This window comes from Humulus lupulus, chromosome 8 (genome assembly GCF_963169125.1).
Source record: "Humulus lupulus chromosome 8, drHumLupu1.1, whole genome shotgun sequence".
Lineage (NCBI taxonomy): Eukaryota > Viridiplantae > Streptophyta > Magnoliopsida > Rosales > Cannabaceae > Humulus > Humulus lupulus.
Genome location: NC_084800.1, coordinates 51,817,923 through 51,890,011, shown reverse-complemented (window position 1 = coordinate 51,890,011; position 72,089 = coordinate 51,817,923). Strand labels below are relative to the sequence as shown.

Sequence of the window (72,089 nt, the reverse complement as noted above, 5' to 3'; positions counted from 1 at the left end):
CAATATGTTAAATATTCAAGTAACTTACTTATTACCTGTGTGTTATCACCTAATTCAGATCATATGCAATCTGTAGTGCCTCGTTTACTAATAAATCAAATATCACTACCAAGTATAACTTGTACACACGTTACCATATACTAGCATGCACTACATCAACTCCGTAAGCCACATGTTATATATATATATATACGTGTAGCCCTTGTGTTATGCTCACCTTTTATCTGAATTATATTACCCTCTCCTCTTTTCAATTTTAGTTTTCTATCTACCATGGATCATACACCCCGTGGAGATGGTAATGTATTTGGGTGCCCATACTTTGATGAATTACGACTTGAGCAAATGGAATACATCAACTACATATTGTTGGAGAACTTGAGGTTGGCAACCAAGCGGAGTGAGTTGGAGAATATGTACAACGCCACAAACATGCAGTACTCTACGCTAAATTCAGAGATACATGGGCTAGAAATGGCTTTAGGGATGATGCAGAAGAAGTCCATGGAAATGGCAAGTGAATGGAGAAAAGACCTCCAAGCCATGGTTGCCACGATCGAGGAGCTCCGTACCGGGTACATGGCAAAGAACACAACTATCGTCCCAAGTCAGAAGCCACCCATGCAGTAGTTACATATTTATAATTTTATACTACGTACGTTGTAGTGGTGTATGTGTTATATTTGATTTTGGGTCCATGGCTCGAACAACCACACTAGTAGAATGTTCTTTTTGGGTTCGCAACTCCTAGTGTTGCTGGTCTGTTTTAATGAGTTCCGAAGACTCTTTTCCTTGATGTGTAAGACCATTGCAACCCTTGTCCATGGTCAATGTTTACTTCTTCCTAATATATGATGTCATGTAACTACTGTAAGTATTTAATGTGACTGTTTGTTATGAAGAATCAAGTTTTTTTTTTCATGTTTACTTACTCAAAATAGCATCTAACACAATTTATATAAATTACTTAGAATACATTTTTCAACTTATTTACTTAAATAAATGCACCCAATACATCAGCCTGTCCAATTCAATGAATTATTAATGCCACATAACAGGTCACAACAAACAACAACCATCTCATTAAATGACGAAGATAAATTGTATATATAGCTGTCACATGCGTGAACTCAATCTCAAAAAATACTAGCTTAACCCATTGCTCTGATTTTGTTGATGCAGTGTGATAGGAAGCCCCATTGTTTTCTATTCTTCAGTTTTACTTGTAAGTTGTTGAAGATAAATTAAGAGGTATATGTCACCAACTTTCATCAAAAAACATTGCTGCATAAAACACTTACTTATGTTGGCTTCGCTTTTTTTTTCAAACCTTACACTTTCGCTAGCTCTTATACTTTTCCATTTTTTAGTTATCATATTTTTAATTTTAGCTAACTAAATGTATGATAAAAATGCCATTTTCATTGCGGTTTTTCTAAGTAAACCTATGGTTTGATCTTGAGCATATGCAAAAATGTTAAGGTACGAGAAGGACGTATTCATGACACAAGTGCATTGAACTACTCTCTTAGTTTTTTATACATAAAATCACCTCCTCTCTTGTTACAGGATGTTCTCAAACTCTATTTCTATGATTTACCATACACCCTCCACTAAGTGTTAAGGCGCCAAATTATAGCCTCAATTTGTAATAGTGTCGCCGATATCCACATTGAAGATTGCATGGGGCCACATTGAGATACAGGTCAGAGTTTCTCTTATTGTTCCCATACTTTTATTCAATCATGACCTAGGTGACAAGTGAGGTGTCCACTTGATAATGTGCGAAACCATTACAATTTTTCATCTGTTTTGCATATAACATCTTTAAAAACAATACATTAGTAGAGTTAATTTAAGAATCGGCCATTATTAAGGGTTAATCAATTTATTCTCATTCACTGTTTCCTAGATCCATAGGTAGTGTTTTGGCGGGAATTTAGTGAACACACTGGATCTTTCACAATGCTCACTATATATATGTGTATATATGTATTTATAAGTTGCTTAAGTGAACCAGTGTAAGAGAAAATATACCCCCACGTACTACTATCTTCATTCCTACCATTACCAAACCATGTCACCCTCTAAGTTATGCGTGAATTTATTCCCTGGTGATGTTAAAGTGAAAACAGAGATTGAATCACCAACCAAACAATTTTCAATTCCCTTCCTTGTTAATTCCATACCCACTCCACTTCCATCCACACAAGCTACTGAAATCACACCCCACCAAAATCAGTCCTCAGTAAGTCTGGGGGACACAATCTCACCAACTCATGCAGAGAAGAAAACACCAAGGGCCGGGTTTAGAGGGAAGTGCAAAAACTGCTTCAAAAAGGACTTAAAGATTGAGAAGCTAACAAATTTAAAAAATGTAGTTGCTAAGAAAGGCAACACTTTAAGGATGGATTCAATGGACATTAGTTCTTTCCTTTTTCAACAGCGCCAAATCATAGACCATGTTGGTTCTATGGTGAAACGCCAACAGGCACTAAGTAGTGAGTTATGTGTTGAAGCTAATAATCAGTCACCAAACGACATAGACATCATCTTCTTGGACTAATCTTTTCTACATGTACTGCATTTTGTTATGTGTTAGTACCTTAGTACATTGGACTACTATGAGTCCCATCTTCATGTTGTAGTATGTTTAAGTCCATTTCCCCTTTCTTATTAATGCTTGTAAGCATTTTCACGTAAGCTTAAGTATATATCACCTCCAGGTACTGAGATTACCATAATCAATGGTTTTCGGTAATGGAAGTACCCATTTAAGGTCTTTTGAAGTCGGTGTCTTAATTATATGGTCGTACTGATCAATGCCCTTAAAAGTTTGATGAATGTATATTTCATATTATGCATTTTGCACATGGCTCAACTATGTTATTGAACTATCTTTTTCAAACCCCTTGTTTTTATTTTACATGACATAACTAAGAATGGGGTCCGCCTATATAGATCAACTAAATGACCACCGAAAATGGTCATTTTTATAAAAATTAGAAGGACCTTTATTTCTATTGTTTTACAATAACTTTACACTAAGGTCAAGTAAAAGATATGTTTGCCTTGTAAACATAAGGAAAACTTTCCAATAAAATAAGTACACAGTATATTTACCTCATCCACCATATTAAGTTGAATGTTAATTAATGTACACTTAATAACTCTTTCTTTGAGGCAGTGAAATGGTAGGTCAAACCCTTGAATTATAATATTGTATATAACATGTCCCATGATGCAATTAAATAAAATAAGTTATTTGGCCAAAATATACGAAGATGAAAATAAAAATTTCGTCAGTGTATTCATTTACATATTTTTGGTTTTTTATTAATTATTAAGAAAAACAAAAGTAACCACCTAATGCAGCTTGATGCTTGTTGTATTTACCGCCCCAAAAACTCTAACTGATTACCATATCAATTAATTTTTTGAATTACTCAGGTAGACAAATACAAATGTAAGATATGGAGAATAAAATGGTCACAACACTTGCAGAACTTTAAATTTACAACAAGCAGCCACATGATCTGTCAAAAGAAGACATCATAGGCAAACACCTCGAAAGTCTCGATAAATGGGAAGAATTTTTTTTCTGAATACTCGAAATGGATGGGGTTTAGTGTTCGCAAGGAAGATGTTCGACGTGACCATGAAAACAACCCGTGGCAACGTAAATGGGTTTGCTCAAACCAAGGTTTTCGACGCGACAACTGGACAAACCTTCTAAACTGTAAGAAAAAACCAAGACCTATCACAAGAACGGGGTGTCTCGCACTTCTACGCATGAACTTGGACAGGACGAAAAACACTTGGGTGGCGAAAGACTTCAATCCAAAACATAATCATGAATTAGCTTCGAAAAGGGAATTGCACTTCTTGCGATCTAATCGAGCCATACCAGAGTCAATCGGAGCCCAGGTAATGTCGATGTGACGATCAGGTTTACGCACTTGCCACATATTCAACCACCTAGCACAAGAAAGAGGAGGACGTGAGTATGTACCCTTCCTGAAAAAGGATCTTTACAATTGGATTGGTCGGCAAAGACTAGTTCAACACGAAGAAGAAACTAACACTGAAGGAGCATTGGGGTACTTGGCATGTATGGGCCGCTCTGATGCTGACTTTTTTGAGACACACACAATTGATGTAGAAAATAGACCTATTTTGGGCTGATGGAATTTCCCGTCGTGATTATGCTTGTTTTGGGGACATTATGGCTTTCGACTCCACCTACAAGAAGAACTCATGCAATAAGCCCCTGCTTATCTTTGTCGGGTTGAATCACCATTACAGGACAATAGTCTTTGTAGTTGCTTTGCTATATGATGAGACCGAGGAGACATATACTTGGGTTTTAGAGGAATTTCTAGAGTGCATGAAAAACAAACCACCTCCTGTGGTGGTCACCGACGGTGATCATGCTATGGCGAAAGCAATACAAAAAGTTTTCCCAACTTCTGTTCACCGGTTATGTGCTTGGCATCTTCAGAATAATGTAACTATTAATGCGCCTCATCCTGTATTCAAGTCCAAGTTCAATGAACTACTTTATCAATACTGTACCAAGGAAGATTTCGAGGATACATGGAATAGAATGGTTTCAGAATTTGAATTTGAGGATAGTCGATGGGCAACAACTACCTACAATAGTAGGAGGAGTTGGACAGAATGTTTCCTACGAGGGCATTTCTTTGGGGGACTAAGAACTACTCAAAGATCAGAGTCAATTAATTCCTACTTGTCCCACTTCCTGATGAGAAAACTCAAACTTAGAGATCTGGTTGGCCAAGTAGACAAGGCCATACAAAGTATTCGTCACACAGAACGGGAAGACGAATTCATCAGCAACCATAGTACGCCACAATTACCATCGAACATCCTCCGACAGTACTATGAACAGGTGGCTTTGATTTTGACAAGGAACATGTACAAAAAAGTTGAGGAACAGATCACGAGTGCCCTGGCTTACTCATTGGACTCCACCAACGTATCCATTGACTTCAGATTCTACTCACTGACGCGGTTTCCAAAGGGACTTGTACGCAGTAGGGTGCGCTACCATATTGTCGATGGTCATATAAACTGTACGTGTATGTTGTTCGAGTCGGATGGAATTCCATGTCGACATATATTTGCAGTTATGAAGCACCTCAACATACCATGCATTCCTGAATCTCTTTATAAGGACCGGTGGAAGAAGGATGCGAAAAACACGATTGGGTTAAAAAATTTATCCCACTCAACGGTGCCACCGGATGTGCTAGTTTGTACAAGATGGGGATCTTTAACTTCGTGTTTCAATGCAATGGGATACTATGCCACAAAACATAATGAAATTTTGAAGAGGCAATGAATGAAATGTCACGTATGGAACAAAAATTTAAGTCAATGTCAGTGGAGGTCCAATCTGTAGACCAAGTTTCAAATGTGGCTCCTACTAACAGCCTCGATCACCCCGCCAACAGAGGAATCCGAGACCCAACTGTGGTAAGAACGAAGGGGAGGGAAACAAACAAGTCAAAATCAAAAGAGAAGCACACAGAAAATGGGAGATCCAGGAAAAATAGGTGTCGCAACTGCAACCAGTTAGGGCATAATAAGGCTACTTGCAAATCTAATCCTGCAGCTCACACAATAGAAAAAGATTACGAACCTTCTTGTAATAGTCCAACCACTGAAGCAGAACCGTGGCTATACCTCATGCCGTCTCAATTGAGCTTCACCGAAGACAAAAATCTTCAATTCCATCAGTGGTATAGTGATATTCCCACTAGTTCTAATATTAGGCCTAACTAGGATGATAGTAGTCACTTCATGTCAGCATGTGAATTAAATCATATATGAAAAAGAGTATGTTATATGTTTCAATGTTTAATAGTAACCTAACGCGATTACCCGTTGGTTGCCCATATTTTTAGACAAAGAACTCTATCACTCCTCACACACTTTCAGTGATTGAGTAATTGTTTTTTGGCACTTAACTTACATTATCGTACCACCCACTATTCATCTATGAAATCAGCTCCATTAACAGTTAATATTTAAAATTGCGCCAAACGATGTTTATGTAAGTTTTCAATTAATTATGTAATTTTCAATTAATTATGTAACTTCTACAGACCTATGGACAGTAGGGTCGTAATAGGTGTTCATTTACCTAAAACTAGCGATGATGTCTATTAAGCTAATCCAAGTTTATTTCGACTACAGATATTTTGTACTGAATACCAAAACTAAAAATACTACATAAAAAAAATACTCATTCGTCAATATTAAGGATGTATCTACGATAACTAAAGTCTCTGGAACACATAATTAAAAATTATTAATAAGGGTAGTATCTTCAATAATTAAGTCATTAACATAGATTCCTCATTCACTTTCACTAGAAGTTGAAATGAAAAAAATAAACGAGTCCACTACCCTCGTTCTCAATCTTCAACAAAGAGTCACCAACCTAGACGCTCTACAATTTCTCTCGAATAGCTTCAACATGTTCGTCGATCCACTGGCACATCACGTCCCACTATATTCTTCACTTTCATGTGAAGATACTGTTCGTATTTAGTAACCGCTTCCTTCTTAAGCTCCTCCACTGCTCGGGACATCTGTTGATACTCGGGCGTGAGAAGACCCGACCGTAGTTCCTCTATTTTTTTTGTCTTAACTTCCACCTCTGCTTCCAATTCTGTGATCGTCTCTTCCAGGAAATTGTTTCTTTGTTCCAACATACGATTATGAAAATTTATAAAAAAAAATTCGCTTTCCCTTTGCTCCAATTTCTGATGCAGATCATTGATGTATTGTATAGGCTCTGGGGGCAGGTTTGTTACTCTGTTGTGACTGAATTCTTCCCACTCTGGCGGGTCTATACGTTGTCGATTGAGCTCGGGGAACACCTCAATATTACATGAGTCAATTGATGAATCGGAATCCATTGCCAACGTCTGCAAAGAGAGTTGAAGGTAAATATGTTAAACTAACTGAGAAATCAATATGGAGGAGGTGAGATTTTGAAGAATGGAGTACATGTTCATTTATTGTCCAATACGTAGGGTATTGAAGATGTGGGCCTGCAATATCTTCAGGGTATGGACAAGTGATACTTCAGTCTTTGGTATTTCCATAATTTTGTTGTATCTGAAGTCAAGAAATTGGTCCCCACTCATTATTTGGCTATTTGGTTGGAGTACTCACTACACTTAATAAGTTCACCCATAATAATGGGTGGAATATTCGGAATTTCATAAGAAAGTGAAAATCGAACATTGAAACAAAAATCTTTTGTTCACCTAACACTTCCCTTTAATAAACTAGTTCACTATCATATACTTGATTATAATGCGACCATATGAGCTATTTAACCTTACATATATATTTTCAGTATCTATATGATGGGACGTACTCCAAACTAGTGGTTAACATAATATATATATTTAAGACTATATGGCACATCCGTTTAAATAAAAATTAAGTTGCTAAGCTAAAAATTACTTTCCAAGCACCAATAATTTGAAATGAAAAGGTGGTGGCACGTGTTTTTCCATGATTCGGAATTGTTTTTAATAACAAAGTTATTCTTTGGCGATGTACTCTATAAAATGCCCAAAGAACTTGCAATCCCCACTAACTACATGCACGCAAACAACACAAGCATCCCATTCCAATTTTCTTTCTGACTCCGAGAGGTTAATATAAGATTTTCCCATTGGAGAACGTCATGGCGAGCTCCAACAAAGATTCAACTGAGGTGAAGGATGTCAACATGTCTGAATCTGCCTCAAAGGCTGATGAACGCGTGAAATCAATCTGGGATAGTAGCAGGAATGCCTACCTTCTTCATGTACCCGAGTCATTGAACCTTCAAGTGACCGAAGTGGCACCAGGAATGAAGTTAACTACCCTGGGTCCCCGGGAGGCTGTTCCTAAACTAGCGCACAAAGAACCAGAGAAGAAAGAAGCATTGGACGTTGATCGTTTCATTCGTGAGGAGATTCAGAAGTTTGATGAGGCTATGAAGAACGCACAATTCGTCCGTGCAAAAATTGAAAAGAAAGGATTGAACTACAAGAACATTGGTCGAATGCAGGACGCATTAGACACTGTGATTCTTTGCTTCCAAGAGTTGGAGGACATCGAGTTCTGAAAACAAGGAAGAAGCCAAAGCTTAAGATGTATCTCCTAGTAGTTGAATGTTGTGTATGTGGGTTATCACCTTTTCTCTTTTAGTTGACCTTAGTATGTCATTATCCAATATTTTTGGTATGTCACCTTCTGTATCCTCCCTATTTTCCCAATACTAATGCATGTGTGGTAGCACTTTATTGGAGTTGGCATTATTTGACAAATTTTCCTTGTAAACATAGTGCAATGGTTTAACCGAAGCCGATTTAAATTAATCCTGCTACTAAACCATTTTTGATAGACCACCAACATCAGCAAAAGATATAGACTAAAATGCAACTACCATACTTAAGGGTCAACATCCAACTCCATTATCTGTCTAGTCGGCTGTCAGTTCATTGAGCAGTGTATGGTATAGTGATGCTTCTGCATTAGGTGGCTTGTAGACTCCTACGTTTAGTAGGTTGGTAGTAGCTACTCATTTGGTTAAAAATAAATGTATTCACATGAACCTAAGCAATGAACAAGTATAAGAATAATTACTTACACTTTGTTTAAGCAACTAAAATACAGTTTATTAAATTAAGATAAATATGTTACAATAGAGTCGATCATCAACATGGGTAGAACTAATAAGATAAATATGTTACAAAATCGTAGTCAACTTAATAGATTATGATTTACAACAAGTTTTGATATAATCGGTCACGTGAACCTGCCAACTACATCTGAACGCACATCTAACTTGAACAAGGAAGAACCACATATACATGAAACAACAGAGTCCTCTCTTTAGCACGGACATCCATCCATTATCACATCACCACCCATGATTTTCTTCACTTTCAGATGCAGAAACTCTTGGTATCTGGTAATGGCTTCTGTCTTAAGTACTTCAATAGCCTGGGATATCCATTGATAATCAGCCATGATACAACCCGACCTATGATCTTCAAATTCCTTGGTCTTCTCTTCCACCTGGGCTTCCAATTGCGATATCCTATCTTTCAATGAACGGGTCCTTTGTTCCAACCTAAAATTCTCTAAATTTATAAAGAATATTTCGCTTGCCTTCACCTCCAATTTGTCATGAAGATCGTTGATGTATTGTATAGGTTCCGCTGGCAGGGTTGTTATCCTATAATGAGTGAACTCTTCCCACTCCGGCGAGTGTGATTGGGATCGTTGTACGTCAGGGATAACCGAGGGATTACACGAGTTTGTTGATGAATCACAATCCATTATATTGCACATGCAACAATAGATAAATATGAATATATGAGATTTAAACAAAAATATTCATGCAAATAGCTTTGGCCGAAATTCGCAAGTACTAAACTTCATTTTATGAGTATGAGGGTTTGATGAAGAGAGGTAGGATGATGGTACCAATATGTACCCTATGCGTAGGGTCTATTTAAAATAGTATATTGATAGTATAGGATGAACATGTGGCATAGTTATTGAGTACAACAATAGGATAACTGAATTTTTTCAGTTTATCATGAACATTTTTCAGCTGCAATCTTTTGCTCACCTGACATCCCACAAAATGTGTTGTGTTGACCAATGACCTCAACAATTAAAACAAGTGATAGGATATGATATATTTAGCCTGCCATGCTATTCTATACTTACTCACTACAAGAAAAATATTTTTTACCTACTATAGCTACCAAATAAATGTGGTAGCAATTAGTTATATTTTGCTACTAAATTATGGTAGCAAAAGAATTCAGTTGCAAAATCTAAAAATAGAACACCAACTATTTTTACTACCAAAATTATTAGTAGGTAATGAATAATTTTAGCTACTAATTTTTTTTGGTAGCTAAATGTATGGGTACCAAAATATAAATTTTTTAACTTTATATATTAATTGCTTCCATTTTATTTTGGTAGCAAAACTCAAATTTTTAGCTACTAGTTTTTTGGTAGAAAAAAATAATTTTTTTAATTATATTTTGCTACTAATTATTTTGTAACAATATAAGTATTTCAACCACTAATATTATTCTACTAAAATATCGATAGTTAAAAGTATAAAATATAAAAACTTAATAAATCATATTTATTTTGAACATATTAATAATTAATTTTTTATAAGATAATTATGTATCCATATTTTAATCATCTAAATTTATATATAATAATACATCTATATGTATCCATGTAAAAATTTGTATTCGTATAACATCAAATAAATTAACTATGTATAAAATAAATTAAATAATTTTAAATATATATTACTATTAATATAAATACTTTACTATGTTAATAAAACATAACTAACCATAAAACTGTCAATTACTTGCACACTCTCTCTCACACACACTTTATTTCTACTACCACTAACACTATATAACATACCGCTTGCATATATAAATATATATGTTGGGAATTAATTATAGGATTATCACTGCACCTTAGTTTTTTCTCTCTCTCTATTATCATTTCCTGCAACGTTCTCTCTCTCTCTCTCTCTCTCTCTCTCTCTCTCTCTCTCTCTCTCCCTCTCTTTCATTTATTCATTTGATACTTAATAATTGAATTTGTTTTTTCTTTCTCTTTTACAGGTTTCGCACAGAACTTGGTTGAGCCATTGTAGTTTAGAAAAGATATATGTTTTACACTTTGGAGTAAAGCCTAAACTGTGTACCATCTTGTACTTTTGTATCAATAAAGCAATTTTAGTTTGAATCTTCAAAGGTGAACACGTGAAATTAAGACTTTAATCACAAATTAAACACCTATTTCCTATTTTCTCATCAACAACCATAAACTGGACACATTAAACATATGTCTACCATACTAATAACCTTTTGCTGATTATGAACATAAATCATACCACTGAAGTTCCAAAAAAAAAAAAAAAAATTCCCTTCGATGAAGTGTACGAGTACATTTACTAACTAAAAGTCACTAATAAATATTCACTGACGGAATGCCTAGAAATCCCTAATTAGGTCTAAGGGTCAGATTAGTAGGTCGTGAGGGCCGTAACTGATTTATTAACTCATTTAACTATTACATGCATGTGTTATGTGAAATATATTATAAGATGATGTTAAATGCATGCATGGGGGTCAAAATTTCCTCTCAGGGGTATTTTTGTAATTTGCCCCGTTGAGAGCGTAATTGTACAATTGTATTCACATAGGTGAACTATTGATGAGACCACATTATAATGTGGATTTTTTCAAGCTATTCGGCATGAGACGATCTTCGAATTCAGATTATCGGTTTGGTCATAACAGGGTTGAGTTCGGGGCTCGGGGTGCGTGTCGGGGTGATTTGATGATTAGAGAGTTACCGGGAATAAAAGGGTAATGGATATAATTTTATTAGTATTTCAGAATAACAGGAATTTGAGAGTGTTAATTATGATTAAAGAGGTAGATGGAAAATGATTGTTTTGCCCTTCGGGGTCTTTAAGGATGAATTAAGCATGGAGGGTATTTTGGTCATTTGACCTAGCCTACATATAGGTTGAAGGCTGTACAAATAGAACCAAAAACTAAATTTTTAATCATCATTATGAACAAAATTGAGACATTAGTCACAAAATAGAGACATTACTCACAAAATAAATTGTATGATTACGCCTTTCATGTACAAAATTAATAATTGTACCACTCAATTATCAAAAAATTGACTTTTATGGGTCAACAAACATGAAATCAACCACCAATTTGTAACCTTCTCATTATCTTACATCATTTCTTACAATCCATGATTGTCCATTTTTGACAGACACATGCACACTCAGGAGTACGAGTAATAGAACTATCGGGGGACATTTTTTCTGGTTACTGCGCATTCGCCCCTACCTGATCCCACAAATGGGGATACCATTGCCTGAGCTTCATACCCTACGACACTCTCACTCCATGTGTAACGACCCAAAATTGGTAATAGGGTTTAGCACCTTCATTAGCGTGCCGGGAGGGCATAATTGGTTTATGTATGTGTTTATTTCGTTAAATGTGTGACATTGATGGCATGTCTAATTAATATGATTATGTGAGTATATTAAATGAATGTTTATGGTTATTAAATATGCATGTGGGCCATCTACTGTTCATACGGGCATACTTGTAATTTTGGCCCGTTAAGGGAATAAATGTAGTTATATGTGATAAATGGTTGAGACCATATTATTATGTGGATATATTTGCAGTACATGGCTCGAGGGAACACAATGGAGCAGATTAGCAAAGGAGTCACAGCAAGGTTTACTACCCGCCTCTCCCACAAAGGGAAAACAGTCTTTGTCTCCCATTTCGCACTAATCCTGAAAAAGTCCTATAAATTCCTAATTAATCCCGACATACCAAAATAATCACTAAATAATTACCCGTTACCTGTTGAATCTCAAATGTACACTAAGTTCCCCAAAATACCACTACGCTCACCCTGATACTGCATCAGACCAGCATCTAACTATTCCGCTAATCCACTCTGTAGGATTGCTCTAATGCCCTGAAATCCTTAATGTAGTTTGATGGTTAGATTAGTAGACCGAGGGCCATAATTGATTTATTATGCCATTAAATGATTTCGTGCATATTTATTTCAATTATATTATAATATGATGTTAAATGGATGCATGTGGGTCCACATTTCTTGATAGGGGTATTTTGGTAATTCGACCTGTGGAGGGCATAATTGTGTATTTTCATGCATGTTGGTGAACTATTATTGATGCCACATCACAATGTGGATTTTTTTGAGCCATTCGGCATGACACGATATTTGAATATAAATTAACGGTTTGGTCATAACAGGTTTGAATTCGGGGCTCAGGGTGAGTCTCGGGGTGGTTCGATGATTAGAGCATTTTCGGGAATTAAAGGGTAAAGGGATATGATTTTATTGGTATTTGAGAATAGTGGGAATTGGAGAGTGTTAATTATGATTAAGGAGATAAGTGTAAAAGTACGGTTTTGCCCTTGGGGCGTGTGAAGAGGTTTTGAAATGAGTTCGAAGGGGAAAAATAGGGATTTTTGCCTGAGTTTCAAGTGGGGCCGCGGATTTGTTCTCGAGCGCCACGACCCAACCTCATTGAAGAGGGAGGGAGAAGTTGATGGGTCGTTGGGCCACGGCATGAAGAAGGATGGCCGCGCCCCCTGTTGGGGAAATGGATTTGTGGCCGTCTCTGTTTGGGGAGGCGGGTCGCGGCATGGTTTTCCACCTTAACCTATTAATAAAAGCTACAACCACGTTTATAGCCAAATAGCTCGATTGGCGAGTTAAGCACGATTCAAAGTTCATAGTAGCGTTCCTGGAGTAACCAAGGCGTTACAATCGCCTCAAGTCGACATCACAAATGCATTCACAAAATAATCAGATCCTCAATCATTTAACACATATACTCAAATTTATACCCTCAACAAGTCAAAATTACAAACATGGCCTTATTAACAATAACGAACCCACATGCATATGTAATACACGTAAACATGCACATATCCACATATTGAACCACGTAAATCATGTATGCGACGTACTCACACATTTATTCAATTAATTCCACATAATTAATCTAATTATTCTCTCCAGCACCGTAAACAAGGCACTCAACCTTAATACTAAATTCGGGACGTTACATACTTACTCACTAATTCCTTTTACTAGTACGATACCCAAAGAAACTCTTACCAACACCTCACACACTCTCTCTCGTTTATCTATCCTGAACTTGGAGCTTTTGGGATTTGGTTTGGAGCAACTTAAAGCTTCACTTACACAATTGAGGTAAGGTTATGCTCTGTTTATTTTTTTTATATGAATTACATGCAATTGTTTAAGTTTTAGCAAAGTTTTAAACCAATGGCTAGGTTTTTATTTTGGTTAGAGATTGGGTTTGGTTTTTAAATAATTTTTTTATTAAATTTACTATAATATATGTTAATTTATTTTATTTTATCAATCATTTAGTAATATCTTTGTGGGGAACTCATTTACTAATCTATATTTTCAACAATTGAGGAAAATATATTAATTTATATATTCAATGGGACCTATGTATTTTTTTATAAAATATTATCATATAAATTTAGCGAATTATTAATTTACGACACAGTCCCCGACTCGGGACCAGACAATAGTATAATTTAAGCGAGTTGATTAATTAATCAGGTATGAATTTGTAGATATTTTACTATATATATAAAACAATATATACATGCTAATAAATTATAATAATTGTTCATGTCGCCATTTAGAAAATTAAATTATACATCGTAATAATTGAAATCATAATCAAAATATTTAGTTTATTTAACTTTGACATTAATCTTTCTACTAATTTATGTTAAATTTTGTTCGAAGTGGTATTTTTGAAATACAAAAATATTTTTTCGGTGTACCATATTGGGTCCATTACAAAAAAATAAATAAATGTATATCATATTAGGCCCATTAAAGCCCGAACTCTTCCTAAGCCTCCAAACTCCAACAATGAAAGCATCAACACTCTCCCATATGACTTCAACATTCAAGATAATTTAATGCAAAAAACGTGTGTTGCAAGCAATACATTTCTTATGACAGGGCAATGCCGTCACATACATTATAAAGAGGTATGTGATTCGACAGCTCCACAAAGTAGCCATCATTCCCTAAGGTCTTACATCTAAGACCAACTATTCCATTTGTAAATACCTCAGGCAATTCATTAAGTTTAGTTCGGTTACCCATTTCAAAAGGCTTCCCATTTCATATTCTCCATCTTCAGAAATAGTTATTCCGACAAAACAAAAATATGCGCTTCAAGACCTTCGCTAACCGCCGACGAACAAATGCCAGTGAACGGCGGGAGGAGGAAGGTGACTCGTATCCGCCTGCGTCGGTGGTCTGTGAAACGTTGGAACAGAAGAAGCCTCGTCGAAGGCCAGGAAAAAAAGTGGTTCCTCCACTACCGAAAGCTCAACCATCGAAAGGTTACTGTATGACTCAACCTTTGCCCAAGCGAGGTCAGAAGTTTATTCTTTTTTTTAAAAAACCAAAAAATGTAGTTTTAGGTGTAATAAGTAGTGATTTGGTGTTTAAGTGGCCTTTTCACAGTGCTATTTAAGTCTCTTCATTTAGTGACTACTTTTTTTGTTTTAATTATTTCGGTGTAATGAAGGACGACCAAGAAGAAATGAACATGTTGCATTCGAAGGACCATCTGCTCCAAGGACCAAACGAAATGCGTCGCCAGTGACCATATCGTCTTCTGACTCAGAGGTTTCAGATGCAGAGATAATCATGAGCCGAACCACTTTCCAAAATCTGATTTTCAGCATGTTGTTTAATCTGCGTACTGATGTGGAGGAAATCAAGAACAAAGGGTGTTTCCATTGTTGTACTGACAAATCAAAGGAGCCTCATACCGAAGTTCTTTCTCCATCTGCACCACATCGCCCCTCTAAGACCAAGTAAGCCATGTCCAGAGAAGATTGCTTTTGTGTATAGTCTAGTGATGTTTAATCAAGTGAAATCCTTTTACTTTATGTCTGTTTTTTAAAAGGAAAAAAATATCTAGTTTATATCTTATATCAGGTTGTAATATAAACATGTATTACGGACAACATCCTCGTGTGAAACTCTTTAAATCGGTTCAAATTATAAAAGTAAAGTAATTTTGTGTTGTTTATGATTTCGATTACATGCTTCAATTAACACCTTATACAATTTTTATTTCGTATTTAAAAACAAAATGAAATCATATTAATATTATTCACATGAACATATCCTTAATTGAATCAACCCTAAATTTCACCCTAAGAAACATGGTTATGAAACGAGACAGAAAATATTTGTTTTCATCAAATATAATAGTGAAAATGAATTTGAATTAAATTTATGTTCAACTTTATCAACTTATGCATCTGGAGTTTAGAGATGATGACATACGACATACACGTTCCTACATAGAATGCATGAGCAAATATTTGGTTCCCACCGTCCCATGGGATTAAACTTTGGAAGATGCAAGACAAACTTAATACCAAATACATATACCAACTTTTAATATCAGCCAAGAATCAACTTTAAATTGTACAAATATATTGTTATTTCTATGGGGGCATAAATTAACTTAGTATTCTGGATATTTCCTATATTACTTATGAATGAGGCAGGCCACTAAAACAAAATTTGGGCCAACAAAAATTAATTGCTATGTGATAGTAGAGGTTCTGCACTCCAACTTATTTAAAGCTCCCAATTTGTAAAGAACAAGTTGCACACAACATACTTCTTCCATAAATATTAGCAAAGCAATAAGAAAACAAAATCCTCTCCATTGGGGTAAGATTGAGCTGCATATGGTCATGTTGATGGCCCAACAACCATCCATGAAACTGAATCAATTGGGCTCATTTATGAAGGAAGCTAAGCGACCACTCCAAATACAAAAGGTAATTTCAAAATAACTACCCATATCTACTGCATTCAACCTTGGTCAGTACTTTACACTTTCATCTCACCTCATTTCCCAATTTCAAAATCTTATATTTCATTTCATTTTATTTTCCATTTGCGAAATCTCAATCTTCGTTGTATTTTTCCAACTCCAAATTTTATTTAGTGTCATCAAAAAATTAGGAAAGAAAAACTTTTCAGAAAAGGACTTGATTAATCACTGTACTATTAATTTCAAAATGGGCCTTACTTTGGTAGCCCATATATATATATATCCCAAAGTTGTTCACAATAAAAGCAAAATAAGTAGCCTTCCTGGTCTGGGCTAAGAAAAAAAATGCATTTTCTAAACAAATTTCGTGTGGTAGATCATACTCATCAATTGAATCCAAAAACTTTTTTTTGTTACACTGCAATACGTTATTCCCCTCCTTATGAGATCATTTTAATCGATTTATAGGTCCTAATAATTTTTTTCTTTGCCTGACAGTATTAATGCATCACTAATTTATTCAAGTTAGAGTAAGTACGAACATTCCAATCTCAACAAGATTAAATAATGTCCAACGACGAAACAAATTTTCAGGACATTAAACCAATTCAATTAATTTACAGTATAAAAACAGAGAATTGCGCTTATGACCCACAGAAGGACAAGATCCCAACACACCTATTGCGACATGTCTCACTTGCAAAGCGTCACACAGAGCCATGTCCGCTGCCATTTCCAACTGCGAGATTCTCAAGATTTAGAAATGCTAACGGAAGACATGCAATTTTTGTATTTGACGAAGGACAATGTGGTGTATATGATATTGTTACAAATTCGGTAAGTTGCTAAACTCACCCCTTAATATTCAAATTATTAATTGTCATTCACATTTTCAAAAACATTTTATCTAGCCATTCAATAATTTACTTTATGATAAATGGTCTTGCAGGTGAAACTCTCTGTGTTCAAAAAAAGGTTTTGAGAAGGTATTGTACGAAAAAACTCCTACCATCTGCTATATCGAATGGAGTAGCCATCACAACGACAGGATGCTCTGATCAATATGAAACTATAACTATGTACACAAATGGCTTCCACAAAATTGATGGATTTGCAAGCTGGGAAGACCACCCATTCTCATGCCTATGCACATATGTGCACAAAAATTTTATAGATCAAAACCAACCTCAACAGGAGACGTACCACTGCCACGCGGCCAGTCGGAACCTTTTGTTGTACGGAAACATCGAAGATAAATTCATAAAATTTATTGATCTAAGAAATGGAGATATTAAAATGCACAGCGATGTTGGACTTCCCATACAACCAATCCAATTCTCAAAACCAATTGCCTGGAGTACCAATGAATGTGTTATACTACACTGAAGCCACAGATTGCGAATATGGGACTTGTTTTGTAATAGGGTCGTACAAATAAGACATCTTCCATCAGTGGGAAACACAATTAAGGCATTCACAACCATTAAAGACTTCAACGACAACCAAATCCATCTTCATAACAGGTACTACTTTTTTCTTAACCTAATCTTCGATATTCATCATTACTCTCTTCGAGTTTTATATTGTTCAACTAACTTGACTTGAAATTGTGTACATTGTGAAATTGTCTTTTGGGTCTTTCCAGAGTGTGAACTAATGAACAGTTTTGATGTACAAAAAATACAAATTAGATGTAGTCTGCATTCCTCTACATCAACTGATTGGACTAAAACTCTCATCATTGTATCATGTAAGGTTAAAATCTCTTGACCTACTATTTGCTCCCAAACTTTCTAAAATTGGACTTAAGCACAGTTCAACTGTCACAATACAAAGCAGCAATAACTGCAATTCCAGTATTTGCCAATTTGAGTGGTTCAAAACGATCTTTACACTCAAGCTAGTAAATAGACTCATCTTAGACGTCATCTTCTATTCAACATTGACAAATGTTGTTCTGGGTTCTTGTATTATGTTGGTGAGAGTTTGAAAATTAAAAACAAACTTCTTATTCAAATTATATAACTTTGTATTCATATAGATTTGTGCTTACTAAAGAGTGTTAGTCTCGTCCACTTGATTTAGGTCATACTTGTTTGAACCAAGTAAATTTCTTATGTTGTTAACATGAGTATCATTTATCTAATTCTCATTTTGTCTAAAAATGTATTACTAGTGCACTGTTGTCAACATGAGTAATGAAGTGAATAAAGCTCTCTATGATGATCATGAGACAACTAAGGCTCATGAGGTGTGCTCATTCAATTCCAGTCATTGTTGGATATTTTTTACTCTTTTACTTTCAGCTAAAACATTATTACTCACCACTCAATTAAATATTACTTACTAGCATACAAATGTTACTTATACGCAAAAAAAAAAAAAAAAAATTACTTCAAGGTTTTTTACTTTTTCATAAAACGTTATTACTGACCATTTCATTATACATTACTTAGCCGCATAAAAAAATTACTTAGCCAATATAATAAATAAGTTCAAACACAATACATATTTTATCCTATTGCCCTCGATTGTACAATTTTTGGACTGCAAATTACTTTATTGTCCTTACTTTTCATAGTCATGCCAGCACAACTTCTTTCATCCCATTTACATAACCAGTTCATCAAGTGTAAAGTTTAAAAAAGAAAAACACCAAAATTGTTCAAAACTTGACAATTGGAAAATTAATTGGGTCCTACTGTAATTTTGTAAGTTCAAAGCTTAGATTACACAACCGTGATTGGGGATGTTCTACTATAACACATATTCGTACAATCGACACATCCCAATTACTTGACCCCATCTTCTATGCAATCAATAACAAATTATTAATTTCCTCGTCAACTAAGCCGCCAATGTGGTTTGCAATTTAAACCTATGTACTTCACCGTACAAGTCAAATGAAGTTACAAAAGTATAGTATGAATGATTCATCAATTGATCATCTTTTTATATTGTATGAGATTAAATTTTTAGTCTCCATTTATGATAGAAATATTTTAATCACACTTTTTTTAACGAAGTAGTGACTCCTAATCGAGCAACCATACAAATATTATAACTTAAACATGGTACGTTTAGTGGTATTATTATTATTATACTCTAATTGTGTTACACATCAGGAGATTATAAAATAACTTATGCAAAGGGAAAGTCTTACATACCAAATACCATATAATGGCCAAAATTCATTCTAAATTAACTATACAACCTAAAGCTACATAATCAATGGTAATTCATTCTTCTAACCATTAAACAAGTCAAACAAAACTGAGATATTCACTAAGACAATTCATTTGTTACTCACAAAAAAACAAACAATAATTACTTTCAGTTTTTTTACTTTAAGCTATTATGTTATTACTAACCACTCTATTTAATATTACTTATTGACATCAAAATGTTACTTATATGCAGATCAGTTACTGGAAATTCATTACTTTTACATGCAACATTATTCCTGACTACTCCTTTAAAAATTACTAAGTGACTCTTAAACATTACTTTCCCAATTTCGTAAATATGTTTGAACACATTACTAATTTTACCTTATTGCCCTCAACTGTAGACTTTTTATACCTGCAAATTACTATTTTGCCCATATTTTTCAGACCATGATTCAATATTTTTTTACAACCGGTTTACATCACCGGCTCATCAAGTAAAATCATGTAATAATAAAAACACCAAATAATTCAATAGCTTGACACTTGGCAATTTTTTTTGGGTCCCACTTGTTGGACTAAATCCGGTGAGGGACTTAAGAACTTGCCTTAAAACAATTCTTTTTATTTATTTTAGAATTTTTATTTTTTGTCAAATCATGTGTGGACATGTGCTCCTGAAACACACTTAATGAAACACACTTAATGGACAGCGACCAACATCCGCACCATAATACTAATGGTAGGGATTTTTTACCACCAAAAAAATTACTTAGGGACTAAAGTGCTACAAATGTCATTACATATGGATTTTCGCCGCAAATTACTCTGTAATATAAATAAAAAATAATATTGTTTTTAAATATAACAATAAAATGTTATTAAAATTGTAATATAACATAAAAAAATAGTTAAAAATTCATCTATTATAACATATTATGGGGTTTTGTTTAGAAAATTACAACTATAACCAAAATTTATAATTAATACAATATAACAAGCATCAAATGATATAATCTATAATAACACTTTTATAACACTTAAAAAATGTCATGAATTAGGCATAGTTTGTTACTTTTGTCATCATATTTGTAAGATTGGTAATTATAGATATTGGATGTATATTATAACAAAGAAAAATTGTTATAGTTAGTTATAACTGATGCGTGTTGTATACCACAACAAATTTAACAATTATTTTTCTTTCAATACTTCCAATTATTTTAGTATAATAGCAAGCACAGGTCGAACCCACGAGGATTATTGTTTACTTTATTATTCAATAATTAGCATTAAGACTTAAAAGGGATTTAGATTTTTAACTCAAAATTAAATAACATAAACTAGAAAGCAAATAAATATTGATATTACAATATTAAGAAACAGTTAAAGGTTAATCTCTAACCTCAACAATCATTTTCAATCACTAATAATAAATATTACTCCAATTTTTCAATTAAACTATTAACCTCGCAGATAACGCTGAAGTACACAATTATCCCAGTCTCCCTATAACAAGTAATCAAGGTGAAACGCTCAATAATTAACTCTTTTAGCTAAGCAATAAATCTATGAAGCATACAATCTATTTAACTTAGATAATGCCCTATGGAAACAAGATAATCTAGGCAATAAATTAATGAAGCATATAATTCATTTAACCTAAGTTCTATTTTTCATCACAATCAACAATTCTTTTGACATCACTATCAATAGCAATTTATTACTTACACTTAGAATCCTAAACTATTAGGTGAGTAGTAATTCTAATTAAGATGACAATTGAATAATGAAAAACCTTAATTAGTTGGCCACCTAACAAGAAATCACAAAATTCATAACATTCAATTGGAAAAATAGAAACAATTTAATATTGAGAGAAATTAAAGAACAATATTCATTATCAACAATCAAGAATTCATGTCTTGGATTTTGAATTAACCCTTAACCTAAAAAGAATCTACTCCATAACAGTAATCATAATCACAAACATAATTATAATTAAGATTAAAGAGATTAAGGGAAGAAAAGAAACTAGATTGATGAACAATAATGTCGTAGTGTTGTAGTCTTCTCTCCAGCCCTTTTCTGAGTCTTTTTCTCTCAAAAACTGTAATAACAACTTAAAATCAAATTAACCCCTAAAATCTTTTATAGTCTCATTTAAATTATATTTAAAATGTAATTAAAAATTTGGAAAATGTGTGCAGCGGCCTAAAACAAAATATGCACAAAATCTGTCACGCAGGTCGCGACCTGAAAAAACTGGGCAGCGGCCCGTATGGAACATAAAATCTGCAACGTCAATTCCAATAAAAGTGTTGCGGCCTGAATTTTATGGGTCGCGACCTATCTTCAATTTCTTCAATTCTCGACCTTAGATAGCTTATACATTGCCGCCACTTCAACATTTCAATCCTGAAAGCCTGGAATGCTCATAAAACTTCATTTTAACCTCATCTCAGCGAGTCTTTTTTCAACCTATGATTTATAAACTACACTTGCCATCAAAATGTTAGATTTATCATCATAAAATGCAATGTAGAAAATATGTTGTAGAGTCACGAAACTAAGTTAAAACTACTAAAAATTATATCATAACACCATCTAAGCATGGAAAAACTTATCAAATATTAATACAAAAATGACCTTATCAATAACATTATTGATAACACTTGAAAATTATTATAAAGAGGTACAGACTTTTAATAACATGAGCTATGTTAGCATTTGGTAAAGTGTTATCAACTGCTTTAGATAGCACTTTAGGATCTTTGGAAAAGTGTTATCAAAAGCAGTTGATAACACTAGTGGAGGTTGCAACTCATTAACCAAGATTTTAACTGTTTCATCAAACAAACCCGCCTATTGGTTCTTTTTTATAGTATTTAATTTCAATTTATTTGTTATTGATTATTGCTAACATCTTAATCCCCATTATTGTTAGTGTTTATTTAATAATGAATGATAAAAGAGAGGATCAAGTGTAATTCTAAACTACTATACTAATTGTTAGAGGATACACTTGTCATAGGCTGTTATCTTAGTTTGTTACTTTAGTTACTTTGTTAGTGTGACAGTCACAATCCCGTGATCCGTAAGGGGAAAGACCAGGTAAAGTTGTGCAATCCCACACTGCCTGGGGAAGGTCAAGTGTGATGACTCTAAGACTGTGTAGGTATTGGACTACACAGTTGAAGATGGCTTAAATGGATTGATGGGTACTACCTATGCCAACAAGATGCATCTTCTTTTCGGTAGCCCATCACTTGAGAACTCCAAAGTTAAGCGTGCTTGACCTGGAGCAATCTGATGATAGGTGACCTCCTGGGAAGTCTTCCTAGGAAGCGTGCAAGTGAGGACAAAGCACACTGGAAAGACTCGTGTTGGTTTGTAGGGCCAGTTGTCATTCCAAGAAACATCCATAGTGACGTGGGGCGTTACAAATGGTATCCGAGCCTTGACCCAACCGGAAGTGTGGCTGATGGGGATGTCGGGCCCGTAAGGGGGGTGATTGTGACAGTCAGAATCTCGTGATCCGTAAGGGGAAAGATCGGGTAAAGTTGTGCAATCCCACACTGCCTGGGGAAGGTCAAGTGTGATGATTCTAAGACTGTGTAGGTATGGGACTACACAGTTGAAGAGGGCTTAAATGGATTAATGGGTACTACCTATGCCAACAAGATGCATCTTCTTTTTAGTAGCCCATCACTTGAGAACTCCAAAGTTAAGCGTGCTTGACCTGGAGCAATCTGATGATGGGTGACCTCCTGGGAAGTTTTCCTAGGAAGCGTGCGAGTGAGGACAAAGCACGCTAGAAAGACTCGTGTTGGTTTCTAGGGCCAGTCGTCATTCCAAGAAGCAGCCATAGTGACGTGGGGCGTTACAGTTAGTGTTATTATTAATTACTTAACTACTTTATGTAATAGCTCATTTGAGCTTAGTACATTTCTGTTGTAACAAACTTCTCTTCAATTTTATCTTAAAGTATATAAATAACATTTTATTTTAGCTCAAATCATAACGTTATCTTGAGCCATTCTCTTAATTATTTTCTCTCCTTTATTTCTGAACACTTTTCTCATTTACATGGTATCAAGAGCCTATAATGTTGTAGAGAGCATACTCGATCCAAAATATAAAAAAATTCTTCCCCAATGTTTCCTTCTTTTCTTTGTCAAACACTTTCTTCCCCAAATTTTCCCAAATTTTTTTTTGGGTTTCATGGCAGTAAATGAAGTCTCATGGCTCCTAGGGCTGTGAAAAAAAAATTGCAACCTGCCCAACCCGAATAAACCGCCCAAACCAACCCGAAAAAACCGACAAAAAATGCAACCCAAAAAACCCGACCTTCATTTCAAATCGCCTAATTATTATATTGGGCGGGTTGAAATTTTTGGCAACCCGCCCAATGTAACCCGACCCGCCCATTTAAGGATTTTCCTACTTTTTTTAATTTTTATATTTATTTAATTATTAATTATACATATGTAAAACTAAATTCAAATTATTATTTTTATAAAAGACCCTATATTTTAAAGTAACAATTATTTTAGTTACAAATACAAACTAAAAATAGAGAAAATAATAAAAAATATTAGTGAAAAAATAATATTTTTAGAAAAAAAAATTCGGCGGTTTGGGCGGGTTAATCCGCCCAAACCAATGGTCGGGTTGAGATTCAATTTTTTTTAATTGGGTGGGTTACGGGTTGAAAAGTACCAACCCGATTATAAGTTTGGGTTTGTCAAAAATTCACCCAACCCGCCCAAACCGATCAATGAACACCCCTAATGGCTCCACAACAAATTTCATGGCTACTCATCTTTCTTCATGGCCAAACCACTTTCTCTTCCCCCATTACTCTCTGATATTACTACTACTTTCCTCTACTATTTTTTAATTACTTTCTTGTAGTTCATCCATGGAAACTACTGATAATGGTTCTCAAGGCTCTATCACGGCTACTCCAGCTTCAGCACCAACCAATTTCTCTGTGTTCATGGCTTAGCCACAACAATTCCTAGCGCTTATGGGCTTATGGATGCTTAGAGTCCTTCAAGATCCACTTTTTGTTGCCCTAATTTCTCTCCTTGTTTTGATTTCACTTTCTCTGTGTTACGTTCATGGCCTCCAATGGCATAGATGATTTCCTTGATGGTTGAAATGATGCCCCTGCTTTGGTTCCCATGATGGATTCCATAGTCAAAAAGGAAGGTCCCACAGATCAGCTAGCTATAATTTCTGTAAAGGTTCATATCATGATCAGGTTCTTTACATTCATGTTGGTTGAAATTCTAATTATCACTCAATTGTTGTCTCTATCACTTCAAAGACCAAAGGAGTTTCCTTCAAATAAGTAACCAGACCATTTCTTGTGCAAGAATCTCACTCAGAACTACTGAAATGAAGTTACTGCCATTGCTACAGATGTGGCTTATCACCGAAAACAGTCTTTGAAAGAACATTCACTGCTACAAGCCCTTTTGATCCACATTAGTCAACGCCTACCACAGTTGCATCTTCGTATGCCCTTATCTCATCTTCATATGCATCAGCAATGGTAGCCAGTTCTAAGACAGATACAAAAGCCTCATGGTTGCTTGATTCTTGTGCTTCATACAACATTAATCCAATCTTGTCAACCTCATCTTTTATTCTGATATTGATTTCATTACAGTTGGTAATGGTAATACACTTTCTCCTACTTCTGTAAATCATTCTCATCTTAATGCTTCCACTAATTATTTCAAATTGTCTAATGTCTTTCATGTTCACAAACATGTCACTCATATTATTTGTGGTCCCTAAATTTGCTTGCACAATTATGTTTTCATTTAAATTTCCTTGGATCTTTACAAGCATCATCCACTTTCTCTTTCTGCATCTCAAACTACACAGCCACTACCACTTCTTCACACGGACCTATGGGGTTCTTTTCCAATTCCATCCACTAATGGCTCTCAATACTTCATTTTATTTCTTCATTTCAGCCATATTTTCTTTTGTGCTTTCTTAATTCATGCGGCATATCCTTCACAATTTTTCTTGCCCTTACACCTTGGCTCAAACATACAGGTAGGTACAACCTATGACTACCTTTATTATACAGCCTACTGAGGCAACCTAATGTCCTTCCACATATGCCAAATACATCACCCACACTATTCAGCCACAAAATGACAACTTCAACATTTTTTTTTTACATTTCATGTCACATCTACAAACTTTCATGATCTGTCTTCCTCTTCATCACCTTATTTCCCCAATTTTTCATCCTCCACACAAAACCGCCACCACTTATTGTAACGCCCTACTACCCCGGGACCGTTACACTGTGTATTTTAAATAGTGCTAAACTCGCTAAACGAGTCATTTGGCCATAATCGCGTAACTAAATATGATTAACGATTTAGGGTTAAAATTTGTTTGCCAAAGATACAAACATTTCACCAAAACGTTTACTGTATACATGGGATCCCAAAATACATTTAAAAGGTTAACTACAATAAACGAGTTACAACCTGCCGACCTAAGCGACAAAATAGGGTTTGACCCTAGTTCCTTTTTAAACCATCGACTGTGGTGGTCGACCAGCCGCATATGTACACATCGTTACCTAAGCTCTCCAACTTAAGGATGGTCTAGCTTTCTTTTACCTTTACATGCACCACATAGCACCCGTGAGCCGAGGCTCAGTAAGAAAACTTAAACATGCTCATAAGTAGTTAACAGCAAATATCCAAATCATAACAAGCATGCCTAGCAATAATAACCCTACTCATGCATGCATACCAGTCATATAAATGACTACAGTGTCATATGGGACCAATTTCCCTAGATAATTGATCAATGAATCATATCGCGCCCAATGCCCAAAATACATGATTATGGAATCATACTGGCTCAACGCCCTAGGATATGGGACTAATGAGTCACCCTGGGGCCCTTGGCCCTGTCCTCTATATAACCAGCCTTGGAACCCTGACACTTTAGTTTTCTTTGACCCATAGGTCGGTCAAGCATATGATGCACTCCTGGTTAGACTAAACTATATGGACTAGCGCTCCACGCTATTGACATGCTTGACTAATAAGTCAATGCCTTACGACCAGCACTCCGTTGCATTAATGTCGTCCTTGACTAATAAGTCAATACTTTACGACTAGCACTCACCGTGCTAATGTCGTCCTTGACTAATAAGTTAATGCTAGGATATGGGACTAATAAGTAACCAAGGGTCTCTTAACCCTATCCTCTGTATAAGCGTACCCGGCGCTGACCAGCACTCCACATACGAATGCCATCCTTGACAAATAAGCCAATGTTTTATGACTAGCACTCACCATGCTAATGTCGTCCTTGACTAGTAAGTCAATGCTAGGATATGGGACTAATAAGTCACCCCGGGCCCCATTACCCTATCCTCTGTATAACCAGCTTTGGAGCTGATCCAGCGTACCTGGTGCTGAGTTTTCCCCCACCAATAGAACGGTCAAGCGTATGATGCGCTCCTGGTTAAGCATAACCATAACGACCAGCGCGCAACGTGCTATTGCCGCCCTTGACTAATAAGTCAAGTCTTTCTCAATAAGATAATGCAAACATGCATTCATATGTCAAATATCCAGATATAAATAATTCAGCATGCTTAATCAACAATCATAAGCATAATCATAATCATGCACATACTGTAACGCCTTAAACTTCAGGGATCGTTACGGTGTGCTTTGTAAACAGTGCTAAACTCGTTAATCGAGTCATTTGGCCAAAATCGTGTAACTAAGTATGATTAGCGGTTTAGGGATTAAAAATTTTTTTGTTAAGATATAATGTTTCATTAGAAAGTTTATTATATACATTGGGATCCCAAAAATATAATTTAAAAGTCTATTACAAGAAAATATTTACAACTAGCCGATCTAAGCAGCAAAACAGGGTTTAACCCTAGTTCCTCTTTCAACCCTCGACTGTAGCGATCAAGCAGCCGCATATGTACACATCGTCACCTAAGCTCTCCAACTCAAGGATGATCCAGCTTTCTTTTGCCTTTACATGCACCCCATAGCAACCATGAGTCGAAGCCCAGCAAGAAAACTCAATATGCTCATGAACAGTTATAACATGTCATCAAATCATAAGGCACACGCCTAGCAAATATAGCCTTATTCAAGCAGGCAAATGAGTTCACGTAATGTTGAGTATAACACATCAACCGATGATCATAATAATCATCCAGGGCTTTTAGCCCAAAATAGAAGAGTGACAGTTGTAATAGTCACTAAGGTGGGTTTATTCCCAATAGCCATGTGACGATAGGGTCACCGGGGCTTTATAGACAAGTGAACCTTTCACTAGCTTGAACTGGATAGGTGCATGATGACTAGTCACCAACATAACTTTCCTCATGACCATAGAGTCATAACCATGGAGTACTGCTCCCCAGCCATGTGACATACTGTCACCTAGGCCTTTGGCCCTGGCTCTGAGTAACTAGCTTAGACTAGTCAAGCACTTATAAGATTCATCGACCTTAGGGTCGGTCAATTGTTAATGCCTTAGGGTCATTCAATGCTGATATCGATTAGATCTAATCTTTTATCGGCCCTGCATTCATGACACTTATGCCATTTTCGGCTCTTAGGTCAGTGATGCATGACCAATGCTGTAACGCCCTACTACCTTAGAGCCGTTACTAAGTGAGTTTAAAATGTGCAATTAACTCGCTAAACGAGGTTTTTAGAACAAAAGTTTGATTAAACAGAAAGTCAAGGCTGTAATATTTAAAAGTACTCTTCTCATTAAAAGTTCCAAGAGTTTAACATTTGGGATCCCAAAATAAGGTTTGTAAAATATTTACAATTCAAAATAGGTTTACAGATGACTAATTATCAAAAACATAGTTTAACACAGCCATTTCTCAAAATGCCCCCAACCAAAGCAGTCGGGCAGGCCAAACATGTACGCGCCGCCCCACGCTCTCTGTACTCATGGCTGGTTGACTTTCTCCTTGCCCTTACCTGCAACACAGAGCACTCGTGAGCCGAAGCACAGCAAGAAAACGCTCATAGCACATAACATATGCATATCATACAACCACTATAGCAGATAACTCACAGATAAACAGACAGTCCATAAGATTTAAACACATATACGGTCATGTCGTCCCAGAAGCGTTACCATAGCCTGGGTTCTCGGTCCACACCGTAAGGATATCCCATGTATCCATTGGGGTCTCACCCTAACCATAAGCACTCCACGTGCTAAGTGATATTTCCGGCCCCACTGCCGTTCTCGGCCTTCGCCGTTCTCGGCCCCTCGCCGTTCTCGGCTCCTTTGCCATTCGTTCTACTATATCCACACATATAGCATACTTAAACAGCATTCAAGCATATAATAATTCAATCAAAGATACACCCTAACAATAATGCAATCTAGGGCCGTGCCCTGCAACAACACTATGGGCCCACGCCCTGCTCTACAGGTGCTACAGTTTTCTTACCTGTATCCCGAGCTTCACAATGCACCAAAGCCACGAGCATGGTCCTCTATCCCCAGCCTCTCCGAAGACCTAGTCACAACACATATAAAACATCATTTAATACTAACCAATCGAAAACCACTTACCAGGACCAATCCCATACTCTCGGGACCTCCAATTTCCCAAAACAACACAACGGAAACATCCCCCGAGCCCCTGGATCAAATGCCCAAAAATGCAAAATTACCCTATCCTGAAAATAGCCTAGCGCTGCGGCGCTGCCCTTAAGGGCTGCAGCGCCCAGTAAGTCAGAGAGTACCCCCAGCCCTGATGCAGCCTCGCGCCGCGGCACCAAGGAACAGGGTCGCAGCGCCCCTTCGCGAACCCAGAAATCTGGGTTTTCCCCTGCATTTTACTCCCAATTCCACCCCAATGCATACCTAAACCCCAAAATCAGTTTAAAACCCCAAATAAACCATTTAACAACCTATAAACATCAACAACAAGCTTAATTACACAATTACACCCAAAATCCACACTTGAGTTTCAAACTTCAGAAACTTAAACCATGGCTTCCAAAACTTAAATGAGAGCTTGAGAGATATAAACCATGCTCCTAAAATCTTAAACCACATCAGATACGAAATTCAAACATGTTAAAAATTCTTACCTCAATCAAGAATTCAGCTTGAATTCTCTTCAATCTCAGCTTCAAGCCACTTTCCCCCTTGATTATCCAAACTGAATTCCATACAAAACCAGCCACAACTCTCTTTCAATTTCATGCTTATTCTCTAAAAACCAGACTTGAAACTTAAACAAAACAGAGACAAATCCTTACCTTTGAATAATCTTGGCTTATGTTCAACTTAATTGCCTTAAACCACCTTGATTCTCCCCCTAGGTCTCCCAACTTCAGCCCCCTTCTTCCTTTCCTCTTTTCTTCTGGTTTTCTTCCAATTTTCAGCAAAAACTGAGTTGCCCAAATGAGAATAACGTGAATGATCTTTCCCTTAGCTGAAGTGATCTAAATCCATGCCAAAAGACCACTTTGCCCTTCCATCTATCTCCCCTTCTAACTAAACCCCAAGGCCCTTTTTGTCATTTCTACTTTCTTACAATTCTACCATTTCTCTCATCTAAACTTGTTACCCTTGCTAATTACCAATGGTTACTCAAGTTACTCAATCACCAATAACCATTAACCACTAATTCTCAACTCAACTTACAAAATTCCCAAAGTACCCCTAGGCTCCTCCCGAGCCGGGTATAAAATCTCGTTGTGACTTTTAAACTAACAGCTCCCTAGGACCGTCTTGGCACGTGCATCACAATAATATCACCACTCACACGTGGTGTTAATCATACAATTCAATTATTACATTTATGCCCTCAGCGGGCTAAGATTACTAATTTACCCCTAACATACAAACGGGGCCCACATGCATATTTATACCACCTAAACATGCATTCTAATCACATATTCATTCAAATTCATATATTATCATGTTAATTCACTTATTGCCCTCCAGGCACGCTAATCAAAGTCCTAAACCTTATTAGTAACTTGGGGTGTTACAAATGCCGTCTCTGACTAGTCAGTGCCATACACAAGTAAGCAATGCTACCAAACATATATCATATGTCAAATATCTTAATACAGGGCATTCAGCGTGCTTACTTAACAATTGCTAGTATAATTAGGACCATGTATAAACACAAAGGCTCAAGCTCTGAACAATCTCATATTCAATATTCATAGCATGCCCTAATCACATGTTTCTCGTGCAACACATGCATCACATTTAATCACTTGACATGCCTCAACAATAACCATGCATGCCACATTTAAACATCCAACATGCATCAAGAATAACCATGCATGTCATATATACACAGGGTGCAGTTTTCTTACCTTTGGTCCAAGCACAGGTTACCAATAAACGAGCCACAAGCACGATCCTTACTCCAAACCTCTAGTGATAACCTAGTCACAACCACAAATGGTGATCCAATGAGTTCAAGTTCTAAAACTAATCCCGGAACCAAAACCTAGCCTCCAAGACATCAAACCCCACCAATCCGGGTAATAGGAATGATCCCGAGGCCTAAAACCAAGTTCCCGATGTCAAAACACCCAAACGGGCTCAACACCCTGCCTGAGCCGCGGCCCTAGAACCTTGAGCCGCGGCCCCCAGCCATCCCAGGAGCAAGGGCCGCGACGCTCCTCACACAGAGCCGCGACGCCCAGCAAGGCCAAAGTGCCTCCACCTGCTTCTACGAACTAGGGCCGCGTCCCCCCACCCAGAACCAGCCATAAACCCAATTTTAACCTTTTAGAACCTCCCAAAAACATACCTAAACACCTCCAAATCCAAAAATCAAAGTTCCCAAACATCCCCATGATCCAAAACCCATAAAACCCAAGCTTCAAATCTAACAAAAACTCATCAAGACACAAAGTCCAATTCAAGCTTAAAAATTTTTAAATTTTAAAACTTGAATTACCTCCAATTGAGTTGTTTTCAACTAAATCCTCCGGCTAATAAGCTTCTAATCTTTCCTAGGATCGCTATGCCTCGATCCTCGCTTGAATCCGAGTCCTAGAACCCAAGTTACCTTTGAAAGTACGATCGGGAGACGAAAAGGGAACTTAGAGGGAGAGAGAACGTTCTTTTTATTTCTTAAAAGGTTACTTCAAGCTTAAGTAGCCTTAAACAAAACCTAACGCTCGGGGTCCCGAAAATACTCCCAGGGGCAAAATAGTCAAAACCTCCAGAATTTCCCCATGGTCTTACTAACTCCCAATTTATCACCAAATATTTATTCCCATTACCCAATAACCTGGTAATGCTCTAAATACCCCTTGACTCACTCCGAGTCAAGAATAAATCTCGTTGTGACTTTCCTAGTAGCTTACCTCCTAGGATCGTCTCGTGCTGGGTAACCCTGGCATAACCAAATAATAATATAGCATCATACACATATCAAATATATGCCAAATATGCCCGAAATGGCCAAAATACGAAAATCCCCCAATTACTCATAAATGAGTTCACATGCATATTGAATACACCTAAACATGCATATTATCATTTAATAACACAATAAATCAATTATGGCCATCCCGGCCTCCTAATCAAGGTCCTAAACCTTATTAGGAAATTTGGGGGATTACAACTATCCCCTCTTTACTGAAATTTCGTCCTCGAAATTTATCTGAACCGCCCGGAATAAGAATTCCGCACAACTGATTCTAGTTTCCCAGGTCGTTCCTTCGACCTCACTATCTCTGTAACATTACCCTAACTCAAGGTACACTTTGTTCCTCTGAACCTTATTCTTTCTGTTCCATATCTGGACTGGCTATTCTTAACCCATGTCCTCAACGTGGAAATACAGAATACGCTGTATATACCTGGCAGTGCCAAAGATAAGGTCGAACCAAAATCAACCTAACCAGTCCTATCTAGGACTCAAACTGTTCTGCTACTCTAGGGCTCAACTTGCTCTTAACTCATCACCTCTTTCCATGGTGATACTTTTTAAAGAAGATATGATCTTCTACCTGGAACTCTATGTTCCTACTTTTCAATTCAGCAAAACTTTTCCATTTACCTGAAAAGTGAGCATCCAAGCTTCACCCACTAATAAACTCCATAGTCCCCTGAACCACCTCAGGATCCAGATATATATTAACTCATTCATCTTATAAGATGTTCTTCCAATAATAATGTAATGGCCCAACTATTTCTAAGACGTTGGACCATTAGATCTACTATACATAGCTACTATTTTGGGAAAGATACATAAGAAATAATATAACTTTATTAAATCTCAAAATATTGTATCAACTACATAATAATAGAAAATATGGCATGGGTACCCATTGTTTAAAACATAAAATATAATTTTAAACTAAAGAAAATTGTTTACAAAACTAAATGCGGAAAAAACATGATTTAAAAGACTAAAAATAAATAACTTTATCTCGATCGGCACGCAGTCCACACATTTCATCCATCCTCAACACACAAGTCAAGCTACCAAGAATCCTTCCGCCTTCCATATTCATTTTCCTGCATCACACTAAAAATAAAGGAATGAGCCTAGTGCCCAGCAAGGAAAACCTACTAAAAACATACATCATATATCATAAGCATAAAACTACATCATAAACATAAATTATAAAACATATAACTATAAAAACATATACCATATATCATAAGCATACACTATAAAACATATGGCTATAAGAACATATACCATATAGGACTACAATATTAATGGCCATTAACTCATTAACATGGCATGCGATAAACCATCTAGGTCCCCTGTCTATGATCTAAGGTAGGTTAGATCACATGGTAGTATATGATAACCCATCTAGGTCCCCTGTCTAATATCTAAGGTAGGGTAAACCATAACTCTAAACTATGAAAATGATAAACTAATCTTGGGGCTTGCTATCTAAGCAAGTCATATGCCCAAGCGACTAAAAACATAATCTTGGGGCTTGTTATCTAAACAAGTCATATGTCCAAGCGACTAAAAACATAATCTTGGGGCTTGTTATCTAAATAAGTCATATGCCCAAGGACTACCAAACATAGCATACATATACTTATTATAGCATAAACATATCATAACATAAACATAGCATAACATATCATACAAACATACAAGATCTATCCTATTTTCCTTACCAAAATACCGGGATGATGAGAACAAAGTCGGGATTTTGGAACACTCCTAAAAACCATTAATAGAGAGGTGAGTTTTCTAAAAGAAAGAGATGAAGAGGAATGAACTAAACCATCGAGAAGATACTTACCAACAAGAAATCTCAATTTCGAAGAACTTAGATGCCTAACCAAGAATAGAGAAGATTGGGTTAGGAATTGAGTAGAGAAAAACTATAAGAACTAACAATACAGAAAAGGAACTAAGAATAGGAATACCTTTGAAATTGTTATGACCGAACTACACCTCGAAACCGAAATACACACTATGAACCTTACTTCCCAAGTGTCTAATAAGCTTAGAATGACAAATCTTATAACCACAACCCAAGTGTTTATCACTCTATAGTCTCACTAGCACCTAGAAGGCTCTGATCAATGCTTGAATAATGAATGAAAAGGCTTGGTGCTAGGTCCTATTTATAGAGTTCTAGGAATAAAAATCTTCTTTTTGGCTTTGAATAAAAATAATGAATTTAATTGAAAATATTTGAATATCCTTCAGCCAAAGGCTTAGGACTTGGTCAACCAAGCTTGATTTAAAAAAAAAAATCAAATAGAATCCTAACTTCTAACTCCCTAAATCTCGTAACTCTAAACTAACCTACAGTAAAATCAACATATCTGGAGCTGTAGGACTCCGATTTCTAATATCTTTATAACGTTAGAAAGCTAATTAAATTATCTACAACGTTTTAGAAATACTATTTTTCAAAATTCATAACATAACTGGGTTAAAAATAGGTCGGAAGTTACAGTACCCTAAAGTTACGAAAAATCTATTTAATTATCTAAATCACAAATAAATAAAATTGTGACAAATGTCAAGCTCCTAACAAATTATGCTAAAGAATAAGTCTTATATTTCCCTTATTTTATCATTAAAATAATAATTCCTTAATAATCATACATATGACAAGTGTCATATTCCTATTGGTTCTATCTAAACATTAGGAATAATCTATGCTCATGACAAATGTCATATTCTTATTAGCTCTATCTAAACCTTAGATTATAATAATTATCATAATAATAACCAGCAATATTAATCAAACCTTATGTTATAATTAATATTCTTAAACTATAGGTTAAACTTATAAAATCCATAACTATTGCTAGGAGTTTCCAACTAAGTCCCGGCTTGAACCAAAATCCACAGTAATAACATACTATAACTACTACTAGCTATTACTATTACTACTACTATCTAACTAGCTAAGTAAAGTTCTTGGACTCTACAAATAATTGGATAACCCTCTCTCTCTTATTTACCATTAGTCTGAGAGTAATAAACTGTACTGAATTATATCTATATACTCATCAACTTCTTAACCCTTCCAAAACCTGGAAGTCACAGTAGAGTCTTCATCTGATAAGATAGACCTTGAGTTTCATGAAGGCGCACTATCCCTCTCACAAAGAGATCTAAATACTGATCAGTTGTACTATTCATCCTTGCTGACAAAAATAAACTCACTTGGACTACTGATCCACAATGACTCAATGCCAACTCATACTGGCCCACTAACTTGGGCAATCTCACCGCGAAACCCATCGCGATGCTATCTTATTTCCATTATAAAATACCCAAAGGCTACCATGGCCTCACTGATTTCTAACACTCTAATATGACCTGCTATCAGGCTAAGAACTTTACCACGCATTCCATTACATCCTTCTCCATTTCAGGCCACCACTATAAAGCTTCCATATCCTGTTGCATTTTCATAATGCCTGAATGAAGAGAATAGAATAATAGCATGAGATTCATCCAGAATCTCCCAATAAATCTCAATGTCCATCGGATTCCAAATCCAACCCTATACCACAATAAATTCATATCTGACACTGTATAATCCTTAGCTAATCTAGCTAAGACTTACTCCTTAATCTTTCTTATACGTGGTTCACTTAATCATCTTTCCTTCTAATCCTTTCCGAAATGATAATTTCAAACATAAAGCTGGCCACCTGGCCCACCAGAAACTCTACTCTAGTTCTAGTCAGATGCTTTAACCAACATGTTGCATAGGCAATCACTTCCCCTGCTAATGAGGTGTCATAACGACCTACTAACTGGTTCTGCTCTGCAAGAAGACTCAGAACTATTTCCCAAGGCACCTGAAATATCTTTACCACCCAAGGACACTCCTGCCCCTAAGGCGTTCCTTAACCTTGGCAAATCTCTGCAGATAAAATACCACAATAGACGATCACAAATCCTTACTCAAATAATCCTTTGAATGTTCTATTCATCTGATTCATAAACACTTGGCATTAAACAAATTCTCAAGACATACTCAGCACTCCAGTGCCCTTATCTGATACAAACACAGTCTTTTATATAACTTCCTCTCTGATCTGTAACTGGTCCTAACCAGATCCAAGATCCACCTTGGAGAACACCATCTTACTCAATAATTGAACCTTTAATTCTTACAACTCCACTGAGCCATTCAATACAGTGCTTAAATCTAATTCCATCCCTGGCACTAATCCAATCACCGTTCTATCTCTTCATATAAAAGAAACCCTGGCAAGTCCCCTGGAAGCACATCCAGAAACTCACAGACTAATCCAGTCTGTTCTGATCTCACTGGCACAATCTAAGTGGTATCCACCATACTAGCTAAGAGTTCTATGCATCTTCCTGCAATAAAACTCTAGCTCTCAATATAGATATCATCAGCATACCAAATCTATGCACAGTGCCAACTGCCCCAAGGCTTTCCACTCTCAAGCCCAAGAGTTACTATCCTTTTCTTGTCGTTTAAAATTGCCCCATAACTACTCAACTAATCCATATCCCAGATCAAACCAAAGCCAGTCATAACCAGCTTTATCATAATCACTGATGAGCCCTTTTCACCACAATCCTACTCATCTCTTAGAATACCAATAGAGTATCACTTTTCACATCACCACATAACCATGTGATCTTCATACATCTTTATGCTTCTATATATGCAACAAACAAAGGGACAACATGGCACCAAAACCAATCAGCATGACTTAGAACTCAGAACTAGAAAATTGACCTACCACTAACCTGCCACCCCGGAGGAACTAGTCTCGGTCTCAGACTCTGACTGCCCCGGAATAAACACTCGAGTTGGAATCGAGTTGTCTACCCCCTTTTGCTCATGCTCTCTTATCCTTGGGCAATTCTTCATGATATGCCCAACCATATCATATGCATAACATGCCCTTGCTCGGCATTCTCCCAGGTGACGCCTTTTACACCGAGTGCATATTGGACGAGTCTTCCAGCTTTCACTCTTGCTTACTCCAATAAGTGGAGATACTGTTATCTGAGCTCCATGCTCCCTAGCACTCTTTTTCTCATCTTTTATACTCTCAACAGCAAGAGCCTTATCCACCACCTGAGCATAGGTAGAGATTTCATGCACCGGGGCAACCCTAATGCCCTGAGCTATTCCAGGATTCAATCCCTGAACAAATTTTTCCTTCCGAGCTACATTTATGGGTACCATATCTAAAGCAAACTTGGCCAACCCATCAAATATGTTAACATACTTGGCTACTGATGCATTTCCCTGAACGAGATTCACAAACTCATTCATCTTAGCAGTCTTAGCTGCGTCACAATAATATCTTTCATTGAACAGCTGCCTAAACTCTTTCCAGTCCATCATAGCTGTGTCTCGTGTCTGGGATACTACCTCCCACCACGTTCGGGCATCATCCCGCAAAACAAATGTTGCACAAGCCACCCTATCGTGACCTACCAGCCTCATACTGTCAAGAATGGAACTGATCATCCCCATCCATTGCTCAGCTCTAAATGGATCTAGGCCTCCCTCGAAGACTGGAGGGTAATACTCTTGGAATCTTCCACAGAGAAATTCCCATCTGTTCTCAACCCTAGGCTGAGCCAAAACTGATGCCACTCTTGGCATAACCAAAGAGGAAGTACCCTCCAACAGATTCCGCTCTTGCTTCAGACAACTGATCTCTTCCTCATGCCTCTGCAATCTTGATTGCAAATCTGTAAGCATCTGCTGAAAATTCATAAGAGCAGATGAAGAACTAATACCCTGGCTGTAACTCCCAGCCTCATTATAACCACCACCAAGCCTCATTAACTGCCTTGGATATAAACATGTTGATTGAATCTGCAGTCAATAACTTGACCCATTAATCATGATGAGCATATCAAGAGCTTTCCCCACGGAAACAATCTTACCACACCACAATCACAAACCACTTGCAGTGCTAAAAACATACCCATGGTATTCATACATCAATCATAATCCCTGCTCTTCCAACATTCACACCATGCCTCCAACTCCAGTATGCAAATATCACAATTATATATTCATGGAGCAGGTAATCACATAATCACATTCATATATATTCACGGAGCATATAATCATATAGTCAAGAGTCAGGCTCTATCAGAATCTCATGTTCCCAATACAATGTGCAGGTAAAGCATTTATATTCTATTTAATCAGTTAAGCACATAACTACAGAAATAGTTACCACTCCCTGAATGAAGCTATCTTCAATGACGAGTGTACATGCCCAGCTTGTCTTCGGGAACCATAAACCTTGGTTCGCTCTGATACCAAGTTGTAACGCCCTAAACTCCAGGGACCATTACGGTGTGCCTTGTAAACAATACTAAACTCGCTAATCGAGTCATTTGGCCAAAATCATGTAACTAAGTATGATTAGCGGTTTAGGGATTAAAATTTTTTTGATTAAGATATAACGTTTCATTAGAAAGTTTATTATATACATTGGGATACCAAAAGTATAATTTAAAAGTCTATTACAAGAAAATATTTACAACTAGCCGATCTAAGCGGCAAAACAGGGTTTAACCCTAGTTCCTCTTTCAACCCTCGGCCGTGGCAGTCGAGCAGCCGCATATGTACACATCGTCACATAAGCTCTCCAACTCAAAGATGGTCCAGCTTTCTTTTGCCTTTACCTGCACCACATAGCACCCGTGAGCCGAAGCCCAGCAAGAAAACTCAATATGCTCATGAACAGTTATAACATGTCATCAAATCATAAGGCACACGCCTAACAATATAGCCCTATTCAAGCAGGCAAATGAGTTCACGTAATGTTGAGTATAACACATCAACCGATCATTATAATAATCATCCAGGGCTTTTAGCCCAAAATAGAAGAGTGACAGTTGTAATAGTCACTAAGGTGGGTTTATTCCCAATAGCCATGTGACGATAGGGTCACCGGGGCTTTATAGACAAGTGAACCTTTCACTAGCTTAAACTGGATAGGTGCATGATGACTAATGACCAACATAACCTTCTTCATGACCATAGAGTCATAACCATGGAGTACTGCTCCCCAGCCATGTGACAAACTGTCACCTAGGCCTTTGGCCCTGGCTCTGAGTAACTAGCTTAGACTAGTCAAGCGCTTATAAGATTCATTGACCTTAGGGTCGGTCCAGCATTAATGCCTTAGGGTCATTCAACGCTGATATCGATTAGATCTAATCTTTTATCGGCCCTGCATTCATGACGCTTATGTTGTTTTCGGCTCTTAGGTCAGTGATGCGTGACCAATGTCGTCCCTGACTAGTCAGTGCCATACACAAGTAAGCAATGCTACCAAACATATATCATATGTCAAATATCCGAATACAGGGCATTCAGCGTGCTTACTTAACAATTGCTAGTATAATTAGGACCATGTATAAACGCAGAGGCTCAAGCTCTGAACAATCTCATATTCAATATTCATAGCATGCCCTAATCACATGTTTCTCGTGCAACACATGCATCACATTTAATCACTTGACATGCCTCAACAATAACCATGCATGCCACATTTAAACATCCAACATGCATCAAGAATAACCATGCATGTCATATATACATAGGGTGCAGTTTTCTTACCTTTGGTCCAAGCACAGGTTACCAATAAACGAGCCACAAGCATGATCCTTACTCCAAACCTCTAGTGATAACCTAGTCACAACCACAAATGGTGATCCAATGAGTTCAAGTTCTAAAACCAATCCCGGAACCAAAATCTAGCCTCCAAGACATCAAACCCCACCAATCCGGGTAATAGGAATGATCCTGAGGCCTAAAACCAAGTTCCCGATGTCAAAACACCCAAACAGGCTCAACACCCTGCCTGAGCCGCGGCCCCCAGCCATCCCAGGAGCAAGGGCCGCGGCGCTCCTCACACAGAGCCGCGACGCCCAGCAAGGCCAAAGTGCCTCCACCTGCTTCTACGAACTAAGGCCGCGGCGCCCAAGAACAGGGTCACGGCCCCCCACCCATAACCAGCCATAAACCTGATTTTAACCTTTTAGAACCACCCAAAAACATACCTAAACACCTCCAAATCCAAAAGTCAAAGTTCTTAAACAGCCCATGATCCAAAACCCATAAAACCCAAGCTTCAAATCTAACAAAAACTCATCAAGACACAAAGTCCAATTCAAGCTTAAAAACTTTAAAATTTTAAAACTTAAAACTTGAATTACCTCCAATTGAGTTGTTTTCAACTAAATCCTCCGGCTAATAAGCTTTTAATCTTTCCTAGGATCACTATGCCTCGATCCTCGCTTGAATCCGAGTCCTAGAACCCAAGTTACCTTCGAAAGTACGATCAGGAGACGAAAAGGGAACTTAGAGGGAGAGAGAACGTACAGAACGTTCTTTTTATTTCTTAAAAGGTTACTTCAAGCTTAAGTAGCCTCAAACAAATCCTAATGCTCAGGATCCCGAAAACACCCCCAGGGGAAAAATAGTCAAAACCTCCAGAATTTCCCCTGGTCTTACTAACTCCCAATATATCACCAAATATTTATTCCCATTACCCAATAACCCGGTAATGCTCGAAATACCCCTTGACTCACTCCGAGTCAAGAATAAATCTCGTTGTGACTTTCCCACTAGCTTACCTCCTAGGATCGTCTCGTGCTGGGTAACCTTGGCATAACCAAATAATAATATAGCACCACACACATATCACATATATTCCAAATATGCCTGAAATGGCCAAAATCCCCCAATTACTCAGAAATGAGTTCACATGCATATTTAATACACCTAAACATGCATATTATCATTTAATAACACAATAAATCAATTATGGCCCTCCCGGCCTCCTAATCAAGGTCATAAACCTTATTAGGAAATTTCGGGCATTACACATACTCAGGCGTTCATGCCCTATTCATGTTCCTATTCAACAAATCGGAATCACAAGCATAATATTAATCATGCACATTTACAGAGACTCAAGCTCTATTCAATTCTATATTCAACATTCTGGTCATGCCATAATCACATGTATCACATATTGGGTGCAGTTTTCTTACCTTTAGTCCAAGCACAAGTTACCAATAAACGACCCTTGAGCACGATCCTGTTTCTGAGCCCCTAGCGATAACCTAGTCACAACCATGATATAGAATCTCGTCAATGACGAGTAAACATAGGCTTCCGGACCGAGTCCTAGCCCCCAAGACATCAAATCCTACCAAACCGGGTAATAAGGCATTTTGGCCATTTCTTCCCTTTTGGGTCGTGGCCCCAAAAACCTAGGTCGTGGCCTGATCAAGAACAGGGGCTAAACTCCTCTCTGTCTGCATCGTGGGCCGCAGCCTGACAAAAAGGGGCTGCGGCCCAAAGTGCCCCCAACAGACAAAAACCTCTTTTTTTAAGCCTGGGTCGCGACACACAATGAAAGAGCCGCGGGCCAACCACGAACACAGCCAAGAACTCTGTTTTCCCATTACAAATCCTTCCAAAAAAAACCTATCCAAACATACCCAAATCTCAAAAACAAAGTTTCCAATCATCTCAATGGCTCAAAACCATGAAAACTCAAGCTTCAAAACGTTCAAAAACTCCTCAAAACGAAAAATCCAATTTCAGAATTTAAGAAACTTTAGGAAACAGAAACTCGGAAATTCAAAGCTTAAATTATCTTTGTTTACGTTGTTTCTTGCTAAATCTCTCGCCTAATAAGCTTATAATCTTACCTAGAATCGCTATGACTCGATCATTGCTTGAATCCGAGTCCTGAAACTCGAGTTTCCTTCGAAAATGAGAACGGGCGTCAAAAAGAGAACAAGAGAGAGAGAGAGAGAGAACGTATTGAACGTTCTTTTATGTTTCTGGCAAGTTACTTCGAGCTTAAGTAACCTCAAGATAATCCAATTGCTCAGGGTCCCAAAATTGCCTTCGAGGGTAAAATAGTCAAAATTCCCAGAATTTCCTCCTGATCTTCCTAACTCCCAATATATCATCGAATAATCATTCCCATTACCCAATAACCTGGTACTATAATAAATACCCAATATACCCCTTGACTCACACCGAATCAAATATGGGTCCCGTTGTGACTTTCTCACTAGCTTGCTCCCTAGGATCGTCTCGTGCCGAGTAATCTAAATATATCCACATAATAATGTGGTCACACACATGTATCACATATATGCCAATTTGAGGGAGGGGGTGGTTTAGAGGATACAGTTGGCATAGTCTGCTATCTTAGTTTGTTACTTTAGTTAGTTTGGTAGTGTTGTTATTACTTAACTACTTTCTGTGTAACAGTAGTTCATTTGAGCTTAATACCTTTCTGTTGTAAAAGACTTCTCTTCAGTTCTATGTGAGAGTATATAAATAACATTTCATTTCAGCTCAGATCATAACGTGATCTTGAGTCATTCTCTTAATTATTTTCTCTCCTTTATTTCAGAACATTTTGCTCATTTACACTAACTATACTAAACTATTACCTGTTGATAATGAGGAAAAAAATTAAAAAACAAAATCTAAATTTATCAAAATAAAGTAACCTATTTGAAGGATGTTTATATCTTCCTTCGGATTAAAGATACGTGACTAATCACAAATATGGGTTATGTCATTCCACTTGTTTTGAAAACTTTACTAGCTTACTGTTTTTTTTTTCTTTTTTTGAAAGATATATAGATTCCATATTGGATGGCTTATGGGAAATTTCAAACACATTATAAATATATGGTATAAAGCTATAAATTGATGTTTTAAGAAAGGTCCAGAACAAGACAGTCATGGAATGACTAAGCAAATAACAATACTATTGGCCTCAAAACCAACCAAAATGCTTCCATCTGTACTATATATACATGATAAATTGAATTTGTTGTGTCCAACTATAGATTCGAGGTATATCTTGAAATTGGTCACTAAAACAATCATAAAATGAAAACTTTGCAATTCATTTCCTAATATGATTTTCATTTCCAATATTGTTAAAACTTTATGTTTTCAAATATTATCTTTATTGATTTGCATTCTCATCACCACGTGTTTTTGAGTGATTATTTCTTTTTTGAAATTTTCCCGACTCCCTTTGAAACTTACCAAAACAAAACATTAGTACAAAGTGAGTTTTAGGTAACTTAATACGAACGTTTGTGGCCTAAATGACACCTCACTCTCCTTAAAAAATTTCACTTCGCCGGCCTCCCAAAAAAGATCCCGTTTTGTCCAAAAAAAAATCCAACACTATCCAACTCATTTCTTCGAGATTCATTTCAACCCTATCCCTTTTCTAAAAAAAAATTAATACACTACCAAATTTCTCCTTTCTATTAGCAGATTATTAATACATACATTTTCCTCTACACAAACGCACTGGCCTCTCCTTCAACCTAACACACACTCATAGAAGATAATAATGGCTAGTTCGGGCAGTGACGAGGACGGCGAGGGTTTTCTTCCTTGTGCCTGTTGCAAGCACCAAAGGAAGAAATGCAGCCCTAACTGCCAAATGGCTCCATATTTCCCAGCAACGAAATATCAAGAGTACCTAAACGCTCAGAAGATTTTCGGTACGACCAACATTGTGAGGATTGTGAACTCGGTGGAGCCACACAATCGAGTGGCCGCTGCAGACACACTCATGGCTGAGGCCTTGGCCAGGAGGAACGATCCGGTGCGCGGCTGCTACGGTATTATTCGCCACCTCAAACTTCAGGTCGCCCTCCATGAGGCGCAACTCTTGCATGTCAATCGACAACTCGCCTTTTTCAAGGCCCAAGAGGAGAAACATGTACAGAAACAAATGGATCTTGAGAAACTACAGCTTTTCGCCAGTTTAAGTAGCCCTGCTAATGATGGTGCTGGTACAAGTGCTGCTATGAATAATATTGCTCGTCCAAGTCACAGTAATACTGGGTCATCGAGTACTGCTAATCCTGCTGATCTTACTCCGACTTCGACTCATAAACAGATTATTGATCTTGAGAGTCTTGAGTTTGAAGATGAAACTGCTGACCTAGTAAGAACGATATTTAATTATTACTATAATCATTTTTCTTTTATTATTCTTTATTTACATTATTATTTAGTATTAATTATGCTGCTCATTTTTTACCACTAGCTGTTTCTTAAACATTAGCGTTTGTAACGCTAAAACTAATTATAACGTATGTTTTTTATCTATATTTTTAAAAAAGGAATCTATATTATTGGATTTTGCTATGTATACGCTTCTATATTGTTAATTTTATATTTCAAACATTCCATATTAACATAAAAATATACGTTTCATTATTAGTTCTTTACAAGAAACGTATACCGATTTATGTGTTTGGATGTCTTAATTACATGGGTACGTTTATAAGGAGACCTCACAAGAAGCACCAGATTTGAATGCCTTAGCATATGAGACGATTGATCTGCTAAGGAATGCTTTTTCTCAGGATGGGAATAATACTCCTGTGCAACTTTGGCTGAGCCCGGATCCAGGTTTATCTCTTTTTTATTTATTATTAACCACTATAATTTATTTAATATTATGGAGTATATATTGTTCCTAAATATTATGTTAGTTTTGAACATTCATTATCATCTCATAAAAAATAAAAAATAATTCTAAATCTAATAATGATGACAAGTGTGTTATATAATAATAATTAACAAGTGTTAAAATTTATATCCAAACACACCTAAAGGCAACGTATTTATGTCATATAACGGCGGAGCTAAGAGAAAATAAGTAAAGACGGCAGCCTCAAAAAAAAATTAGGGTTTTTACTTTTTTGAACTTTATATATTTTGACCTTATGTTGTGATAAATGACTTTTTGGACCCTATGTTTTATAAAATGATTCAAATATAACCATAAACTCGATTTTGATCAAAGTTTTCTGACCTAAAATTATAAATAATACACCAAACTAACAATTTAGAACAAAAACAAAATCAGTTTGCCTAACAACTGTATTGTTATATTCAATTTTTGCTTCATCAAAATTGAGTTTAGGGATCTAATTTAATCATTTTACAAAACATAGAGTCCAAAAAAAATATAAACCTACAAATTTATTTATAAATTTAGATGCGAATATATATTTATTATATTTTGAAATCCACATTTTTCAATAATATTTCCATTGTACCTTTATTTTTCTCTAATTAATATTTTATTCTTTGTACTAAGTATTTACAATTTTTTTTATTAATTGTGTGAGTTCTCTTAATTTATTATATATATGTTTATTACAAATGCATGCAGTTCTGGCTCCAAGGACAAAGGGAAGAAAGTAATGGAGTAATCAGAAGGAGGAGCTATATATCGATCCGCAAACGAGGAGGAATTTTTATATTTTGTTTGAGATTTTCAATAAAGCTACAACTTTAATTACATACACATAATGGCATTAATTTGATGCTACACTATGTGGCATGGATTTTTCTTTATAAACTTTTGGAATAAAACAACTCCTCGAATTATCTGTTTCATTTCTTTCTCGTTATTATTCAAATCTAGACATATCATTTATTTATTTAAATCTATTCTTTCATACATGAATGAACAGTCAATTTAAATTAATTATAATGTATTAAATTTTAAGGGGTGGTGAAACAACAATAAATATTTTTATTCGCTTCCTTGGTGAGTAATACGTTTGAGAAACAAAATATCATTATATATAAATTTTAATTTTAAGTAGTAGACAAAAAAAAATTAATTAATTAACAAACAAAATGAATATAAATTATAATTCTGAAGTGTGTTATGTATTATTGTGACCAAAATCCGTAATACAAATTTAAGTTACTTATTATCAGTCAAGATCTTCTTAGTTTTGATATTATTTTTAATTTTTTGAGATGTTTCAATCTTTTATTATTATTGTTTTAAATTTTGTCTCCCCTTTTTTATGCATATCTCTCTTGCTTTTTATACATTATTTCTCTTTTCTTACACCTACACTCTCATCTTGAGTAAGTTGTCATTATAATAAGAGTGATAATATGTGCACCAAACATATAATCATACAATATGAATTTTATGTTAAGTCGATCAATAATTATTATATCATATAACTCCTTTGTTCTATTTTTTTGTAAGTTCAAGCGGTAGAGATGCTGTAAATCTGAGTGGTTATAATCTTGTTATACTCTTTTTTGTATTTTGGAATCTCATACACTTGGTTTTTCTTTTATAATATATTTATGGACGGTATGGATTTTATGGTTGTATTTGGACTTTATAGATTTTATGTTTGTATTTTGGATTTTGGAGATTAGGGATTTTATTTTATGAGTTAAAATCAAGTTTCTATAATTGTTTTAAAATTAAGTTTCTAGGGATTAATTTTGTTTCATAATTTTCATATTGATGATAAAACTTGTTAATTTGAACCAAAACAATTGAATATATTTGGCTTTTACAAGTTTCTCTCACTTTATTTTTGTTTAAGAACAAAAGTAAAAGAATTTATCAAAAATTAGCATTTTTGAAAAAATTATAAAAAAAAATTGATCTTCAAAAACAATCAAAGCCCACCAAAGACCTAGATCTCAAAACAGGTCCAACGAGACCTGAAATCCGCATACATCCGACCCGATCAAATCTGAAATTCAAAACCTGAAAATCTTCAAAATACAAGAACCTTGCGGGTGGGTTTGGTATCAAATTTCTACACTTGAAACTTACAAAATCCGAACTTAATACACCAGAAACCTGCAAAGCTGATCCATGTGTACCCCATATTATTTCATAATAATTTTATTGTACACGTTTTATATTATTACAGGTTGGATAGAAGCTAGATAATCTCATCATGCCTAACCGAGCTATTTATCACGTAGGCTCATTATTATTAATCGAAGCCTTATCGTTGTAGATATAACAAGTATCAATGACTCATGTCTTTACGTGAGCGCGGGATGGTTCTGCTGTACTATCTTTCTGTGCGGATGCGGATATTTCTGTCTTTAGCCCAAAGTTTTTGTTGGGCTTACTATCGGGCCCAAACTTAGCTTATATTGTATTGCCTCAATTACCTAGAAAGAACAGCACATAAATATATATATATATACGAATATGACAAAATTCCCTATAATAAACTATATATATTGCACGTTTTTCTACAAAAAATAAAAATAAAAAATAAGGTATGCACGTGTCAATATACTAAAGGCTAAAGCACACAAAAACACAAAACAATAAACTCTATTATATACAATTTTCTATAGTTTCTCTAACACTACTCTTACAGAAACTAACCATGTGGATGAATATATATAATAACAAGTATTAATTAAAAAGACCTACGCTGATGTGGATATGATATTTACGTCCATATTAATTTAATTTCATTGTCGCAATCAATTGATTCCTTTTCATCAGTCAACTTCCTCCACTAATAAACAACAATGAGCCTCTTCATGCATGGAAAAGGAACATTCACAATCACAAGCAATATATAAATATGTCAATATCAAATTTTAAATACTTGTATAATTGTCAGTTTTTATGGGATAATGACTCTGAATGAGGCAAGCTTCTTAAAGCTATTTCTCTTTTCTGCTACGATAAATTTGTTTAATCTCATTCCTTTATTTATTATTAAAGTAATACATAACTAATACTTTCAATATGCTTAAGTACGTATATAATTAAGCAAGTATACTATGAATATATTTCATTGCGATCAAAAAAAGAAAACTAAGCAAGTATACTGCTTCGAAATACTTAATGGGAACACAACGCATTTATATTGTATAATATATGCAATGCAAATCATGTACTATTATTATAACGATGCTTATCGACATGAAAGAAGATAAGATATCTTTGTATATCACTCGCTAGCTTGTATATAAAATTATTCATTTTTCTTACACGCCCATTTAATAATAGATACATATTAATATATGTATAAATATTAAATAATATATGCATGCAAAATTATATAATTGGGTATATATAGGATAAATTATTATCTTAAGTTTATTAACATGATTTACATTATCCCATATGATATATTAAAAGATTTAGTTATACCCATGCAAGTGTATTGACTTATTGGATTAATTTTTCCAATATATTCTCTAATTATATAATCAAACATTGCAAACAATATAATTCAATCAAATATTATCCTTCACCTTGTACACTTAAGATATATATATATATAAATTATAAATATGTACATTTCATGAGTTGACTATAGATTAGCTAGCTAACTGACCGGCCCATCTAACAATTTTGTGACAAGCCTTTGGGCAACATGAAAAGGTAATCAATTTTTAAATGCAAAGGTATTATATTATCTATTATATCTGAGACAATTAAGTCAATGATCAGTGCTCAAAACGAAATAATATGATACATAACATATATATGAGAATGAGTGTTGTACAGTTGAGAAATTAAAATATATAAATAGTATATACTTGTTCATTTATTGGGGATTGGATAAAGTAAAACAATAATGAAATAAATGGATAAAGCTTCGTTCGGCACTATTGTGGGGAGATAAGTAGAATGCAGTCCACCATGTTGTCCCATTAATAAGTAGTATGGTAGCCTAGCCAATACAGAAACTATAGCAGACTAGTAGTTATATACTTAATCATAACATCATAACTTTTAAAATTGTTATTATATTTATATATATATATATAAATTCGATGAGTGACATCAGTCCCTTTATTTATTTGGCATAATCCTCCCATGTGCAAGACATAGTGCTAAATATACACGTATGTCCTTAACGATTTCTAGCTAAAAAACACTTTCGTTTTCAAAAATCACAATTATAAAGCAAACATCTCACTTTTAATTAACCTTTTCCCATGGCTTTAAGTGAGAAAGAAAGAAAAATAAAGCTGTTTGTTTGATTACGGGCTACCCATACACGTCGATATGGCCCATCACTGCTCTCCTCTGTTTGTTTCTCCACAGAACACAATGTTAAATGCATCTATCTTTTTAATATATATTTTAGAGAAATTTTATAGTACACCCAAAAAAGAGTGTACGAATCATAATTTATTTTAAATATGATAGCTTACATTGTATTTAATTTATAGAGCTTGTAAATTTTTAAAAAAATTTAAATAATTCACATTAACCTAAACATGGTTATCCCTGATATTATAAATTATAATGTTTAAAAAAATTGTAGTATGTTACTATATATAAATTTGAATTAACTCTATTTTCTTGTTTCTAAATTTTAATATATAATAACGTAAAAAATCCATAAAAATTGTATGGTTCGATCATTACCTTACCTCTACATTCCATAACCCTACCTAAACCATGGACGCTACAATTTACAAGAAACACCGTTAAGAACTTAAGAGTTCGGCCATGACCAAATTACGAGAACGAAAGGACAGAATTGTTCATATAATTCAACAAAAGCCGTTTACACCAGGGTACAGGAGCAAGAGCATAACGGTAATTTCACAGTCTAGCTAGAACTTTTTCATAATCTTCCTATTCTTCGGTCTGACTCTCGATACCCCACCTCGATATTCGATCCTCCTTCCCTCCCCAACTGCTATCAGTCACCACCATTCATCGCAGAGCTAGCTCAAAACAGTAAATCAAGCTCATTGACAAAGGTAAATTACCAAATTACCCTTAACTCTCCCCCATCCCCCAAAAGAAAATATAACAAAAACAAGAAAAGAGGAGCACCCCCAAGCTATAGCTTTTTGCCTTAATTAATAGTCCAACCACCACAAATATGGACAACAACAAAAACAAAAAACGCAAAAAACTTAATGATAAACTACTTCCTTGATATCATTTCACTGAACCGTTTGAACGATTCGAGTCTCTGTAACTTCAGTTGCTGCTTAAACCTGTTAATAAAGTCGTCAGCCTTAGCGTCGACCCCATCATCGAAGTCTTTGAGCGACGTCGTTTCGTCAGCTATACTGCTCCTTTTCTCCACCCTCGTAGTCACCGGCCTCCGCCGCTCGACTGCGGCGACGTTCTCCTCTTCGTCGTCGTCGCTGACATCCTCTTTGCTGCCAGAACTGTGTCCCATTTTTTCGCTTGACGACTTCGTCATCATTTCTGACTGACTCTTCTTCTCGGTGCGGGCGCTGTGATGAGACTCCGACTTGCTCCTCTTCACGGGAGGGTGGTCATGAGAGTCGTCCTCGGCCGGGTTCGGATCCGGAGTCTTGGCTTCAGGCTGACGGATTTTGGGTTCCGGTTCCGGGTAGGATTGTTGATGGTCGAATCTGTAGACGTAAGATAAGTCGATTGACCTCAAGCGCTCTAAAAACGACGGCGTGCGGGCGAGTTGTGGCGGGTTGGTCGGGTTCTGAAACTGGGTCGAGCGTTCGGGCTCAGTGGGGTGGTGAGCCGGAGTGTTGGCTTCAGGCCGAAGGATTTCAGGTTCCGGTTCAGGGTGGGCTTGTTGATGGTCGAATCTGTAGACGTATGATAAGTCGATGGACCTCAGACGCTCTATAAACGACGGAGTGCGGGCGAGTTGAGGCGTCTGGGTCGAGTAATCTGTCTCTGTGGGATAGAGATACTCGGTTTCGACGGCAGGCGACTCGAATTTGTATAAGGAAAGGTTGAAGGACTTGACACGTTCCAATAGTGACCCTGATCGAACAAGTTGGTGCGAACCGTGCGCATGGTCAGTGGGAGTATTCCGGGTCCCAAAGCGGGACATAAGAAATAAGGTTCCGATCATGAGGTTGAGGAAGAGGAAAAGTGAGCTGGGTGTCAACCAGCTCGCCGTGAAAGCCAACATGTGGAAACTCTTTTGGGTTATTTAGTACAGAGAGAAAGTAAAAATATAAAAGAAGGTGAAAATGGAGTGGAGAAGAGACCAGAGACTAAGGCGAGTATTTAAGCAAAATCTGAGTCTGTATGAAGTGATTTTATTTTGTCTGGTAGTGGTCATGTTTCCTTTGAAAACAACAATAATGGTGGAAAAAAAAAAATAAAGTGACTAATGGAAACCAAGCACGTGTTTTCTCTTTACTTCCAGGAAAAAGGTGATTAAACGACACGTTTCGAAGTAACAGTACTTTAATGTGAACAGTTTTTAAAAAAATTAATCATTAATTTTGTGATCCCTATATATTAATTTCACCATTTTACCGAAAAATTAGAAGCGTTAAAATTATCTGACATGTACGGCACAAACAGACAGGCAACGGTAAAAGATCTAACCATTTTCCAAAGTTATTTTGATTACTTAATTTGGTTGTTAGACTAGACGTGAAAATAACCTTTGTGTTTTGATAAAGCGAGTGTCTTTTGCTTCTTTTAAAAAATTGCATTCTTTATTTTTAAACAAAAAAACTAAGTGAGATCTTCTTATTTTATTAATTTATGTATGAGGACACACCATTATGTATAATTATATGAGTTTTATTTAGTATCCTAACAGTACTCTTTATGTTATACTATACATTCATTTGAATACAAATGAGACAATAATTATTGGTTATAGTTGGTGAGACCAATGTCATCATGTCACTAATGGTAGTATACAAGATAAACTCTCCCATACATATATATATATATATATGTGTGTGTGTGCAAACTCAAGGTTAGTTTAAAGTAGTTGGTATAAACTATAGATTTAGCCAAAAAGGAAACAACACAAGAAATTATATATGCTGATAAACTATGCAGTTTAGTAGTTTATCGATTCATTTCATAGTCATACTCAAGCAGTTATTTTCGAGCCAAAAAATATAATAATATATTTTGACATGTCAAATACTACATCTAATAATATTTTATGATTACTGATATTTAATATTATTGCTAAATTAAATTGTGTAAATCCTAATAACAATGTGTCACTTTCATGTGATATATATTGAATACTGATACCCCTAACGTTTCTCTAAAATAATAAGTTTGAGTGACTTATCAATAATTTTTAAAGCAATTTCCTTTCCCTTAATTTAGTGTAACCTTTTTTCCTATTTTCGTCTCATCTTTACGCGCGCGTCTAGATCCAATTCAATGAAAGTTGAGAGACACGGGATATTTTTCTCATTATTACGTCTATTGCATATTTTCAAGAACAAGTATTGAAAATCGTATTAGATAACCACATTTAAATTATAATATATATATATCACTACAAAAAAAATATTCTATACCGAGAACATTTTACCGAATACAAGTTCTCGGTATATATCATCTAGACACCCGCCTTCTTTACGTTGTTTTTTTTCATTTTAGTTTGTGTACCGAGGACCTTATACCGAGAACTTATTCTCGGTATAGGGTATTTACCGAGAACGTGTAGTCGGTATAGATAATTTAGACTCCCGTCTTTTTTTCGCGGTTTTTTCATTTTAGTTTCTGTATTCTCGGTATAGGGTCTTTATAATCTTCATCTTCCCCAAACAGAGAGCTCATTCTCTCTGAAACGGAAAAACCAGAGCTCCGTTTTCTCCGCCCCCCTTTTCTATTTTTCTGGATTTCGGCCCCCACAAGCTTTGGTTTTGGTCAAAGCTTCCCTTACAAACAAGATTTAAGTGGCTATAAGGTCTATTAAGGTAATTATTTACATATATTTCAGTTTTTTTTTGTATAAATTTTTCAATTTTTTTTCAATTTTGGTCTTTTGTAATAAGATTTTTGTGGTATTATTTTCAGGTTTTGCATTGTTTACTAGCGGTTTTAGAGGTATTTCACATTTTCTTTGTAATTTTTTGGTTTTATTTATATTTTTTGCATAAATATATTTAGGGTTTTATTTATAATTTGTTTAATATTGTTAATATATTGTTATTTGTTATATTATATATATAATTTCTGATTATGTAATTAAAATAGGTAAGAATAATAATTTGTGATGAAAATTAGTTAAAAATTTAGTGATATCCAATTTAGAGGAAATAATATATTGTGTAGTATTTTAGTAAAATACATATATAGTTTTAGGATTTAGTTAGTTTAATCATATGATAAATAATTAATTTATTAGATTGAAAATTTATTAATTTAATAATTTATTTTTTAGGTATATAATTTGACTTTTAGTTATAAAAATATGTTTATATGAAAATTTAATATTTGATTGTTTGTTTTTTAGATTGGGTTAAATAATTTTAGTTTTAGATTATTAGATTTGGTTAATAAATTTTGATTATTAGAGTGAGTTTTGTTTATTTAATTTGAATTTTGTTGTTGTTGTTAATTTTTTTATTCTTAGTGTTGATGAATATTGATGCTTTGTTTTTGTTGTTAATTTTTAGTAGAATTATGATATTTTAAATAGAAAATTGAATAATTAATAAAATTTAGAGTAATAATTATAAATTATATAGTCATTTACAATGTATTTGTAATGCTTTGTGTATGTTCTGCGACTGGATATTTTTTTATGTGTTATTTGTAGGTTTTTAAATTTTGGGATATATGAAAATACAGCCGTTATGCTGCCCAATTTTTTTTAGAATTAAAAATACTCAATAAAATTTATAATTTAAGAAATAGTGAATTGATAAGTTGTATAATATATTTTTAATCATGATTAAATCAAATTAACAATAACATTATGCAACCAAATTTTAATAAAAATAAACATTAATCCTGAAATTTTATTTAAATAAGTAATAAATCTTAAAGTAATTCTAACGATTTATTCATTTTATAAATATATATATATATTTATGAAATTGTATAATGATATTTTGTAATTTTTGTTTGAAGGTTGGGTATTCGGTTTTTGTTGGACTAAAGAGATTGCTAGCAAGATATTGAAGGCATTGGTAAGTTTTTTTTAATTTTTCTGTATTTTTTTAATTTTTTTTCAATTTTTGAATAATTTATGTTTTTTTATATAAATAATATAATATTAATTTTAATAAAAATCTGAAATTATTATATTAGATAGAATGTATTTATTTTTAGGATTTCAAAATAAGTATTAGTAAAAATGATATTAGAAATTAGAAAATTGTTATATGATTAATTAGTATTTTTTTTTAAATAAATTCTATGTTGTTTTGGTGAATTTTATGTGTATTAAACATATTAGTAAACATATTTAATATTTTTTTAGAATTGTAAAATTTAGAGATATTGTGAATATTAGTAGAAGTACTCAATAAAATTTCTAATTTAATAAAAAGTGAATTGATAAGTAAAATAATATATTTTAAAATTAACATTAAAAAAAATAACATTAATTAAATAATTTAAGTAATAATTAAATCCTAAAGTAAATAAATAAATTTTAAACAAATCTTAGAAATTTTGTTTAAATTAATCAAACTATTCAATAAAGCATAAGTAAAATATGTAATTTAATAAATACTAAATTAATATGTAAAAAAATAATATGTGTTAGTTCTGATTAAATAAAATTAACAAATATATTATTAGAAAACCATTATTAAAATTAAAATTAAAATTAAAAAAATTAAATTTAATATTTGTTAGTTTTAATCATTATTAAAATAAAAATTAAAAAATATGTTTTTAATAATATTTGTTAGTTGTTTTTAATTTTTCTGTATTTTTTTTAATTTTTTTTTCAATTTTTGAATAATTTATTTTTTTTATATAAATAATATATTTTAAAATTAAGATTAAAAAAAATTAACATTAACATTATGCAACTAAATTTTAATAAAAATAAAAATGAATTAAATAATTTAAGTAATAATTAAATCCTAAAGTAATTAAATAAATTTTAAACAAATCTTAGAAATTTTGTTTAAATTAATCAAACTATTCAATAAAGCATAAGTAAAATATGTAATTTAATAAATACTAAATTAATATGTCAAATTTAAATAATTTTAATAATATTTACACTGAAATATATTATAGTTAGATATCATAAAACAACATAATTAACTTCAAAGAGCATAAGACATTAAAAAAACATAGTTAATTATATTTGTTTTTTTCTTTGGTAATAAGAAATTATTACCAAAGATATAATAGTGTTATTATTACCTAGTGATAATATTATATTTTTTTAGTGTTCATCACAAGAAGCCTTAGACCCGTTTAGAGAGGGTGAGTCATTGAAGACTCTTACATTTGCCTCTCTCTGAATTAGGACACGCACAAATTGATTGTAAGTTTGATGATTAGTGTTCCGTGCAGTGCTACATTCATACAATGTCGATCGACAAGAGTTGGATTAATTTGACAGATCGATTATCCGATGAGTATGAGGCTGGTGTGATGGATTTTCTCCAGAGAGCTCGGCAGTGCGTTGACTCAAGGGGATTGGTGAAATGTCCGTGTAGGAGGTGTGTCAACGTTGAATTTCAGACGATTGATGTATTAGAAAATCATCTTTTTGTAAATGATTTTCTACGGAAATATACCAATTGGCATTGGCATGGAGAGGATGAAATAATACCAATGAGAGCTCGGATAGATCAAAATGATGAAGATGAAATGATGGATGTTCTCACTGATCTTATGCAAAATTACAATGACGAACAAGCGGAGAATGAGCGCGGCCAAGAGATACCTACAACAGACTACAGAAGTGGTCAACATTATAACGATTTGTTTGCTGAGATCGAGGCTCCATTATTCCCCGGGTGTCAAAATTACACATCATTGAATTTCCTAGTGAAGTTAATGCATTTCAAAGTGTTGGGAAAAATTCCCAACAAAATATTTGATGGAATGCTAAAGTTGTTACATGATGCATTTCCAGCCCCAAATAAGCTTCCAAAATCGCATTATGCAGCGAAAAGGTTGTTGCGGAAACTTGGATTGGGCTACGAGTCAATCCATGTCTGCAAGCATGATTGCGCACTGTTTTGGAAAGAACATGCTGGAAAAAGCAAATGTCCTGTTTGTGGGGAGGATCGATGGGTGGACAAGAACACCAAGGAAAAGAAAGTGCATCATAAAGTGATGCGTTATTTTCCTTTAACCCCTAGGTTAATGCGAAAATATGCATCGAGGCACATTGCTCAACATATGAGATTGCATCACGAGCAACGTATAAAAGAAGATGGTGTATTGCGTCATCCTGCTGATGGGAAAGCTTGGAAGGACTTTGACCGAAATAATCCAACATTTGCAATGGAATCCAGGAATGTGCAGCTTGGATTGGCTGCAGATGGATTCAATCCCTTTGGTAATATGAGTCTGTCTTATAGTATGTGGCCGGTAGTGTTGATGACATATAACTTGCCACCATGGTTGTGCATGAGAGAAACTAATTTCATGTTGAGTTTATTAATTCCGGGACCTCATTCGCCAGGAAAAGATTTTGATGTTTTCTTAAGACCATTGATTGATGAGTTAAAAGAATTATGGGTGACTGGTGTACAGACTCGAGATGCAGTCGATGGCAGTTTCTTCACTCTTCGGGCAGTTTTGATGTGGACTATAAACGATTACCCAGCAAGGAGTAGCCTTTCTGGATGGACTGCCGAAGGTTATCATGATTGCTCTACTTGCAATGTGGCAACACCATCTATTCGTTTACAAAAGAAGGTTGCTTTTTATGGTCATAGACATTTTTTACCAATCAACATGCCATTAGAAGGGACAAGAAGACATATGGTGTCGTTGAAAAAAGATTACCACCAAAGCCATTAACCATGCAAGAAATGTTCACACAAATGAGTTTTATACCTGATTCTCTTCCTGGTAAGCATGTCAGTTATGGCGGCCAAAAAAGAAAGCGTACAAAAGAGCAAGTTGGTTGGCGGAAAAAAAGTATATTTTTTGAGCTCCCATATTGGGCCAACATAATGTTGCGACACAATCTAGATGTTATGCATGTTGAGAAAAATGTGTGCGACAGTTTAGTAGGCACAATAGTTGGGCTGGAGAATAAGACCAAAGACACAGTTAGTGCCAGAGTAGACTTGGAGAAGATGAAGATGAGACCAGAGTTACAGCTGAGGAAGTTGAATGGTCGGATACAAAAGCCTGCGGCCAAATTCACTTTCACTGTTGAAGATCGCCAAAAGTTTTGTCGATTTCTTAAATCAGTGAAGTTTCCAGATGGTTTTGGATCTAACCTAAGGAAAAATGTGATTGATAATGACAATAAGATAACTGGTTTGAAATCGCATGATTGTCACATCATTATGCAACGCCTTTTGCCAGTTGGTGTGCATGCATTCCTAGAGAAATCAATGAGTACAACTATTATTGAGTTATGCACTTTCTTCAAGCTCATTTGTGCGAGAACTCTAAAAGTCTCAGATTTAGAAAAAGTCAAAACTTCATTTGTTGAGATTGTTTGCAAGTTAGAGAATATTTTCCCACCTGCTTTTTTCGATATCATGGTCCATCTACTAATACATTTACCGGAAGAAGCAATACTTGGAGGACCGGTTCACATGAGGTGGATGTATCCTTTTGAAAGGTATATGAAAAAATTGAAGAATTATGTCCGTAACAAAGCACGTCCAGAGGGGTCAACACTACAACAAATGCAGGTAGTTGCGGCGAGGTCATTAGCGGCGGGCTCAGTCCGTCGCCATTGTAGAGGTTATTAGCGGCGGACTATGCTATTCCGCCGCTATTAATATTTAATAAAAGTAAAATATAAATATGGATATTTATATTTTATTAGCGGCGGATATACGATTATTAGCGGCGGACAGTCCGCCGCCAATACCCAAAATAAAAACCCCGGGAATTTTTCATTTATTATTAGCGGCGAGTAATTACTATTATTAGCCGCGGACGACCCGCCGCTAATAATATTAGCCGCGGGTATTTACTATTATTAGCCGCGGACGGCCGCCGCTATTATTATTAGCGGCGGGTAATTACTGTTATTAGCCGCGCGGGAATAATAATAGCGGCGGGCCCCGCCGCTAATTCTCTTGAGCAGTTTAAATTTTCCATGCATCCCTTCTTCTTCCCTCGCGTCTCTCATCCCTTCGTTAACCGTTCTCTCTTCTTCATCTCCAACGATTCTTCACAGTTGCAGAGAAGAATACATCCGAGACAAGTAAGTTTCTTGATAAAACTTAAACCATTTTCTTCTTCGTTGAGTTCTTCAATATGATTATGAGTCTTACATCTTCTCTTAATCATTCTTAGTCTCATTGTCTCTGTTCTTGCTTTCTCTGTCAAATATGTCCAGGTTCAGGGCTCTCTGCTCGCACTGCAATCTGATTCTCTCTGGTTTAGCTGCTTTCTACAAAGGTAAGCAAGCAAACTCCATTTCCATTTTCATATTCTAATTCTCAGATTAATTTGTCTCTGTTCTTGCTTTTGCCATGGAAAATGTGTTGATATTTGCTTACTTTTTACGTTCATATTTCTTGTTCCACGTATTAGTGTTAGATTTTTTATTTGGTGCTTCTTAGATTTTTTTTAAAATTTTGCTCATATATGTTAGTGAGACAGCTATTGACAGATTTAGGAAATGTCTTATTCTCCTATCTCTTGCACTATATTTACAAAAAGAAGACAGGAAAAAAAAAAGTTTTTGGATTGAGATTGTGTGTGTTGTTTAAGGTCGGGGGATTGAGATTGTGGGTGGACCGGGGGCATGGGTTTGGGGTTGTGATGTCAGGAGGTTTCGAGGTTGGGGTTGTGGCTGAGTGATGAGGTTGGTAGGGTATTAGATTATTATCTGTAAATTTTGTGTATAAGGTTTTAAATATTGTATTGTGGAAATATTAATTATATTTCATAAAAGTATAAAAAATTAAGAATAAATATAGAAATTGATAATTATATTTCATAAAAGTATAAAAAATTAAGAATAAATAATTATATATATAATAAATTATTTGTTGATTAATTTTTAATAATTTAATGAATTAAATAATAAAAGTTTGATATAATATTATCTAAATAAATAATTTAATTTAATTTGTTTATTGAATAATATTGTTAAATATAAATTACATGAATATAGAAATTGATAATAATATTTAATAAAAGTATAAAAAAATTAAGAATAAATAATTATATAAATAATAATTTAATTTTTTATTAATTTTTCATAATTTAATTTATTAAATTATAAAAGTTTGATATATTATTATTTAATTAAATAATTTAATTTAATTTAATTTGTTTATTGAATAATATTGTTTAATATAAATTACATTAATATAAAAATTGATAATTATATTTAATAAAATTATAAAAAATTATGAATAAATAATAATTTATTTTTAATTATTTTTTATTAATTTAATTAATTAAATAATATCTAATTAAATTATATAATTTAATTTGTTTATTGAATAACATTATCCAATATTAAATAGTTATAAATTACATGAATATAGAAATTGATAATTATATTTAATAAAAGTATAAAAAATTATGAATAAATAATTATATAAATAATAACTTATTTATTGATTAATTTTTAATAATTTAATGAATTACATAATAAAAGTTTGATATAATATTATCTAAATAAATAATTTAATTTAATTTGTTTATTGAATAATATTATCTAATATTAAATAGTTATAAATTACATGTAAATAGAAATTGATAATAATATTTAATAAAAGTAGAAAAAATTAAGAATAAATAATTATTTAAATAATAATTTAATTTTTTATTAATTTTTAATAATTTAATGAATTAAATAATAAAAGTTTGATATAATATTATCTAAATAAATAATTTAATTTAATTTTTTTAATTTAATTTCTATTCATGTCAAGTTTTTATTTCATATATTTGTTGGTAGCTTTCATTTATATCAGCAATAATAAATTTCTTTATATTTTTTTTTATGTAACTTATCCATATCATATTTTATACTTTCATAAACTTAATTCCTAGAATTTAGTTACTCAATGTAATTGATTTTATTATTTTAATTTAAATCAAACAAGTGCATGCATTTTAAGCACTTGCAAAAGTTAGATTAATAAATTGACTAAAATAAATATACTTGTTTATGTCATTGTTGTAAGTGGTATAGAAACACTTGTTTTATACTAGCTACTTTTGTGCTCTCTCCTTTAATCATCTTCAATGGTGAATAATGGTGTATTTTATACTAGCTACTTAGTTTTATATTATTTTGGTTTGAATTTTTTTCGTGTATCTTTTGGTATTAATTTTTTTTTTATCAGGACAGCGACACACCTACGACCCCGACACACACACGACCTTGGCACACCCTCAACAGGTGTGGATATATTTTTTGTAATTAATATCTTTTGTATATTTTGAATAATTTATTTTGTAGTTGTTTAGTGTATAATATTTGAGTTTTGAGTCCTTTAGTTAGTATCCTTGGTATGTAAATCTTGACATCTATTGTTAAGATATATGTGTTTGTTCTTACTTTATTTTTTAATCTTGGTATGTAAAAAATTATAGGACTGTTTTGGTTAAAAATAAAATTTAAGTGATAATTTAAATTAATTTATAAAATATAATAATAGATGATTTATTATTAAGTAAAATATATTGTTTTTGTTAATATTGAATAAAGAAGATTTAAACTTGATCAATCAGATTATTAGCACCCATATTTTCTTTATCACCATTTTATTAATTATATAATATTAATTAAACTAAGTGCTAGAAAAATATACAAATTCAATTAAAATTAATTTAAATTTTAAAATATTTTTTTAATGTTTGAATCATTTTTAAATTTTAGTAATAAATTTTGAATTATTTTTTATTTTTAAAAAAATTGTAATTATTTTTTAAATTAAAATTGAAACAAACTAATTATATCACGTCTGTGTTACTCCATTGCCATTATTAACGGCCACACCAAATTTTTTGATCTACTTGTTAATTATTGTAAAAAAAAAATGTATTTAGTCAAATAAGTGAAAGCTTTTATACTACTAACTAACTTTCACCGCAACTTGATATTTTTAATAGGGAAACTAATTTTGTTTAGATTGTGAAATTTTTTGAAACAAATTTAAGATAGTTTATTTAATAAAAAAAGTGAGTATAGAAAAAAAAAAAACAACAATAAGTGCATATTATCATGTTATTTTATTCTTTTTTCTCCTTTTTGCTTGAACATATATTATTATTATTATTATTATTATTATTATTTGTAAAAATAGAACAAAAAAATTAATTAGTAGTTAATTTATTTTCTTAGTATCGGTATGTTTGTGATTGATGGTTGTTGACTACAACCATCAATTACATGGATATCGGCACATAAATGATAAGTTTAAAATATTATTAATAAAATTTATGTAATTATTTAAAAATATAAATTAGTCTTAAAGTCAAATAATAATTAATTTATAAAATCATTATTATTATTATTACAAATTAAAAAATTATGAATAAATAATAATTTATAAATTACATGAATATAGAAATTGATAATTATATTTATTAAAAGTTTAAAAAATTAAGAATAAATAATAATTTGTTTTTTAATTAATTTATAATAATGTAATTAATTAAATAATAAAAGTTAGATATAATATTTAATAAAATTTTAATCAATAATAAATTAGTTTAGGAAAAAAAAATTAATTTGTTTATAAATAACATTATCAAATAAAACATCATAAAATATCATAAGATATTATAATATTGCATAAGATTTCAAAAATGATAACAAATCGCTTTTGTTATCCATTTCCATTTACATTACTAAAACTCACACTCTTATAACACTTTAGATGGCGATTGACAAGACTTGGACAACATTGAGAAATCGTGGTTGTCAAGAATATTGGAATGGTCTGCAAGCTTTTTTGAGGATGGCGTCGGAACATAAAGATTCTGATGGAAGCTTTGAGGAGGTGAAGGCTAAGCAAGTGTGGAAGATAGTTTAGGTGAGGCATCTCTAAATGTATCTGGTGTTGATTCGTCCCCGGTCGATCAATACGAGATACTAAGTAAAGTACTCGGGGAGAGATCTGACTACCAAAGAGGAGTGGGTTATAGGGCGAAAGGGAAGGCAAAAAAGACATCCTCTAGCTCTACAGATCAAAGTCAGTCCCAAGCAAATACTGCTGCTTCGCCTAATGAAGATATGAGAGTTATGGCTTTGCTGGTGAAGGCAATTCGTGAGACGTTTGAGACTTCGACAACTGTGCATCCCAGTAAATTGTATAACCCAATGTTTGACAGTTTTCTGCAGAGGCATTTGCCACCACAATCCGAAGGTGCTTCGTCTTCTCAGTCTCCATCACAGCAGTATCAGCCTCCTTCACAGCAGTATCAGACTCCTTCACAGCAGCAGTTCCAGCCTCCTTCACAGTATCCGCCGCAGCAGCTGTACCAGCCTCATCCAATGTATCCGCCACATATGTCGTCGCAACAACCTCCTCAGTATCAAAACCAATACATATTTGGACCCCATTCTCAGTCTCCTCCACAATATTTTAGTTTTACCGATTTTCCAGGAGGATCGATGCAGCCTCCGCCACAGCCACAGCCTCGAGATCTGTTTGGGGACCTCACGCTCGGACGATCATCACAACCACCATATATTCCTTCACCGCCACCGCCACCGCCACCGCCGCCACAGCCACCGCCATCGTCACAGCCATCGTCCTCACAGCCAGACCAAAATGTTGAAGATGAGGACAATTTTAATATTAATCTTAATGATTTTCTTTAGTTACTAGTTTATATATTTGGACTGAATTAATACTTTATTTATTTTTAATGACTATAGTGATATTTAATAGGTTGATAAATATTAAAACTATTTATATTAATTTTAATGTTAGTTATGTTTAAATTAATTAAATGTTTATTTTTATTAAATTATATTATAAATTATTTTTAAAAATAATTAAATTTAATAAATATTAATTTATTAATTTATTTAAAATTTAATTTAAAAAAAATTATAAATACAATAATAGCGGCGGACCCCGCGGCTAATACTAATGCATCGGACATAGTTATTAGCGGCGGGATCCGCCGCTAATGTCCGCCGCTAATAATTGATTATTAGCGGCGGGTGCGTCAGTCCGCCGCTAATAATCATTATTAGCGACACCATTTTAGGCGCGGGGTATTAGCGGCGAAGGCTCGCCGCTACAGTATATTAGCGGCGGATGTGGCATTTATTAGCGGCGGAGTCCCCCGCCGCTAATAATAGAATTTGTTGTAGTGCAATAGCAGAAGGATATGTGGTTGATGAGGCATTAACATTTTGCTCCATGTACTTGAAAGGTGTTGAGACAAAGTTCAATCGTCCAGACCGAAATGTAGATGTTGGTCCATCACTTAAAAAGATGTCGGTCTTTCGATCTCAGGGTCGTCCAATCGGTAAGAAATCATTGAAAATTTTGGAAGATGAATTGAAGAAAATAGCGGATTGGTATATTCTAAACAACTGCAATGAGATCTTGCCATATCTTCGGTAAGTAATTAAAGTAGTTCATCATTTCATTGCATGTTTATTATAACACTTATTAGTAGCTCTTAAATTAGTTGTTTTTGTTTTTTGCAGAGAGCATAGGGAAATTCTACAGACTAGAGGTGTTGAAAACCTAGACCAATTACATAGAGAGGAATTTCCTAATTGGTTTTATAATAAGATTTATCATCTTCGACAAACAGGATCCTTGGAAGTAGATGAAGAATTAATCTCTTTAGCAAACGGTTCTTCAACTCGTGTTGCGTCGTACCCTGGGTGTGTTGTAAATGGAGTAAGATTTTTGTGTTATGACAGGGACAAGAATCGCAAAACTCAAAATAGTGGAGTCTCTGTAGCGGGTGTCGAAAATAGTACTTATTACGGCCAGTTGGAAGAAGTTTTAGTGATGTCTTATCTTTCTGGTTGTTCTGTTGTATTATTTAAGTGCAAATGGTTTGATACTAATCGGTCTTCAGGATTAAAGTTTGAGCAAAACATAACGAGTATCAAAACCAGTTCGAAGGCCTTCAAAGATGATAAATTTATCTTAGCAACTCAGGCTAACCAAGTTTTCTACATTGAAGATCTTAAAAATAAATCTCATTGGAAAGTCGTCCAAGAAGTGCATCACAGAAATGTGTGGGACATCCCACTAGTTGAAGAACAAGTGGAGGATGTAGAAGTAGATGTTATGCACGACACTAGTTCCTCTAATTTCCAATTATTCGTTGATCTTGGACCGTTGCCACAAATCAGCTTTGAAGGTACGGGGGCTCCATTACAATTTGTTGAGATAGATAATGTTGCAATTGAGGAGGAGAGGGAGGAGGAAATGGAAGAAGAAGAGGAGGAGGAGGAAGAGGAAGTGGAGGAGGAGGAGGTTGAATATGAAGATGATGAAGAGGAAGATGAACACATAGAAACCGATGATGATAGTGAAGATTATTATAGTGATAATTAAGTGGTAATTTTATAATATGTTGAAGTAATTATTTTTAACAATAAATAATTTTATATTGTCATTTTTAACTGATAAATGTAATTTTAATATCGATTAATTTGACAGATATGGCTGATGTTATTGCTTAATCTCACGGGAGTGATGGTGGAGGATGCGATCCTCCACGTGGACCGTCAGATATCCCAGCTGATTGTGAACGAGGTAATACTTTACACATTGATATACTCCTTAAAATTTAACAATTAATCCATATTAATTTTAAAATATTGAATTTGCATACAATAGCGCCTCCAAGTAAACGTGGACGCCATAAAGGATTGAACACGCGGGAAAAGAGGGAACAGTTGGGGCGTCCTCTCCCTCTCGAGTGGGATGTGCGGGGGAGAACATATAAAGATATCGGAGAGTACAGCTCAAATTTCTCAAGAGAGCTCGGATTACTTGTTCGACAGTACACAGATCCGGACTGTCCTCAATGGTCAAAAGTACCAAATGCCTCGAAAGAAAGAATACTTGCACATTTGGAAGTAAGTAGTTTATGTATTTTTATGTTAATTCTCATTTTATGTTATATATCATATTTACTAATAAATGTTTGTAAATTAGGATGATTTGTTTGATATTGGGCGTGCTAGATATGGAGAAGGGCATATGCCTGGGATCTTCAGAGGCATTGATACTTCGTGTGCTAAAAAGTATTCTGACTGGAAGTACGATATTAAAGAGCATTTAACGATTAATGGGCCACAAAATCGTTATGGTGGTTGCACGGATACGCAGTGGCAAAAAGCAATTGAATTTTTCCGACGCCCAGAAATTACGGTATTAATTTCTTGCTAAACTTAACTATCTTAATTAAATATATTACTAACGATAACTTTTTGCAGAAACGTTCTGTGGTCAACAAGGAAAATAGAAGGAAACTGAAAGAGCTTAGCTATGGAGGTTCTCAGTCAATCCCAGCCCTACGCTATAAAAAGGTTAGTTAATTAATTATTTTTTAGTTTATTTTTCTTATTTACGTTTAATTATTAATTTTATAAAAATATATGTACGTGACAGCGCAATTTAGAGACTGGGCAACTTGAGTCCATCCCGAATAGCTGGATGGATACTCACCATAAATCAGGCACAGGGTGGGTGACAGAGACAGCCAAAAATACTTGGGTGCGTTAAGTTTTTTTAAACATTTTTCAAATTTTTAATTGTTTCAAAATTTTAATTACATTATACATTGTATCACAGGAGGAATTGCGTGCATACCGCGACACACAGCAGACACAGGCAACTGATACTGAGAGTTCCACACCAGTTTCGAGTGCGCCTGAAGATGAAGACATATCTTTAGTACAAACTGTCTTCGGAAAACGACGGGGCCACCAGAAAGGATATGGACGTATCATTAACATAAGGGACCGAACTCCATTTGATTTACGTCCTTCACAAACTAGAGATGAAGAGTTGTCTGAGATGAGAGAGCGTCTTCGACAGTTAGAGGAGCATGTCCGGACTCATTGTATCACCCCAGGATCTCAATCTGCCCCACCACTACCCGATGATCCCGATGTTGGAGCACCGACTCAGTAGGACTTATGTATGAATTTTATTACAATTGACTATTACATTATCATGTTTAAGACAATTCTTTATTTTGATTCAGCGAACATACTCTTATGTTTTTATTTATATCTTTAATATAAGTGTTTTAATTTTATTCTATTTTTTTATATTTAATTCAAAATAAATAAATAAATAAATATACAAAAAAATTGGGGAAAAGTCTATACCGAAGACATTGTCCTCGGTATATACCACTAAGATGTCGGTATATATCAGTACGATGACAAATTGGGGGTGGTTGTACCGAGAACTTTTGTCACTTTATACCGAGGACAATGTCCTCCGTAAAGCGTACACCGAGAACATTTTTAATGTCGTCGGTATAAGTTTTGTTTTACCGACGCGGATGTACCGATAACTTTCTACCGACGACATTGTCTCGGTATAGGTTATGCCGAGGACATTTGGGGTTATACCGAGGACATTTCTTCTCGGTATAGGCCCTATTTTTTGTAGTGTATGTTTATATATCTAATACATGTATATATGTTATGCTATGGACTAAGATCGGTTTCCGCTAATACAAAATGTCACATTATCTAAAGCTAATACATAGTTTTTTGTTCAAATTAAATTATCAGAGAAGTATTGCTGCAATACATCATGGTGTAACATTTTTTTTAATTAGAAGTACGTGCATGATAGAGATATATAGTACATATAACTTGGTTATTATGATTAGGCTAAAATATTAATTGGAGAAAGTATTCACACATAGATATTAGTTAGTGACCCATATGGTTGGCTTATTACGTAGTGCTATTCTAAATGTTCGTAGCTCGAGCCAAAAATACATGACAATGGTGAGTATTATAATATCTGGTCCTGTTTGGCTTTTAGGGTGGACCACATGCATGAGGTTGAATTTTAATATAATACGTCTCATTTTACTTAAGTTCAATTCACATGCATTGTTGGAAATGAATACATACATGTATTAATTTATCATTAAGCAAAAGGTTTGACCAAACTAAGCTAAATAGTTTGTTTTTTATTCGAACTCCACCACCCTTCTCACTGCAAATCTTGAAAAGTAATCTTATTTATAGTTTGGTAAACCGAGTTATGATCACTGATCACGACTCGTTATACAGTTTATTTTCTTCTTATGAGTTGAATGAGAGACGTCTAATTAGTCAATGTACGTGTCCTAGTGTGGTGGTGATAAGGTTATTATGAGTTTCTATTGTTCCTTTATTATAATTATTATTATTTTAAAGAAAGAATGCATTGGTATATTGATATAAGAATTACATATAAGAAGTCTCTGGAAATCAATTTTAACTTATTAGTCCACATTTGAGAAAATAAAAAGGGTTCACACCGGCCGTCAAATGTGCACTTGATTAACCTAAAGATAAAGAGATTCATTAAATTGAGAACGAACTTAATTAAAATATACTGAAAATGGATCGAACCTTCCCGTTGATGTGAGATAGAAATAAAGATTTATATATAGTTATAGAGATATTTCTGAACAAAAAAAAATATCATTTATATTTTCTAAATATAGAAGTTCATGATGACACTTTAGAAAATACTCCACCTAAAACATAACAATCAATTATTCATCTGAATTTGTTTTATCACATAAATTAATAATTTATATCGAATACATATATAGCCTTATTTTTATACATATCTTTTTTCAAAATAAAAAACTAATTGCCAATGTTATGTGATAAAAAATGACATTTACACACGTGGGATTATTATATTATAACAAATGAGAAAATATGTATGATATGTATATATTTCACATATATATTACCTAATGTATTAAATTCTGATTCTCCAGCAAACATACTCTCTCAATAGATTATAGCTAACTTGGGCATCTATATATTGTATTAATTCTCTTTATTGAGGATGATGCATCCAATCAATGATAACCCATTGGTATTTTTCTTTTTTTGTTTCTTGAGATTTTCCTACTAAATTTGCTATTGAGGGTTTTAACAGGCCAAATATTCACTAAAAAAATAAATTATAGTTAACTTACTATAAAGTATTTGTGCTCTTGATTTATTTTTGGCATAAGTCTCGAGTATTCCCTAAAAAATTTGTGCATCAATCAATCTCTCATTGACAATGTCACACCTCATTACACAACTAAAAACATTTTTTTTCTCTCAAAATGAAGAAAGGAGTTTTTTCATAAATATATTTTTTTATTTTTTTTAAAATACTATCTTAAAGTTTTAAAAAATATTATTTTTTCAGTTTTTATTTACAAAATTACGGTGTCAAAAAGACACAGTTAAAAAATTACAATTGGACAACAATTAAACATCAACCCACTGCATATTAACACATTAAAAAACAACAATTAGACAACAACTAAAAGTCAACTCATTGCATACTAACACGTTTAAAAATATATCTAAAAATAACTAAAAATAAATTAAACATCAGCACAACAACAAAACAATTATACATAAACTTAAACAACTAAAAAATAATATAAAAACAGCTATACATAAACATAAACAACACAAAAGATGAAAAATATGCACAACCATAAAAATGTAAAAATTTTCTTAAAATTGTAAATTGACAAAAAATAATTGAGACTCCGTAAAAATGTAATTTTTTAACGAAATTAAGTTGTATTTTGTAAATTTTCCAATAAAAAATACCCGTGTAAGAAATAATGTAAGATATTCTAGTTTATTTCCTACCAAGATAGTTTTGACTAGTAATTTTAAAATGTAATATGTTTAATTCACCCATGCTGTGATAAATACCGTTAAATTAAGTTAGGGTGCTTTTATATATTGGCACATAATTTTTTCTCACCTCACCTTTATATAATTTACTAAGTATTACAATTTATAAATTGACAAAAAGCTGCATTTATATACACCTATCATATTAATATATTTCTTCTCATCCCTTCTTAAATAAACTCTCATAAAGTTTTAAAAAAAATCACAAACCCTTTTAAAAAAAAATATTAGTACAAAACTACCCTTAATAGTATAATAAAATAAGTTCCACGTCTATAAATATTTATTAGTTAAAAAAATATATTTTTGACACTCTCAAATAACAATTTAAAAAAAAAAGTCAATCACAATTGTAGTTTTATTTTTTGCAATAAGAACAAATATAAATAATTAAAAATGTATATTATTAAAATTAAAATCATTAGTAAAATTACAATATTATCTTATTATACTTGTAAAAATTTTAATATTGTAAATTTATTTCTTATTTAAAAAATGACAAATAAATTAATATATAAGTAGTATAGTATATATTTTGGAAGTGTTAAATATTTTTTTTTATTCTTTTAATATTTAATAAGATATTTATGTCAATTTACCAAAATAATATATTTTGTAATAATTAAATAATTAAGAGGGACCTGGAGAGAAAAAATGGGGTATCAAGTCTCCCCTTTGCCATAAATATCCTCAAATAATTTTAATCATGAACCCTATTTGGTAGCACCCTCTTAACATGAAAAATAAACATTCAAAAAATTAGGTTATCAATTTAACAAAATTAATAAATTGTATAAAAGTTAAGTATAGATGAATAAAATATGAAAGCATAAGACTATTAAGTTTTTAAAAAATAGGAAAAATATCATTTTGACTCCTATATTTTCCTTGAATATGTGATTGACTCATGTGTTTTACAAAATGGATCAATTAGTATACCCTAAATCTGATTTTTGTTAAAATATTTTCAATTATAAAATCAATTATTGGGTCGTTGGAGATGAGATGTTATTTTGATCCATTTTGTAAAAGACTGAGTTCGAATTATCATTTAACAAAATACAAAATCGATCGCGTATTTGGGAAAAATACAAGGGTCAAACTAGTTGTTTACCGAGATTTTCGGAAACTATACTAGTGAATATTAGCTAAGACTAATGATATGGAATGTAGATGATCAACACAGGATTTTTACGTGGTTGGGGCGTTAATAAGCCTTAGTCCACGAGTCAGTTGTATTAGAGCTTGGAAAGTCTTTTACAATGGAGTTTCTCTCTATTTTTTGACAGAGTAACTGTATATCAGTCGAAGAGAGGTCCTCCTCTTTTTTTTAGTGCTCTATCGCATGTATTTATAGGCTCATAGGAATATTGGATCTCGGCCGGGTACGACCCGGGCCCATCAAAGATGTGGATACTCTTCGCTTCTCTGGTGGAAGCCCAATATAAAAGATAAAACATACAAAGGTTCAAGACAAATTGAGGCCCAATAGGGTGGCCCAAGAACTATATTTCGCCCGACAAAACGGTGCTTTTGGTCTGGGCACTTCGAGTTACGAGGCAGATTCAGGGGACAAGACCAGTCAGAGTACTTGACAGTGCAGGTCTGAAACAGCGGCGTGCAATCCCGAGATGGCTTTTTCCGTAGGAGAAAAGTGAGGGACAATCCCCACGCGTCGTGGGGCGGCTTCAGGGTCACAGATGCTTTTACTTGCCGTACTGAGAGGACTTGATCCGGGTTCGTTTACCTCTGTCCTTCTTCGTTTACCACAGGCCCGGACCGTTACCAGGCCGGAATCGTTTACGTATGCTTCGACTGTGATCCGAGCTGTCTGCCCGTCTTTCGGACAACTGCCCTGGATCACCATCCCAGGTCCAGAATCACACTAGGGTCGTGGCCCTTGGTTACTCCTGTACCAAGTGTGCTTGGGCCGGGCCCACATCCGAACGCCCAGACCATGGGCCTGGACCATCGTCCCGGGCTCACAGCAGGAAAAGGGGATAACATTTACCCCTCAAGCCTTCGCCTGGGGCTGCCAGGTGGAGACTTGCCTTGTTCCCAGACGCTCCACGGTTGCCTTCCCAGTTCTTGCTTGGAATCGTGGGTCCGTGACAAAGGGCAGTGACGCTGGCCCGGACCATTTACCACTGTCCGGGTACGTTTACCCAAGTCCCGCTTCGTGGCAGGGGGACACGTGTAGCCAGGTGACTGTAGCATGGATGGATCTCGACCTCGAAAGGTCACCTAGCCACCTTAAGGATCGCTAGGCCTAGGCTAGTGCGTCAGCACAGATCCCGAAGCATCCCATCCGCACGGGGGTCCTTCATTAATACTTCTGGGTTGATGTTGACCGTAGGATGGGGCGACCTTTGGCATCCGCCCCTCCTGGGCCGTTAGATCTGAGATGGCGAGGATCCAGCCTGAAAGGGCTCATAAATGCCCCTGGACGATTCTAGACCGTTCGATGGGGAGATTCCTATCTGTTGGATCGGAGGCCAGAATTTGGGTCTTTATAAATACCCCACAAACACTCATTTGACATTTTTACACTTTCGAGCCATTTCAAGAATTGATAAGCTTCGCCTAAGCTTTGCATGTCTGATATCGCCGATAACATCCACCATCGTATGCTAACTCTACGCCGTCCTTTGTTTCCGACAGTCCCAGCATCTGCCCACCCGCCTGAGAGCACGTCCTGGGTCTGACCTATCGACGAGTTGCTGAACCGGCTTCACCATTTCAAGAACGAAGTTTTGTCGTTCTTACCGTCGAACAACCACCATCTTCTACGACCAACAACTCACAGTAAGTTCTTCTGAACTTTTTCATGAATATACGAACTTAGGCTGTTCTTTCAATTCATATGCTTAGGCTGCTAGAATCCGATTACACTTAGGAGTTGTTAGGAAGACGATCTGGTTCGGGTTGCTCCGGGTCCGGATGCTTCCCGGACAGATGGTGGAGCCTTAGTAGCCCTTTTTCCGTTCCCGATCTGGGTCTCGTGGTTCCTTAGTGATCCCGGACCCAATCCGGAGGGGACTCTAAGCGGTCCTTAGAAGACCCCCCGTACCTTAACTGACTTTCTTGGGTTTAGGTACTGACTGCTTGGCTTTCTTTCTTTGTTCCCAGGTCACTAACTATGGCAACAGGCGTCACCCTTCACTCCGAGGAAGAAGTCAACAGGGCCCCTGTCGTCTTCTTCGGGTCCCGGACTCCCAAGGGAAACAGATGGGAGATGGACGTGGTGCCCAACCTGTTCCGGAATTACCGGATGATGTACCTCCTGGAGAAATGC

The 72,089-nt window shown here is 34.7% G+C and overlaps 3 protein-coding genes across 3 annotated transcripts; 2 read left to right on the top strand and 1 right to left on the bottom strand.

Moving 5' to 3' along the window:
* The first annotated feature begins 3,618 nt into the window (after positions 1-3,618).
* On the top strand, positions 3,619-5,184 carry LOC133795391 (protein FAR1-RELATED SEQUENCE 5-like). Its single transcript, XM_062232841.1, has 3 exons — positions 3,619-3,927; positions 4,163-5,034; positions 5,151-5,184. The coding sequence occupies exons 1-3, from the start codon at positions 3,619-3,621 to the stop codon at positions 5,182-5,184; spliced, it is 1,215 nt and encodes a 404-aa protein (XP_062088825.1).
* A 38,436-nt stretch (positions 5,185-43,620) lies between these two features.
* LOC133795390 (LOB domain-containing protein 4-like) lies at positions 43,621-47,010 on the top strand. Its single transcript, XM_062232840.1, has 3 exons — positions 43,621-44,223; positions 44,570-44,693; positions 46,991-47,010. Exons 1-3 carry the CDS (start codon positions 43,621-43,623, stop codon positions 47,008-47,010), a joined length of 747 nt encoding a protein of 248 aa, XP_062088824.1.
* A 2,556-nt stretch (positions 47,011-49,566) lies between these two features.
* LOC133797218 (pathogen-associated molecular patterns-induced protein A70) lies at positions 49,567-51,056 on the bottom strand. The gene has a single exon (XM_062235052.1). It carries the CDS (start codon positions 50,966-50,968, stop codon positions 49,985-49,987), a length of 984 nt encoding a protein of 327 aa, XP_062091036.1. The 5' UTR covers positions 50,969-51,056; the 3' UTR covers positions 49,567-49,984.
* Positions 51,057-72,089: the final 21,033 nt, after the last annotated feature.

Bases quoted from the DNA above. Each gene is read 5' to 3' on its own strand.
- LOC133795390 (XM_062232840.1), top strand. From the start codon at position 43,621: ATGGCTAGTTCGGGCAGTGACGAGGACGGCGAGGGTTTTCTTCCTTGT. The intron at 44,224-44,569 runs GTAAGAACGATA...TACGTTTATAAG, and splicing joins AAGATGAAACTGCTGACCTA to GAGACCTCACAAGAAGCACC. The intron at 44,694-46,990 runs GTTTATCTCTTT...ATATTATTACAG, and splicing joins TTGGCTGAGCCCGGATCCAG to GTTGGATAGAAGCTAGATAA.
- LOC133795391 (XM_062232841.1), top strand. From the start codon at position 3,619: ATGGGGTTTAGTGTTCGCAAGGAAGATGTTCGACGTGACCATGAAAAC. The intron at 3,928-4,162 runs GTAATGTCGATG...CAATTGATGTAG, and splicing joins CAGAGTCAATCGGAGCCCAG to AAAATAGACCTATTTTGGGC. The intron at 5,035-5,150 runs GTTTCCAAAGGG...ATATATTTGCAG, and splicing joins AGATTCTACTCACTGACGCG to TTATGAAGCACCTCAACATA.
- LOC133797218 (XM_062235052.1), bottom strand. From the start codon at position 50,968: ATGTTGGCTTTCACGGCGAGCTGGTTGACACCCAGCTCACTTTTCCTC.